The sequence below is a fragment of the Camelina sativa genome, chromosome 8 (assembly GCF_000633955.1).
Source record: "Camelina sativa cultivar DH55 chromosome 8, Cs, whole genome shotgun sequence".
NCBI lineage: Eukaryota > Viridiplantae > Streptophyta > Magnoliopsida > Brassicales > Brassicaceae > Camelina > Camelina sativa.
This window is the reverse complement of record NC_025692.1, coordinates 23020208-23089270: the sequence shown is the minus strand read 5'-3', so window position 1 is coordinate 23089270 and position 69063 is coordinate 23020208. Positions and strand designations below refer to the sequence as shown.

The 69063-nt window shown below is 35.6% G+C and overlaps 12 protein-coding genes and 1 pseudogene across 12 annotated transcripts in view; 9 read left to right on the top strand and 4 right to left on the bottom strand.

Annotated features, from left to right (window-relative positions):
- Positions 5038–6271, top strand: LOC104708039. Its single transcript, XM_010424525.2, has 2 exons — positions 5038–5296; positions 5521–6271. Exons 1-2 carry the CDS (start codon positions 5129–5131, stop codon positions 6091–6093), a joined length of 741 nt encoding a protein of 246 aa, XP_010422827.1. The 5' UTR covers positions 5038–5128; the 3' UTR covers positions 6094–6271.
- On the top strand, positions 25466–30965 carry LOC109126044. Its single transcript, XM_019229108.1, has 2 exons — positions 25466–26188; positions 30660–30965. Exons 1-2 carry the CDS (start codon positions 25775–25777, stop codon positions 30753–30755), a joined length of 510 nt encoding a protein of 169 aa, XP_019084653.1. The 5' UTR covers positions 25466–25774; the 3' UTR covers positions 30756–30965.
- On the top strand, positions 33216–35014 carry LOC104709847 (annotated as a pseudogene).
- LOC104708038 (putative RNA methyltransferase At5g10620) lies at positions 35230–37061 on the bottom strand. The gene is made up of 7 exons (XM_019228885.1): positions 36452–37061; positions 36322–36353; positions 36073–36215; positions 35909–35975; positions 35746–35823; positions 35496–35641; positions 35230–35421 (listed from the first exon to the last, which is right to left on the bottom strand). The coding sequence occupies exons 1-7, from the start codon at positions 36516–36518 to the stop codon at positions 35382–35384; spliced, it is 573 nt and encodes a 190-aa protein (XP_019084430.1). The 5' UTR covers positions 36519–37061; the 3' UTR covers positions 35230–35381.
- Positions 42406–43355, top strand: LOC104708037 (flowering-promoting factor 1-like protein 2). The gene has a single exon (XM_010424521.1). The coding sequence runs from the start codon at positions 42529–42531 to the stop codon at positions 42868–42870; it is 342 nt and encodes a 113-aa protein (XP_010422823.1). The 5' UTR covers positions 42406–42528; the 3' UTR covers positions 42871–43355.
- On the top strand, positions 43871–47815 carry LOC104709846 (HBS1-like protein). The gene is made up of 11 exons (XM_019228823.1): positions 43871–44041; positions 44404–44521; positions 44617–44790; positions 45030–45239; positions 45380–45457; positions 45855–46252; positions 46335–46445; positions 46533–47020; positions 47109–47277; positions 47610–47615; positions 47687–47815. The coding sequence occupies exons 2-11, from the start codon at positions 44419–44421 to the stop codon at positions 47813–47815; spliced, it is 1866 nt and encodes a 621-aa protein (XP_019084368.1). The 5' UTR covers positions 43871–44041; positions 44404–44418.
- LOC104708036 (probable E3 ubiquitin-protein ligase RHG1A) lies at positions 48348–51754 on the bottom strand. The gene is made up of 6 exons (XM_010424520.1): positions 51651–51754; positions 49425–50749; positions 49282–49332; positions 49084–49185; positions 48834–48992; positions 48348–48707 (listed from the first exon to the last, which is right to left on the bottom strand). The coding sequence occupies exons 2-6, from the start codon at positions 50727–50729 to the stop codon at positions 48567–48569; spliced, it is 1758 nt and encodes a 585-aa protein (XP_010422822.1). The 5' UTR covers positions 50730–50749; positions 51651–51754; the 3' UTR covers positions 48348–48566.
- LOC104708035 (chromo domain-containing protein cec-1-like) lies at positions 54041–55804 on the top strand. Its single transcript, XM_010424519.2, has 2 exons — positions 54041–54241; positions 54388–55804. Exon 2 carries the CDS (start codon positions 54423–54425, stop codon positions 55644–55646), a length of 1224 nt encoding a protein of 407 aa, XP_010422821.1. The 5' UTR covers positions 54041–54241; positions 54388–54422; the 3' UTR covers positions 55647–55804.
- LOC104708033 (pentatricopeptide repeat-containing protein At5g10690) lies at positions 56163–59216 on the bottom strand. Its single transcript, XM_010424518.2, has 10 exons — positions 58746–59216; positions 58499–58631; positions 58256–58353; positions 57986–58147; positions 57801–57869; positions 57535–57670; positions 57136–57446; positions 56955–57023; positions 56606–56782; positions 56163–56506 (listed from the first exon to the last, which is right to left on the bottom strand). The coding sequence occupies exons 1-10, from the start codon at positions 59136–59138 to the stop codon at positions 56282–56284; spliced, it is 1773 nt and encodes a 590-aa protein (XP_010422820.1). The 5' UTR covers positions 59139–59216; the 3' UTR covers positions 56163–56281.
- Positions 59432–59959, top strand: LOC109125995. The gene has a single exon (XM_019228884.1). It carries the CDS (start codon positions 59578–59580, stop codon positions 59779–59781), a length of 204 nt encoding a protein of 67 aa, XP_019084429.1. The 5' UTR covers positions 59432–59577; the 3' UTR covers positions 59782–59959.
- LOC104708031 (putative peptidyl-tRNA hydrolase PTRHD1) lies at positions 59975–60764 on the bottom strand. The gene is made up of 2 exons (XM_010424516.2): positions 60269–60764; positions 59975–60179 (listed from the first exon to the last, which is right to left on the bottom strand). The coding sequence occupies exons 1-2, from the start codon at positions 60677–60679 to the stop codon at positions 59997–59999; spliced, it is 594 nt and encodes a 197-aa protein (XP_010422818.1). The 5' UTR covers positions 60680–60764; the 3' UTR covers positions 59975–59996.
- On the top strand, positions 60945–64771 carry LOC104708032 (centromere protein O-like). Its single transcript, XM_010424517.2, has 13 exons — positions 60945–61074; positions 61583–61629; positions 61724–61772; positions 61864–61912; positions 62001–62071; positions 62203–62261; positions 62489–62587; positions 63044–63101; positions 63324–63460; positions 63588–63644; positions 64068–64165; positions 64256–64437; positions 64522–64771. The coding sequence occupies exons 2-13, from the start codon at positions 61618–61620 to the stop codon at positions 64575–64577; spliced, it is 927 nt and encodes a 308-aa protein (XP_010422819.1). The 5' UTR covers positions 60945–61074; positions 61583–61617; the 3' UTR covers positions 64578–64771.
- Positions 67722–69063, top strand: part of LOC104708030 (histidine kinase 5-like) — a 4980-nt gene continuing 3638 nt past the window's right edge. The window contains exons 1-2 of the mRNA XM_010424515.2: positions 67722–68068; positions 68679–69063. The exon at positions 68679–69063 is cut by the window's right edge and continues 428 nt beyond it. Of these exons, the coding sequence (XP_010422817.1) occupies positions 68784–69063 (280 nt within the window). The 5' untranslated portion in view covers positions 67722–68068; positions 68679–68783. The remainder of the gene's footprint in view (positions 68069–68678) is intronic.

Genomic DNA, 69063 nt, shown 5'->3' with positions numbered 1-69063 from the left:
ACGATGCCATAGAGATGAATGCAGCGCCCTAAATAAAAAAAGACCACAATCGGAGATCTTTGTCTTAGTTTCTGTCCGAAATCGAGTCTGTTGATATTGGTCGCTGAGATAGATCTTACATATATATATATATAGCTGTGTTTCATCTTGTGTTTTGTTTTTATTTGGTTTGATTGAATTGGTAAAAAGGATGAGATATATGGAGCAGTGATTCAGGCAGCCTACTTGTTAAAAAAAAACAATGACATGAGAGGTGTTTAACTGCTCCTAGATCAAATTATGCTTCTGCTCTTCAGACTTGCTGAGATTTTTATCGTCTTTGAAGCTGGTCTAGTAGTCTTAAGCACATTTTAGTCCCTTCAATCTTCCTCTATATCGGTTTTTAAAATCATAGTTCGGTATTTGTTTCGATTTTTGTTCTAATTAGACCAACTTGGTCTTCTTGTTCTAATTAGAACAACTTGGTCCGGTATTGCTTAGCCATTCTGATTCTGTTTCTGCCGGTTTGATCCGATACAGCGATTCTATCTGTTGATGATGGTTTGTTTGTAGGTTTTAGGTTGATATGGTTTGTGTGTCTGTGCCTTGTTTGTCCAATTACTTCTTTCATAATTATTCTGAAAATTTGATATGTGGCAATGGATCTTAAACAAAATATAGTTCTTGAGCCGATAGTGAGAACAAGGGCAATGGATGGTGATTGAAATGTGGAAATATACATGACAAAACGTTTTTTAAACATGTAATGATAAGAGCTGATTGACGAACTGGCACAGTTGAAATTTCGGGATTGTAAAAGTTGAATGCTACAATCTATATTTGATGAAACTTCAAAGATTATAACAAAACAGAAGATTGAAGAGCATAAGAGAAATTATTTCGTTTTGATCTTTCGATTGGACAATAGTAAATAAGTTTTATCTATACTAATGCGTATACGTATATGTGATGTATGTACCCCATAACTATAGTAAATCAGTTTAACACAACTCCATTACAATCAAGCCTAATTGACTCATCAACACATTCTAAATTCAAATCATAATATCCAACCTATTAGTTTTTAAATCATTTCGACATTCTTGTTTTCTTGAATCAAAATTTGATTTTCCATGTTCATGTTATGATGTCAATCGGCTTCAAAGAGTTCTTAACTTTTTTTTTTATGGACATGGACCAAATGGTATTTACATATTTAAATCTCAAAAATGCAATTTACACAAAAACCACATTTCTATTATTTACTATTTTGGTCATCAATATTACTCCATATCCAATTTTTTTTCTATATATATCTAAAATAACCCCATATCAATGTTTCATACTATGATTATGCGTCATAGAAATGAATGTTAAATAAAGTTTTTATTCATCAAAACTTAAAATATCACAAAACTCATAACAAAAAGTTTAAGACGGTAGACTAAAGAAAACAAGATATAGTTTTATAAAGATACAGCCACTCAAAACCTTATTTCATTTGGTCTAAAACAAGTTGTCGTTTATAATTTTGTCCACTAATCACAAAATTTTGGACTAAAGATAACTTTTAAACACGACGCTTACAAATATATACTAAAAATCAGACACATTTATTTATATTATTAATTAATTAACGTACCAAAATATCAGATACAAACACTACTCTTTCATTCGTTCATTATTTTAAAAGAACACACAGAAAACACTTTAATACTTCTTTATATTATTATTTATAAATATTAAAAAGGAATTTTCAATAATACTTAAGCAGATGAATACAAAATTAGATCTTAACAAAGCGTAATTATTTTCTATTAAAATGAACGGTGAACCCAAAAGGTAATGCACACTTATACTTAAAAATTAATGGAATTGGGTAGGTTAGAGCATTAAGAGACCTTCGTGCGAGTAGGTTTAGGCTTTGCATTTATACACTTAAAATATGGTCGAACGTGGACCTCACATTTCTATTTGCTGACGAGAACTTCCTTGTTTGTTTTAATACTTCTAAGATAAGATGAGCTCTTAATAAGTTAATTAACCATAAATAAAGCAATCGTCTAAAAAATCAAGACATGTGAGTGCTTCTTTTTTTCTTTCGATCGATCTCTAGAGATTTCTTTTCCGTAGTGTTGTTGTTAGTTCGTTCGTATTGGATCGCACGCACCCACCACCCTCTTCTTCTTTTTTTTTTCCTTTGTCCCAAACAAGACAACTTTTTAAACGATTGGTTTAGGCCATGTATATTGTTTAGTGTTTAATTTGGATTAGGTGTTTTTTTTTATATAGTGCAGATCCTACTATATTGAACTTGCGTGTTAAATTTAAGTATTGACACGATTAGCTATTCATTAAAGAAATATTAATTAGACTATGAACTTGGGTTTAGTCCAAAAAAAAAAAAGACTATGAACTTGGGTCTAAATTTTATTTGTTTGCTAACTTTTTTTTCCTTCTTTTGAAAGTGATTCTAATATATATGATGACTTTCTTTTTTACCCCAAATATATGATGAACTTCTAACTGTACATGTTTATATTAACTTATTCACCAAAAGATAAGATAATATTACAACAATGATCGATTTTTTTGTAACTCTAAATATATAGTTATCATTAACCACAAATCAAGCATGTCCCTTCAGAATTTCTTTTTTGGTAATATTAAGATATTATATTCAGAATTTGTTGCAGTATTCACATCATTTCAGAGTCTTACTTAGTTAAGAATAACAAATCTAAACGTGGAAATGAATTGTATGCACATATGTTGTTTTAAGCTATGCACATATTTGGGTTTGCCAAAAAAAAAAAGAAAAGCTATGCACATATTTGGTATATTATTGAAATTAATGAAGAGTTGTATATATAGCTTTAAAAGTAGACGTCAGTTACAGCGTGTGGAAAATATACTATATAAGCATCCGATAGATATGTCGATTCACGCATGAATCACAAATCTATCGCCCTTTAGAAATACAGTTAGGTCATTTGATCACATGGAAATTACAAAATGCTTAGATTCTATTATAATATTATAATTTGTTTCCCCAAGCGCATTATATTATTATCTAATTGATGCCTAATTTATCTGATTAGTAAATTATACTTTAATTTTATCAAGAAGAATCCTCAAGATTTATTGGATTATTCCCGGATTTTTTGGGTCATACATGTTTTACTTTCTTTATTCGAATAATACAAGTTAATCTTAATTAGGATTTAATTAGGACTCTGTACATTAAACTTTGCCGCAGACTCATCGTGTCACTAGACCGAAACAAACTATATTTGTTCGGGGTTTAAGTAAGTATGTATTATAAAGGATGATTTTCTAAGATTTTTACAAAGATTAAGAAAATAATTAATGTTTAGTCATAAATATACTTTTATTTATAATAACATACTCCTCTGTATTAGAATGTATTAGAAAGGATGATTTTCTAAGATTTTTACAAAGATTAAGAAAATAATAAATGTTTAGTCATAAATGTATTTTTATTTATAATAACATATTTTTTTAATTATTAACCAATAATAGTTTATCAAAATTTTAAATTATCAATTAATGAATCTTAAGATCTACAATTTCATACCATTAATTAATAAAAATATACAGAAAATCAATCTCTGTGATACAAGATTTATTTCTAAAACATCATCTATTCTAATACAGAGGGAGTATTTTTTTTTAATTATTAACCAATAGTAGTTCGTCAAAATTTAAATTATCAATTAATGAATCTTGAGATCTACAATTTTATACCACTAATTAATAAAAACATATAGAAAATTAACTTTTATGATACAAAATTTATTTCTAAAACATCATCTATTCTAATACAGGAATAATTAATTACTGCTGCTTGGTTTTTAAAACCTGTAAAGGCAAAAGGCTAAACCTGAAACTCAAGTGGTTTGTCCATATCTATCAACTATTATTCGTGCGTACATGTAATGATTTGTTACTGTAAACATATTTATAAGTATTAATATGTGTTTGGTATATGAGCATGCACATATTTTATACAGAATTTGCATGTTACTTTCATCTCAATTTGTAGAGTCAATATACGTACATATATATTTATATTATCTACACATTATCGTAATAAAAATAGTGTGAAAAAAAAGGTTTAAAGTAGTCGTAGATGATCAACAAAGAAACAGAAGGATAAAGGGTTTTAAATTCACTACGGATGTATTTTCTTGAAGAAATGAACCAACCATTAGCCAATTGGGTCTGACTCATGTTCAAGAAACTTTACAAGTTACTTTATATTCTTTCAATTATTCATTTTTTGTCGTTAATTTTATAAAAAGACATAAGTGCACCTGTTCCACAATCGCTCGAGATCCTTCCTACGAAGAGATTACCAAATATTTGAGTACCGCGTTGGGAAAGAATTAAAAAATGAGATAAATCGTTTACTTTAATATTTGTAGTGACCAATACGGAAATTGATTTTTAATACAGCGATGTACATTTTCGATTTGGGATAGTTCTAGTTTATGCTAAAATTAAATGACATGCACTAGAAATGTAGAAGACCGTAATGACGTGGAGATAAGTTAGGTCATAGTGTAACATACTAACATGTGTACTGTGTACATGGCGTCGTCTACAACAAATCTATTCTGTTATCATCTTTGTGACATGTTCAAAACCATCTAATCTAAAGTCTTGTCTCCATTATATATACGGACATTTATATATCACATGTGCGAATATACAGGCAATGAGAGACAAAATTCAAAAAAGAGGTCTAAAAGGGGGACAAGTGTGGTAATTAACCTTTATTTAAGGAAGGCCAAATGTTTAGTAACAAAATAAATATGCGGGCTAAACGTATATTCCAAATCATCTCACAAAGTGGGGTACAGAAGTGAACACTAATAAGTCATAAAGAGACAATAAGCATCAACACTGAAGTTATATGAAAATGAAAAACCAAAAAGAAATGGTGGCCCTTGTAATTCTAAGGGGCAAATTGCGGAACAAAGATTTTGACTAGAGAGGAGTTTCACTATAAATATATGGAGACAAGGGGCCAGAAAAAATAAACCAAAACATTCTAAGAGTTTTGAAGACAACAAGAGCAAGAAAGAAAGAGAGAAGAATATATTCATAGAAATAGTGAGATCAAATGGAGTGGCAGAAATGGTACTTAGATGCTGTTCTTGTGCCATGTGCTCTACTTATGATGTTTTGTTACCACATCTACTTGTGGTATAAGGTTCGAACCGATCCATTCTGCACAATTGTAGGGACTAATTCGCGTGCACGTCGATCTTGGGTAGCCGCCATCATGAAGGTATATATTACTCGAAAACGATATATCCCAATTAATCTTTCAAATCATTTTTTAAGTTATTGTAATTAGTAGTAATCATCATATTGGTTGAGGTCGAAAGTAAAATTATGAACAATACCATAGTTTTCAATAACCGCAAAATTTTAATGGAAACTGCATATACAAAAAATTAGATTAGGGGTCGGTATATGAATTTAACAGTATATGAATGTGTCTTTGGTCAGGACAACGAGAAAAAGAACATCTTAGCGGTACAAACGCTACGAAACACGATAATGGGAGCGACGCTAATGGCAACCACTTGCATCCTCCTCTGCGCAGGCCTCGCTGCCGTTTTAAGCAGTACTTATAGCATCAAGAAGCCATTAAACGACGCCGTATATGGCGCTCATGGTGACTTCACAGTCGCACTCAAATACGTAACCATCCTCACAATCTTCCTCTTCGCCTTCTTCTCTCATTCACTTTCCATTCGCTTCATCAATCAAGTCAACATCCTCATAAACTCTCCTCAAGAACCCTTCTCCGATGATTTCAGCGGAATCGGAAGCTTTGTGACTCCCGAGTATGTCTCTGAGCTACTCGAGAAAGCTTTCTTGCTCAACACGGTAGGTAATAGGCTGTTCTACATGGGCTTGCCTTTGATGCTATGGATCTTTGGACCTGTGCTTGTGTTCTTGAGCTCTGCGTTGATCATTCCTGTTCTTTATAACCTCGACTTCGTATTTTTGTTGAGCAATAAGGAGAAGGGTAAAGTGGATTGCGATGGAGGTTCTGATGATCAGTTCTCTCCCTGATTATATATGTTGAGGTTAAATATATTATATATATATGATGATTAACGATAAAATTGTTTGTGATTGATCTAAGTTGTTCAAGTTAATTGTTGCTGAATTGTTTTTGATAACCGGATATGTATGTTACCGGGTTTTCTAAGACGAAATTTAGTTTAATGATACACCCAATTTAATGATATTTATTCTGAAGTTTGGGTAACGTAACATGCAGACGCATTAATTTTGGATCTTTATGAACGTTGTTCACTTAGCTCACACGCATTAAACGGCTGATGAATATTGTTGTTCGGTTAGAAATGGTTTCATATTATTTCATGGCTCATAATATATATATATGTATGCCTCTTTCTCAAAGCTAAGTCTCGATCTCAATCAGTCAATCTTCTTTTTCATTTGAACTTTTGGTTTTTCATCAACTTAGACTTTTTCTTTTGTTAACGTGGAATATGTGTGTAAACCGCAAAATCTTTCTAATACCACTTTTTAAAAAAGGCATTCACGATTTTTTTTTGTTGGTAAGGAAAAAGGCATTCATGATTTGAGAAAGAGGGTTGATTTTTTTCTGACAGCCGTTGTAATTGTTTTCCAGAAAAATTAATGCGTTTACATTTGTTTTAAAATTAAATTTTATTTACTAATTATGAGGATAAATTGTGGTTTGAAAAAAAAAACCAAGAGATGAAATATTCTTTTACGCGAACTATGAACATATTATTGGTTATGTGTTACCAAAGTTGATATCGATATTAGAAAAGTTTACGTGTTATATATTTTCACACGGAATTTTGTGAAATATTCCGTACTAGTAAAAAAATGAAAGAATGACAGAGGAAACAAGTCTACGTGTATCATGCACACTACAAGAAAACATTAGATTTTCTACCGAAGATTACGACATAAAATGGAAGGAAAGACGTGTTTCTCACTATGCGCATAGGGACATTTGTTTTAATGCATTTATAGTTTTTGTCATTTCACCTTAAATTTTTTAGATTTGTTATTTTTTCATATTTAAAAACACAAATTAACACATTATATTTGAGTTTTTTTAGTTCTATTTTTTCTTAGTATTTGATATGAAGTATATATTTTAGCAAAAAAAAAATTATAAAAACACACATTTTGAAAAATAAAAAAATGGTAAATCTATCAAATTTAAGTGAAAATGGCACATTCATAATATTTGAGTGAAGAAATGATAAAATCCATAAGAATCCCTTCAATTCATGTTGATAATTTTAAAAGTCTACAGGAAGAATTTCAACAATTCATTGAAAAGTTAACTGGTGTTTGGCATTTGATGGAATTATTTGAATATGTTGGTTTAATTTTAAAACATACTAGCTAGCTGTATCGGAATTAGGATTATGTGAATTTTCAATAAAAATTGTCACATGGAATCACGAGTAAAATTCAAGATTAACTGACTTGTTATGTAACTAGAGAATCGAAGCAGTAAAACTCTTGTTTTTATTCATAATGTCTCAACGAGGTTAAATATATATAGAGTACAAAGACAAAGACTTAAACCGACTAGCAATAGGTAATGGCCGATGGGCCTATGTCCGATGGGCCATACACGTATGGGCCGTACATGGCCCGGTTATGGAGTGCACCATCCAGTGTTTTACAACACTTCCCCTTGGATGACATAACCGTGCATGTGCAAGGAGAGGATCCCTGTAATGCGCTTGGGGATGCTGCATCATTAAAACCTTACCAGGAAAACCCAATGGGACAAAACCTTGGTGAATGGAAAAGAGTACAACACGCATTACTCCCCCTGTTCCAAGCATCACTCTAAGTCCTTAAGCCTCCGCATTCCAATCTGGTGCGTGAGCTTCCAGAATGTTGTTGTCGACAATGATTTGGTGAAGAGATCGGCTAAGTTGTTGCATGACTGAACTTGCACCACTCGAACTTCTCCGGCCTTTTGTAGTTCGTGTGTGAAGAAGAACTTGGGTAGTATGTGCTTCGTCCGATCTCCCTTAATGTAACCTTTCCTTGAGCTGTGCGATACAGGCCGTATTGTCTTCATAGATTACAGTTGCTTCCTTATTGTCGTCCATGCCACTATCGGTCCGGATGTGTTGCGTCATGGACCGTAACCATACACACTCACGGCTGGCTTCATGTATTGCTAGGATCTCCGCGTGGTTTGAGGATGTGGCCACGATGGTCTGCTTCATGGACTGCCATGAGATTGTTGTACCACCGTGCGTGAATACGTACCCAGTTTGAGACCTGGAGTTATGCGGATCCGATAAGTAACCTGCATCAGAAAAACCAACTAAACCATCTCTGTTACAGTTAGTATAAAATAAACCAAAATCTACCGTCCCTTGTAGGTAGCGCATGACATGTTTAATACCGTTCCAGTGCCTTATAGTCGGACAAGAACTAAATCTTGCTAGGAAGTTCACGATAAAACATATGTCCGGTCTAGTGTGGCTAGCCAGGAACATTAACGCTCCAATTGCACTGAGGTATGGCACTTCAGGTCCGAGAACTTCTTCATCGGCCTTCTTTGGACCAAATGGATCTTTATCCAAGTCTAAGCTTCTAACAACCATTGGGCTGGTCAATGGGTGAGCTTGGTCCATTTTAAACCTCTTGAGTACCTTTTCTGTATATGCCTTTTGATGCACAAGGATTCCATTACTTATGTACTCAAGCTGTAGCCCCAAACAGAATTTTGTCTTGCCTAGGTCTTTCATTTCAAACTCTTTCTTGAGATATTCTACTGTTTGGGCAATTTCACCAGAAGTTCCAAGGATGTTTAAATCATCCACATAAACTGCTATAATTACAAACTCTTTGTTTGCAAACTTCTTTATAAATAGACATGGACTGATTGGGTCATTCTTATAGCCTTCTTTAGCTAAATATTCACTTAACCGGTTATACCACATTCGACCACTCTGTTTCAGTCCATAAAGGGATTTGTCCAGCCTTATGCAGTACTGTTCTCGAGAACCATTCTTATCTTTGAGCTCAAAACCTTCTGGTAATCTCATATAGATTTCATTATCCAGTGGACCATATAAGTATGCGGTTACAACATCCATTAACCGCAAATCCAGTTTTTCTCTAATAGCCAAACTTATTAAGTACCGAAATGTTGTTGCATCCATCACAGGGGAGTATGTCTCCTCATAATCTATGTCTGGTCTTTGAGAGAATCCTTGTGCTACAAAATGTGCTTTGTATCTCACGATTTCATTCTTCTCATTTCTCTTTCTTACAAAGACCCACTTATGTCCAACTGGTTTAATTTCAGGTGTTGTCCTTAAGATCGGACCAAACACACTTCTCTTCTTTAAAGAGTTTAACTCCACGTCAATGGCTTCTTTCCACTTTAGCCAATCTTTACTTTGAGTGCACTCTAATATAGACGTGGGTTCATGATCCTCATTTATCTCAAATGCTACCTTGTATGCAAATATATCATCGATGTCGACATCTTTACGGTTCCATTTAATTCCAGACATTATATAATTTATTGAGATCTCATCATTATCTATACCTTCAGGTCCTTGAGGTTCAGCGTCCCGAACCTCACTTGGTACCTTAGGACTTGCCGCGGCCATGTCTGTATTTTCTGTAATTCCCTTAACCTCGGTCTGTTTTGCACCTTTGGTTTTCCGAGGGTTCTTATCTTTGGAACCTAATGGTCTACCTCGTTTCAAACGTGGCTTAGACTCTGTAGCAACTTGATTATTGTGTTCCTTCTGAACATCAATACGTACTGGTGCATTACAAGCTGGTATGTACGATTTTGTTACTCTCTTTGGGTCAGCAAAGGAATCTGGCAATTGTATAGCTAGCTTTTGCAAATGTATAATTTTCTGGACCTCTGCATCACAGGCTAGAGTCCGAGGATCTTGCCAATTCAAGGATGTTTGATTCCATGTTAATTCTTTAACCAGCTTGCTAGTCTCTCCACCCAACATAGGGAATTCGGATTCTGTAAATTGACAGTCCGCGTATCTGGCCTTAAATAAATCTCCTGTGGTTGGCTCAAGATACTTTATAATGGTGGGAGACTCATATCCAACATATATTCCCATCCTCCTTTGAGGTCCCATCTTAGTTCTCTGTGGTGGAGCAATCGGTACATAAACGGCACAACCGAATGTTTTGAGATGGGATATGTTTGGCTCATGACCCGTTAATAGTTGGGATGGTGAATATTTGTGTTCACTAGATGGCCTGATGCGTATAAGTTCTGCTGCATGTAAAACTGCGTGTCCCCAAGCCGACACAGGAAGCTTCGATCTCATTAGCAATGGTCGAGCAATTAATTGTATTCGTTTAATGAAGGATTCAGCTAATCCGTTTTGTGTATGGACATGTGCCACAGGATGTTCCACACTCACCCCCATGGACATACAGTAATCATTAAACGCTTGGGATGTAAATTCACCAGCATTGTCTAGACGTATAGTCTTAAGTGGAAAGTCTGGAAAATGTGCTCTTAATCTTATGATTTGAGCTAACAGCTTAGCAAATGCTAAGTTTCTTGTGGATAACAAGCAAACGTGTGACCATCTGGTTGATGCATCTATCATCACCATGAAATATCTAAATGTCCCACATGGTGGGTGTATTGGTCCACATATATCACCTTGTATCCTTTCCAGAAAATTTAAAGTCTCTTTATGAACTTTGGCTGGTGATGGCCGTATTATAAGTTTCCCTTGTGCACATGCTACACACGTGAGATTTTTAGGGATAACTTTCCTTTCTTTAAGGTTGTGCCCATTTGAACTATCAATTAGTTTACGCATCATGTTCTTTCCCGGATGACCAAGCCGGTCATGCCATTNGGCCTGATGCGTATAAGTTCTGATGCATGTAAGACTGCGTGTCCCCAAGACGACACAGGGAGCTTCGATCTCATTAACAATGGTCGAGCTATCAATTGTATTCGTTTAATGAATGATTCAGCTAATCCATTTTGTGTATGGACATGTGCCACAGGATGTTCCACACTTACCCCCATGGACATACAGTAATCATTAAACGCTTGGGATGTAAATTCACCAGCATTGTCTAGACGTATAGTCTTAAGTGGAAAATCTGGAAAATGTGCTCTTAATCTTATAATTTGAGCTAACATCCTAGCAAATGCTAGATTCCTTGTGGATAACAAGCAAACGTGTGACCATCTGGTTGATGCATCGATCATAACCATAAAATATCTAAACGTCCCACACGGTGGGTGTATTGGTCCACATATATCACCTTGTATCCTTTCCAGAAAATTTAAAGTCTCTTTATGAACTTTGGCTGGTGATGGCCGTATTATAAGTTTCCCTTGTGCACATGCTACACACGTGAGATTTTTAGGGATAACTTTCCTTTCTTTAAGGTTGTGCCCATTTGAACTATCAATTAGTTTACGCATCATGTTCTTTCCCGGATGACCAAGCCGGTCATGCCATTGAGTGAACTGTTCATTGAACATTTTGTGCTTTGCCAAGTTAGCTTCTATCATGTTAATCTTAGCATGGTATAGACCAGTGGCTAGTGCAGATATAGTCCNATGAATGATTCAGCTAATCCATTTTGTGTATGGACATGTGCCACAGGATTTTCCACACTTACCCCCATGGACGTACAATAATCCTTAAACGCTTGGGATGTAAATTCACCAGCATTGTCTAGACGTATAGTCTTAAGTGGAAAATCTGAAAAATGTGCTCTTAATCTTATAATTTGAGCTAACATCCTAGCAAATGCTAGATTCCTTGTGGATAACAAGCAAACGTGTGACCATCTGGTTGATGCATCGATCATAACCATAAAATATCTAAACGTCCCACACGGTGGGTGTATTGGTCCACATATATCACCTTGTATCCTTTCCAGAAAATTTAAAGTCTCTTTATGAACTTTGGCTGGTGATGGCCGTATTATAAGTTTCCCTTGTGCACATGCTACACACGTGAGATTTTTAGGGATAACTTTCCTTTCTTTAAGGTTGTGCCCATTTGAACTATCAATTAGTTTACGCATCATGTTCTTTCCCGGATGACCAAGCCGGTCATGCCATTGAGTGAACTGTTCATTGAACATTTTGTGCTTTGCCAAGTTAGCTTCTATCATGTTAATCTTAGCATGGTATAAACCAGTGGCTAGTGCAGATATAGTCTCAAGGACCTTCTTATGGCCATTCACATTTTCTGTAATGTATAAAAATTCTTTGCTTCCTTCACCTTTGTTTCAATATGATAATCATTCAAACGAATGTCTTTAAAGCTCAATAAGCTTCTCTTAGAGCTGGGTGAGTACAATGCATCACATAATTCTATATGTGTGCCGTTAGGCAATAATATGTGTGCCTGGCCGTAGCCTTCAATTAAATTTGCTATACCAGCAATTGTACTAACATTGACATTTTTCAATATGAGGTTTATAAAATATCTTTTGTCTTTCAAAATTGTGTGGCTGGATCCACTGTCCACCACTAGCACACTCATTGCCTCAGCCATTTCTAAAATGACAATAATTTTTATTTTAAACTTTAATAAAATAAGAAAAGAAATATTTAAATAAAATCATTGAAATTAAACCAAAATAATTATCCTATACATAGAATAAAATTGAAGCATGAAAGCATAGAAATTAAACCAAATCCATAACTAAAATTAGTTATCTTCCTTGAAACAATCGGAAGTCTCAAAATCTAGTGAATCATCATTCTCATGGTCGAAGTCTTCTTCACCATCGAGATGCACATAGTTGGCCTCTGGATTCTTCTTCAAAATCTCTTGATATGCATCAATGAGATGTCTAGGCGTTCTGCAGTTCTTAGCCCAGTGGTTGGACATACCACATCGGTGACAAACCGATTTAGCCTTGATTTGCGGTTTAAAGGACCCACGGCCCCTACCACCGCGGCCACGACCACCACGGCCGTAACCATCAAAACGGCTTGCCTGGCCCCAACGACCACCACGGCCACAACCATAGTGTCTTTCTCTGTGAACATAGTTGGTCTCCTTGGGCTCTTTAGGCTGTTTGGGTTCATTCTGCTTTGCCACATCAACCTTGTGTGCTTCCGGTAATGGGGTTGTACCAGGAGGTCTCATAGCACTATTCATAAACAACAGCTCATTGTTCTGCTCAGCTAGTAGCAAACATGAGATTAAGTCACGGTACTGTTGTTGAAGTACTATGTTGTGAGTACTAAAAGTAGACAAAGTCTTCTCTAGCAACTCTTTCTCCGTGACTTCAGTACCACACAACCTAAGGAGTGAGACAATCCGAAAAAGCTCAGAGTTATACTCATCCACGAATTTGTAATCCTGGATCCTTAGGTTTTTCCAATCGAATTGAGCCTTTGGTAGGAGCACCGTTTGTTGGTGTCCGTATCTGCGTGTAAGCTCTGTCCAAAGGTCAAGAGGATTCTCTATTGTGAGGTACTGGTCTTTGAGACTCTCAGCAAGGTGATGGCGCATGTGTTGAATGGCCTTGTACTTTTTCTTTTCGGTCGGATCGTAATCCTCCTCAATGCATTCAAACAAGTCCTTTGACTTCAAATTTATCTTGGTGTCCAATGCCCACTTCAAGTAGTTGTTTCCAGAGACATCCAAAACAGCATAGTCTAGGTTATTCAACCTTGCCATATGCATAAACAGAAATAGACAACCGATTATTAGCATGCGGTATTTAAGACCGAACCATGCATTCAAACAATAGGCCATGCGGTATTTAAGACCGAACCATGCCATCAATTTAAACTTAGGTCATGCGGTATTTAAGACCGAACCATGTCTTGTCTCTCTTAAATTTTCGTGGTTTAAATCCATGCAAACAAGACAACAAAATCAAATAGATTAATGCATGCAATAATTTCCTTTTTACTAGAATTTCCTTTTCTTAGATAATTTTAGAAATTTTCCTTTTTTTCTTAACTTAGATAACAACAAAACATTCCTTAAACTTTATGATAATGATTATAATTAATTTAGAAGTTATCTAATTTATTTTTCTGTGCAAACATAGAATAATTTCGATTTTAATGTTTTAGTTTTAGGGTTTGAATTTCTCAAACACCTAAATCGATTTTAATTTAGAATTTTAGGGTTCTTATGCAACCTAAATTTACAGGAAAAATCTATGCCAAATTCGATTAATAATACTCTATGCAAATCGATTTAAATTCAAAGATGCATGCAGTTTTCGGATTTTTAATCTTCCTAGAAAAATCAGATTTAACAATCGAATTTAACAACTTAAGTTTTAGGTTCTTATGCATCAAACAATCAAGCAATAATTTTAAACAATTTCAAACAATCTGATTTCAAGCTTGATATAATTTTGGTGCAATTTAACAAGTAATCTAACAACCCTAAACAATCCGATTTTAAGTTTTAGGAATTTAGGGAATTTAAACTTTGTTAGATTGTGTACTTGTAAGTTTTAGGGTTCAATAGTTTTTAATGTCCAAGTTCGATTTTTATGGTCCCATAGGTTTCGATTTTACCTTAACACCAATAGGGTCTGACCGGTTTTGATTNTATGGTGCAATTCTCAATCAATCTAACAATCCTAACAACCGATTTTAAGTTTTAGGTTTTAAGGAAATTAAAGCTTTGTTAGATTGTGTACTTAGATGTTTTAGGGTTCATTAGTTTTAAGGTTCAAATTCGATTATAGGGTTTTAAGAGGGTTTCGAATTTTGTTTACCTTAACACCAATAGGTTCTGACCGGTTTTGATTTGGGAGCTAAAGACCTCAGATATCTCTCACGAACCTCGAACTTGGATGGACCACGAACCACGAACAGATCCGCAACAGCTTCCCACGAACAGATCTCGAACCGCTCCTTGTACCGCTCACGAACCGTACTTACCCCGAAACCGTGAACCACGAACCTCGAACAAGTTGTGGATAGAACTTGATCACGAGCTAAGGTTTGCTCGTGAACACCAAGGGATCTTCGAAACAAGGTACTTAGTCTCGAACATAAAGAGGAACGAACGGCGGTTTAGGGTTTATAGGGTTTTACTCAGCGGGATATAGAAACTATCGTGCTAATAACGTGTTATGGAGCTAGAGAATCGAAGGAGTAAAACTCTTGTTCTTATTCATAATGTCTCAACGAGGTTACATATATATAGAGTACAAAGACAAAGACCTAAACCGAGTAGGAATAGGTAATGGTCGATGGGCCTATGTCCGGTGGGCCGTACACGTATGGGCCATACATGGCCCGGTTATGGAGTCCACCATCCAGTGTTTTACAACATGACTTATGTAATGGATGGCTGTGATTTGTAGCTGTCGCTGTTAAATTTGCTGGCTGTGAATCATGGGTATCGAATGTGACTGTGATAATTAATCTTACTCTTTTTTTTTGTTTGATAATCTTACTTGTTGAAATATACGATATATTGATCGCACTAATATGTGAAATCGCGTACGCTTGTCATGATCTTTGAGGTTTTTTTGTCTGTTTTTGATTTGTCGAAAGAATATTCATCTACCCTTTTAATTTGTAATCGCGTAAGTTTGTCACTTAAGCTCCACCTTTTTTATTTTACCAGGAATGTTCATGACATTTAATTATTTATATCACTCAAACTAACTTATTCTGAAAGTAAACAAGTAGCTCATAAATATTACAGAACAAATTACTGTTTGTAACAAGTGATTTACGAACTATTGAGTTGACTTTTTTCAAAAACGTTCTCAGGCACGACTTTCAAGGTTTCCCACCTACTTTCCAGTTTGCTATTTTCCACCACACCTACCTTTTTTTCTCTGTAGCTTCGCCGCACAGCTGCGGTGGCTGTTTACACAACGCTCAGTCTGATCAATCTCTAGCCATCCTCAGGCCGATTTGTTTCTTCCACCAAGGATTCCAGCGAGACTAGCAATGGTTCCCCTCCTAGGATCCCCCCAGTCTTCTTTATTGTTGACCTCAACATTCTCTGAAGCTGTGGTTCCTGCTCAGGGTGCACTCCCCATCTGTCACTAACTCGCTAGCCTTCCTTTTACTGCAGCGTACAATCTTCTTGAAATCTCCTTTTCACACTACCTCTCCCCTGAGGATATACCAAATCCTATTTGGATCCCTACTCAACCATTTCCCCGGAATCGCATCCCTTACGCCTCAAGAAACTCAGCTCGATCTACTATGTCGCACCGCTACTCTCGTTTGGAGAAGGGGAAAGGGGTGGCTAACCTTCTGAGACCCACCCGCCGTTCCCCAGTTAAGATACCAGATGAGGATAACTCAGCCCTCCTTGAAGCGAACCACCGCACCCTAATAGGCAGAGCAACCAACCCCCACGTCCAAAAAGCCAAAGCGATTATAGAATTCATGCCCCAGTTCTGGAACTTAGAAGGGAAGGTTACGGGTCGTGACCTAGGAAGAGAAACCTTTACCTTCAACTTTGACAAGGCGGAGGATATGGAGAGGGTGTTGCGCAAGGGCCCCTATCACTTTAAACAGTGGATGCTCATTCATCAAAAATGGGAATCTATTGTCTCTCGTGACTTTCCCTCTACCTTCACTTTTTGGGTGGAAATCATTGGAATTCCAGTTCATCGCTGAACAGAGAAAACAGTCAACACCATTGGCAGTGCTCTAGGTCAGCTCTCCGACAAGGTAGTGGAACAAGCAAGGATTAGGGTGGCCATTAACAACCTTTTACCCTTAGAAATGAACATGGATATCTGCCTCCCGACGGGGGAAACCACTACGGTGGACTTTGTCTATGAAAAGCTAGAGAAGCACTGCTTTGCCTGTTTCTCCCTCTCTCATGAGAAGAAGCACTGCCCTTTGATAGTGCCCTCTAAACCAAGCAATGACATACCACTGGGAGTTAACCAGATTCATACTCTCAACCGTTTGGATGACGACAAACGCCGTCAGGATAATAAGAAGCGTACCAGAACCTCTTATGAAGAAAGCTCCCGACTCAGCACCCCTGAGAAGAGAGGGAGAGTTACAGCGCATGAACTTAGGGATTGGATCCGCCTAAACCATACCCCTTCCCCTCGCTCCAAAACCCTAAGTCAAGGGCATCGCGATCAGTATCGCTCTCGACACTCATCCCAGTCGCGCAACAAGGAACCCACCTACCAAGCTTCTTCCTCAAGACATAGGGATCCTGCAGACCCTCATTATCATAGGGAGAGAGATATGACGCAGTCTCACCCACTCTCACCCCAGAGGGAGAACAGAGGCACGGATCATTCCTCCCATCACTGCAGGTTATCACCAGATAACCCTCCTCGAGATGACCTCCCCAGAGAGACACATTCACAATCAATATTCTCGAGGCTACAACGGCCAGCAGTTACACCCACCCCCTCTCCTAAACCCGCACGAGAACCAATAGAGGAGGTACCATCGTACCAGCAGGCAAGAACTACTCCTACCTCTGGGGAAAGACGCTCTGCTCATGATAGACTACAGCTTCCCTCTAGTCTGATACTTACTGGACCACTCAGACATGAGGTTAGTACGCAAGCGCTCCAAGAGGTGGAGGTGCAATTTATAGAAGCCAATCACCTACCTGAGACCCCCAGTGAAGAACCACGGATACCTCCCTCCACGGTCTTCCAAAGACTAGCCAGATAGGAACACCTTATCCCTACCTCCACTGTCTTCCAATGTCTCCAAACCATATTTACGGGACCCTCCTTTGATCCCCTGGTCCAGTCGGAAGAAGCAAACCCTGCTGTTGGCCCTTCATGAGGAACTTGAAAAAGAAACCATTTAAACCTCGACGGGGGAAAACTGGTCCAACAGAGGGAGTTATTCCAAAACCAACCCCTCGAAGGCGTACGATCAAAGCTACTGTGCAATCTCGAGGCACGAGGAGTCCTCTGCAAGGAGCAAACTCATGCAAAACCAATGCAGTCAGACGCCAAACGGGTGTTAGAAAAAGATTATGCACTCATGACACTTAGTCACTTCAGGGGCTTGCAGACGTCCCCATTCATTCTGCAACCTCTGCTGACATACCATCGACTACTCAAAACCAAACTTCTAGAGGACAATTGAAGGGTTTTCGGCCCCCACGGCTCCCTCTTCCTTAGTCGTAGCGAGTTGGAACTGCCAAGGGATGGGAAGCACCTTGACAGTTCGTCGTCTTAAGGAAATAAAGAAATCTATTTCCCCAGACATCTTGTTTCTCATGGAGACGAAGAACACAGATGACAAAGTTTTCCAAAAAGCTCTAGACTTGGGCTTCTCTAACTGGTTTTTGGTTCCTCCAGTGGGACTCAGTGGAGGCCTGACTCTTTTCTGGAAGGATGGAGTGGAAATCTTAATTAACAAAGCCTCTCCCAACTTTATTGATACAAGCACGAAGTTCAAAAACTGTGTAACAGGAATTACCTTTGTTTACGGAGCACCAAGCATGGAGAACTGGGCAGCTTTTTGGGCGATATGACTGTCATAGGAGATTGCAGAGATACTCCCTGGTTTCTCACAGAGGACTTTAACGACATCCTGGATAATAATGAAAAGGTAGGAGGACCACCTCGATGGGAAGGTTCTTTCCTTGCCTTCAGAAGCTTCGTATCTCAGCTTGGGTTGTGGGATGTGAAGCACTCCGGAAACCCGTTCTCGTGGCGGGGCACTAGATATAACCACTATGTTAAATCTAGGTTGGATAGAGCCATGGTTAACTGTGCTTGGTCCAAAAAGTTCCCGACAGGCAGATGCCGCTACCTCAGGTTTGAGGGTTCAGATCACCGCCCTTTGGTGACCTTCTTCAATGACTCCTCTAGATGCACGGAAGGAATGTTCCATTTCAACAGAGATCTAACTGAGAAGGACGAAGTAAGTCAACTGATTAAGTCAGCTTGGCAACAGAGCTATTACTCATCCACCATTCCCAAGTTAGATCTGTGTCGCCGTAAAATCATTGAGTGGATAAGGCAAAATCACCGGAATAGCACCGAAGGAATCAAAAAGAACCAGGAAGATCTAGAAGCAGCCCTCTCATCCCTGATCCCAGACAAACCAAGGATTGACTCACTTACTCTGCTGCTAGAAAAGGTTTATAGAGAGGAGGAAAGCTACTGGAAACAGCAAAGCCGCATAAACTGGCTCCAATGCGGAGACCATAACACCTCCTTCTTCCATGCGGTTACCAGAGGTCGGAGAACGGTGAATGCCTTCTCAGTCATTGAGGATGACCAGGGTAGAGAGTTTTTTGAGGAATACCAAATTGCGAGAACAATTTCCCACGTCTTCCAAGAAATTTTCACCACCAATGGTTCTTCGGATTTCCAATTGGTGAGTGAGGTTTTACAACCCAAAATCTCTGCTGCAATGAACGCGGACCTCATAGCTACTCCTTCCCCCGAAGAGATCAAAAAGGCTGTTTTTGCTATCAATGCTTCTAAAGCCCCTGGGCCTGATGGATTTTCGTCTAAGTTCTATCAAGCTTATTAGGCCACTATTAGAGCTGATGTCTCCCGAGAGATCCAATCTTTCTTTGAAGAAGGCACTCTCAACTCCTGACACAACGAGACACACATTAGGTTAATTCCAAAGGTTTCACCTCCAAGGAAAGTGGGCGACTATCGTCCTATTGCCCTTTATAATGTCCATTATAAAATCATTGCTAAAATCTTAACCCTGAGGCTGCAGCCTATCCTTGATCAGTTAATCTCTCCATTCCAATCGACGTTTGTGCCGAACCGAGTGATCTCGGATAATGTTCTTATTACTCACGAAGTTCTCCATTTCCTGCGGACATCAAAAGCTAAAAAGTTTTGTTCCATGGCGGTGAAAACCGACATGAGCAAGGCTTATGACCGCATCGAATGGGGTTTCCTTGAAGCTGTTCTTAGACGGTTAGGTTTTCATGAAAAATGGATTCATTGGGTCATGGAATGTGTCAGAACAGTGTCGTATAAATTCCTTATCAATGGGTCTCCTCAAGGGCAGGTGATTCCATCGAGAGGACTACGGCAAGGAGATCCCCTCTCACCATACCTCTTCATTCTCTGTACAGAAGTCCTCTCTGGTTTATGCTCCAAGGAGCAGAATAGTGGGAAGCTTCCTGGTATTCGTGTGGCTTATGCAAGTCCCCTGATTAACCATCTTTTGTTTGCCGACGATACAATGTTCTTTTGTAAGTCTTCTGCAAACTGCTGTTCAACTCTTACCTGGATCCTGTCTCAATATGAAGGCATCTCAGGACAACGTATTAACTTAGCTAAGTCGGCTATAACTTTCTCTTCTAAAACATCGAGTGAGACTAAGGCTAGAGTTAAACAAATGCTCCAGATAAACCAAGAAGACGGCATTGGGAAATACCTGAGTCTCCCAGAACACTTTGGCAGGAAGAAACGAGATATTTTCTCCTCTATCGTGGATAGAATCCGTCAACGTTCTCACAGTTGGACGTCTCGCTTCTTGTCTGGAGCTGGGAAGCAAGTGTTCCTAAAATCTATCCTGTCAGCTATGCCCCTTTACGCCATGTCTTGCTTCAAGCTCCCCTGTTCCTTGTGTAAACAAATCCAGATTGTACTGCTACGCTTCTGGTGGGGTGAAAAGCCGGGGAAGAGGAAGATGAGTTGGGTGGCATGGAACAAACTCACCAGACCAACGTTTGAAGGAGGACTTGGGTTTAAAGATTTAGAAGTCTTTAATGATGTTATGCTTGCCAAAATTGCATGGAGACTCCTTCAAAACCCCACCTCACTACTAGCTAAGATTCTCCTCGGAAAGTACTACCACTCCTCCTCCTTCCTTGAATGCTCTGCTCCCTCCTTTGCTTCCCATGGGTGGCGGAGCATTATCATAGGTCGCGACTTGATTAAGAAGGGCTTGGGATGGTCTATTGGGAAGGGAGATTTAGTGCGAGTTTGGGGAGACCCATGGCTCTCCCAACAACAACCGCTCCTCCCATATGGCCCCCCAAGACTCGCTACATCATCTATGATGGTTAAGGACCTGATATGCCCAATCTCTAAGGATTGGAACACTTCAGTTATCCGAAACACATTACCTCAGTATGAGGAAGTTATTCGCTCACTAATCCCCAGGCGAGCTAACATGCAAGATACGCTCACTTGGTTACCCGAAAAGACAGGAGTGTACTCAACAAAAACAGGCTACCAGTTAGCTCTGCAGGCAACCACTCAAGAATCAACCTCCCACATGAACTTCAAGTGGAACAAGAATATCTGGCACATCAAGGTGGCTCCGAAGATCAAGAACTTCCTCTGGAAGGCTTCTAGTGGAGCTCTGTCGTTAGGCAGCAACCTTGCAAAACGAGGCTTACTATCTTCGAGGCTGTGTAAGAGGTGTGGGGCTAGGGAGGATGAAATGCACCTGCTTCTTTCCTGTCCTTTTACTCAGAAGGTCTGGGAGGCTGCCCCACTTCACCGGCCTTTTTACCAAGAACAAATCCAGTCGGTTTATGATTTGATCCCCAGAGCTCTGTCTGCGATCAGTCTACCGCCCACGGGTCTTTCTCTTTCGCCCCTTGCTCCCTGGATTATGTGGAACTTGTGGAAAGAAAGAAATTACCTCATCTTTGAGGATCGATCCAAGTCAGAGTATGAAATTATCACCAAGTCTATTAAGGAGGCGTCATAATGGGAAAATGCTCAACATATGATACCAAAACACCAAGCCAAACCTATTCCTCTGAGGTCTGTAACACGTAATGTGAATGCCCACAAATGTTTTGTTGATGCAGTCTGGAGTCCGACAACAAAGATTTGTGGTCAGGGTTGGATTCTCTATGCCCGGATGGTATTTCCCCCCTACGATCCACCAGCTCGCGGAGTCATGTCCCCTCTGCTCTAATGACTGAGACATTAGCAGTCCGCATTGCGTTGGTAGGAATCACCACCAGCTCAGCTAGCACCCCCATCCGACATCTGGAAGTTCACTCAGACTCTCAAGTTCTGGTGGCGAACCTCAATTCAAACGCTTGCTCTAAGGAGCTCAAAACCATTATCTTTGACATAAACTGTATAAGCTCAGTTCTGTCTTCTATCTCTTTCCACTGTGTTCCCCGTTTGGACAATGGGATTGCTGATTCTCTTGCTAAGTTTGCCCTGTATGCAGCAACCTTTTTCTCCCCCAGTGGAGTGTAAAACACGTTTCATTCTTAATATTAATTTCTAGTTTGACCAAAAAAAAAAAAAGAACAAATTACTGTTTGTTTCAAGGAAAATAGAACAGAAAAAGATGTTGGTAAATGAATATATACTATAAACATGCAAATTAACAACAATATATATATAGGAGTATATATATATATACTATTAAAAGGGAAGAATTATTCACTAAGTAGGCATAAAGTTGGAGATTATTACATGAAATGCTATTACAAATAGAACAAACAAAAAACAGAGAAAAAGATAGAATTGTATTAAATTAAAATTGAAAAGATGCGGACTCTGTGTAACCCGACCCGAAGTTTATGGATTTGATAAAAAATTCGAACAAAACATAAATGAGCGACTGAGTATGTTTTTAAAATCAAAAAAGGAAAACTCGCAGAGAAAAAGGGAAGGATTTAATAATATATTACATGTTTCTCTGAATAATGATCCAAACGTTTTGGGCTATCTTATAGTACAAATCGGCCCACTTTTATATAACGTGTCCAATACTTTGGTTCATAGTTTGCTATGGAATGACGTTTTATTGGAAAGTAAATTATGGGAACGAACGGTACATGTAAAAAGTATCCAAACAGATATTGATTTCTAGAAATTTTGTCAATCAATGACTCACACGTAAATTAAAGAAATTAAGAGAGGACTAATTACTCTCAAATACGGCATATCAAAGATTGGGTAAACTAAACATATCAATTCACGTAATTCAAGCGCATTTATTTATATGTCAACTTTCCAAATTGAAAATATATTATAACAATTATGGAAAACCAGATTTTACAAAATCTTGGATGCATTTCACATGTTTAATATTCCTCAATTAGTAGTGAAATTACGCAAATTTGGGAGTTATTCCACGTTTAAGGAATATTAAACATGGCAAAAATTTTGCCACTTACCTAATTTTCCTATCATGGTGTACGACTATAAAAACCATACAACGTGATGTTATTGTTACTCAAATCAAACACATAAAACAGTATACTACAAGCAATATTTCCAAAAAAAAAAAATGGCTGCTAACAATGTTTTCACAAATCTTGCTACCATTAAGCCCTTCAAGACGACTTGGAAGATCCAAGACGACTTGGAAAATCCAAGTCATGATTGTGCATTCTTGGAGGCAATATACGTCTTTCTCCGGAGAAACCTTGGAGGTCATACTCGCTGACAATGATAGTTGCGGGAGAGTGGAGAATCATCGAGAATTTCCGGAAATGAGATATGACGTATACTACCTCCAAGAATTTCATAGTTTCTTTCCTATGGTAACTAACAACTGTGCTTTGCGAGATGTAACTGATTTACCTTCGAGTGATGGGTTTAAAGTTCTAAGAAATCGTCCTACTCCCAAAACAAATACAAGTACAGTTCCTGCTAATGACAATATACCGTCTTCAATCACCACACAAGGTACAAGTTATTAAATTAATTTTAATAAAATTTTAAGGATACATACGAACGTTATTTTTAACAGAGTATGCTTACCAACGGGTATATGCTTATGGGTTGCAGACAACGGGTATGAAGATCAAGAAACCCCACCATGCAAACGTAAACTGTACATTTCATGGCCTAAAGCGCAATTTACTCCCCCATCTGTCAATAGCAAAAAAGTTTGCATTTATTCTCCCGTACGATTAAGTATTGTTTATTGACTCAAGTACTCATATATCAGTTTTTATTAAAAAATTTCAAAAATTCTACTGAATATGTTTTCATGGATTCAGTTACGACAGGGAGTAGTATTATTAGACCACTGACATCATTGAGGTTTATAAAAGCTTTAGCAAGGCGGAAAAAAACGTCTAAGGTAGACAGTGAAGATAGAATACTAGCCGCAATCGCTGAATATAATGAAGAAGTAGAGAAAAACAATGGGATTACTTCCAAAACAAAACTTACCGCAGGTATAATACGGAGAATCAATATTTGTATTTACTGTATTATAATCTAAAACAATACTAACTATGTATATATTCGCACATACAGACGATATTGTGTCTAGAGAAAAACAAGTATACAATTATTCCAGTGAAGATGAGTCTGATCATGAAAATTTTTTTACTGCGGAGGAAGTTTCTACCATTCCTGACGACATGGGAAAAAGATTAGAAATAAATTTATGAAAACATGCCCGCACGTACGTGCGAGTCCGACTCTAGTATATATATAACATCAAGTAATCAATGCATGTATTAGTTATCTGGATGCAGAGGTTATCAATTTGGTTGAAAGTGTCCAAAATGTAGTAGAACCACAACGCTAGAGATTTGAAACAAAAAGAAATGTCATATTAAAGAATGAATCATGAAAAGATGGCCGTGACATTTTTCTTGATATATTTAGTAAACCGAATGATATTTTGATACTAGTCGGTTGAAGTTTTTAATTTAATTAGATGAAGCGAAACAATATAGGAGTATATTTGTAGAACGCGCGCTAGTTTAAATTCACACAATTAACCAATATGGATATATAATTTTTGTTGAACAATACTTGGGTTCACCCCTTATACAATAAGGAAATAAAAGCTGTATACATTATTATAAAATTAAAAACTTAAACCGTTTTTTTTATAAACCCAAACCGATATATAATTTCATTCTAATCGTAAAACCTAAACTCTAACCACCTCATTTGTAAATCCAAACCGAAATATAATTTCATTCTAATTGTAAAATCTAAACCATAAGCACTTCATTTGTAAACTCAAACCGACATATAATTTCGCTTTAATTCTAAAATTCAAACCCTTACCATCTTATTTGTAAATCCAAACCGAAATATAATTTCGTTCTAATTGTAAAATCTAAACCCTAACCACCTCATTTGTAAACCCAAACCGACATATAGTTTCGTTTTAATTGTAAAATCTAAACTCTAACCAGTTCATTTGTAAACCCAAACCGACGTATAATTTCGCTTTAATTGTAAAATCTAAACTCTAATCACCTTATTTGTAAACCCAAATCGACAAATAATTTTGTTCTAATTTTAGAAATCTAAACTAAGCCAATATTTAACTTTTCTTAATTAAAAGTATACAGAATTTGTTTCCTTAATTTGTTTTGCTTTTTAATTAAAATTTGATTTATTTTTTAAATAAAATATTAGATGGAAGATTCTGATTGGTTGAAAGGAGAAGGGATGAATACAAAAGTTCAAACTCTAGGGGTGAACTTAAGTATTTTTTATTTTTGTTAGTCTTTCCCTTCTTTTTCCTACCCAAAAGAGAAACAATTTTGGGAATAAATTGGATTCATCCATCTCATTTCTTCTTCCACCTGCTTTCTTCATTACCTGCTTTTTTCTTTACCTCTTTCCTTTACTTTCCTCCAAACAGTATCATGTCGCAGATTATCACAGATCGGAATCCGATTCTGCAGAGCTTCGAAGAGAAACTCGAAAATATCAAAGCCTACCTCAGTGATTGTCCAGGTTTAACTATAGCGGTAACAATGTGTTCCTTTTATGTGGCTACGATCTTCGCCACTCAGCTGATCTTTCCGGTTTGGTTCGTACCTCTCTGGACCCCGGCATTCATGAAGAATGTCTTATGGACTGGTGTTATTTGCATGTGTACTACCCATACACGATTGGTCTTGGTGTTGGCATCATCTACAGATGGAGGAAGCACGTGCCGGGGTTGCACAAGTTTCCTTACGCGTTTACATTGATAAAGTCCGTGATTCAAGTCGCCGTGTTACTCCTGTTCACCTTCCTTGATAAGTATCTCAAGGATCATAATGGGGCTGTCGTTGCCATCGTCCTTGTGGCGATCCATATCCATCTAATTTCCTTTTTTTTCGCCTTTTCTCTGGGGGAGGACTGTGATATCTTCAGCGCCTCTTTTGCAGCATCCTTCACGCTCCTTTACGCGTTGGCGAAAAAAGATTACAGACTCATCTTATGCCTTACCGCCGCCGCCATTGTTCTCCTCTGGATTAAAAATCTGCTGTTGTTACCGCCGGTAAGTAATCTTTAATCCTTAATTAGTACGTATAATTGTTCCCAATTAAAACTCTTAAATAATCGATTTTACGAATTGTATATAGTTATTCTTCTAGTTATTTATTAATATTATATCTTAACAAAAAATTTAGATTTATTGGAAAGTTAAAAAAATGTTACTATATCTTATTATACAAACATTAGTTCTGAAAGTTAATAACTCATCAGATTTTACACATGTCAGTTTTAACGATCGGAGATCAAAGTTAAAAATTCACCAGATCGTGACACGTGTCAATTTTATTGATTAAATATCAAACCAGATCGTGACACATGTTAGTTTTAACAATCAGAGATCAAAGTTAAAAACTCACCGGATCGTGACACGTATCAATTTTAACGATTAAATATCAAAGTTAGTAACTCATCAGATCGTGACATGTGTCAATTTTCAACGATCAGAAATCGCAGTTTTCAAGCTTGGTAAAATGAATAATAAGATAATTGTAATCTTATTATATTAAATTTTTTTTGTTCATCCTAATAAGAAAATAATTGTAAATACACCTCTTTTATATCTTATTATATAAATTATGGTTTCAAAAGTTACTAATTCATAAGATCGTGACATGTGTCAAAATCTTATTATGTTGTAGATTATTAAAATAATAATTAAAAATTGTATTAAATTATACAATTTTGTAATTTTAAAGAAAAAGGAATCGTCTACGTTATATTAAATTCCTTGGTCTAATCTTAAAAAAGGAATTTATCAAAAAAATTTACAATAATTAAACGTATACAAAAAAATCCTACGTTATATTGAATTCTTTGGACTAATCTTAAAAGAAAAAGAATTTAAATATAAAGATATGTATTCTCTCAGATCTTTCTCATCTATATAGAGAGGAAGACGTCATTCCAATGTATCAAACTCTATTAGAATTTTAAAACAAAACTGTGAAAATAACGAAAAGTCAGCTAAGAAAAGGAATAGAACTATTATGAATAATGATCAAATTGTTATGATTGAGAAGGTGCTTACCTATGAACCTCATATGCGACTGAAACTAGCTATACTTCAGGCATGAGTCGACAAACTAAATCAATGCGTAAGTATAAAACTCATATTCAGCTTCACATACATATTTTTTTATAATTGACTAATATTATTTAACAAAATATATCAATTCCAGCTTACAACTATGCAGATAAGAAAATGGTAACTTTAAATTTTTAACATTTTATCTTTTTTTTCGAGACATTTTCATCTGACAAAAACATATATTTCAGGATTTATTACAATCGATAAAAAGAAATTAAAACTAGCAAACATTTGAACCCATCAAATTTTACCGCAAATATCTTGCAAGCAAATCTAACAAATATCTTACGCTTATTATATTATATGTGTTTTTTTCAATTAGATTTTGACATATATAAACAAAAAACAATTGTGAAGTGACTTTAGTGCAGTGACCAATGGTAAATCCTTAATGCACAAGACACCATCACACCAGGGATCGAGTTCTGCTCCTTACGAATGTAGGGATTTGACTAATGGGCCGACCTGTTGTGGCACAATGGTTGACAAAAAAAAAAATAACTCATTAAGCATGTATATTATTATTAATCAAGAAATAGTGAATAACAAATCTAAAAAAAATCACATAAGTTATGTCAAAAAAATCATTATTTTTGAAATATAATAGGAACAACTAATTAAGAAAATAACATTATATCTACATAAGATTTACATGTTTATATCAACAGCTTTAATCTTTGATTTGTTTTTCTGATATAATTTTGCCGATCTATTTTTCGTCTTTTATTCGTGCGGGTTCTCCAATAGAAGCTATAAGATGCAATGAAATGGAATCAATAATTTAGCTTTAGATTATTGTAATAAAATTGTTATAATATATTTAAAAAATAAAAATATAAATAAGTGTATAAAGGTAAATACAAATATGGTTTTGGTGGAGTATAATTTAGCTTTATATTATTGTAATAATTGTTATAATATATAAAAAATATAAATAAATGTATGAAGGTAAATACAAATATGGTTTTTTCTCTAACTAAAATTATTTATATATTTCTTCAAAAAATAAAATTTCTTTTTATATTTTTTTAAAATTGTTTAGGATTTGAGATTTATTGTCTTCAACAATTTCAATACCCGTACATCGTGCGAGCCCTTATCTAGTTTTTTATAAAGGAAATTTTCTAATTCACAATATTGTTAACAAAAATCTTATTATATAAAGCTTGGTTTTCAAAGTTAGTAACTCACCAGATCGTGACACATGTCATTTTTAACGATCAGTGATCAAAGTTAAAATTTCACCAGATCATAACACGTGTCAGTTTAACGTTTAAATCTCAAAGTTGGTAACTCATCAGATCGTGACACATGTCAATTTTAACGATCAGAAATTAAAGTTTTCAAGTTTGGTAAAACGAAACATAAGATAATTGTAATCTTATTATATTAAAAAAAACTTTGTTAATCCTAAAAGAAAAATGATTGTAAATACACTCCTCTATATAAGCAAATAGATGATGATTAAACATTTAAAGATAACTATAAAAAATTAAAAAAATAAACAGTAAAAAATAATAATTATAAGGAGATTATATATTTCATAAAATTCAAAATTATAACATTATTTACTTATTTTTAATTTTAAGTCATTAATTCAACAAAAAAAATAGAAAAAGGATAAAGGAAAATGTACAATTAATTATTAATTCTAAAAAATGTAAATACTCGCTTCTATATAAATATAGATCGTCTCACATTTTTCATCTAACAAAATAATTTATTCAAAAACACTGCTTTAAACTTTGTTTTATTGGTAAAAAAGTTTTAATTGGAAGGTAAATTTTCCTTATTTTTTTAAACCAAACTTTCTCCTTTTTCAGTTTGGAATATGTAAGATTAATATGTTGACGCAAAAAAAATATGTAAGATTAATATGTGCGTCTTCTTATTCTAATATTGTATTTTAAATTTTATTGTAGTATTTTTAGATTGTTTTATTAGTTTATATTTCCATCTTTGATTTGAGATTCATATATTACGGTGCTTATAATTTTCTATTATTTCTTTAATTATGTCAAATTAATTTTCTTCTAATTTCTCAACTTTAATTGGTTGGTCATAGACCTTTTTCTATTTCAAACATAATTGTTACCATTCGTTCAATCCTAAAGTGCAATAAAGAGTAGAACCTTATCAAACTAATGGTTGGATAAAATAGGCTAATCAAACACAAGTTTACAACAAACATAGATAGATAGATTAGAAAAACATAAACCGTTTTTGATAGATCCATATGAGCTTGGAGACAGAGGCTACATCATGATGTGTCAAATAAACTTCCACGAATACATTATGAATACATTGAGAAATTTAACATTAGTTACTATCAAAAGATTTTGTGACATTGGAAAAGCACTTCTACTTTCATTAGTTGTCGGAGTATGCCACTTTAAGATAGCTAAAAGACGTGAACATGTTCTCTCACATATGAGGAGGGCAGAGTCAAAGTTCTCTCCATGGTGGAGCAGGTTGGACGCATACAAGGTTATCTCCCCAATGGAGGAAGGCGAAGCAAGGTTCTATTCATGGTGGAGGAGGTTGGACACAAGGTTCTCTCCATAACGGAGGAGGACGGAGCCGAGGTTCTCTCCATGGTTGGTCATACACTATTGTGATGATACATTATTAATTATTATACTATGTAATATATTTTTTATTCGAAAAGTTTCTTGAACCAACAATTTTAGTGATTAAAGAAACTATGCAAAAGTAAAAATAAATAGACATATAATAGTTTGCTTAATCTGTTTATATAGATATTTTCCTAAATGGTGGTAAAAAATATATTTGTAATATATAATATACTTAGGTGTAAAAAATACACTTTTAATGGTAACATACATAAAAAAAATTAAATGGATATAAATCAGTTTATTATAGTAAAAACATTTTTTGATAAATAACGTACAACAAATTTAATATATTTTATTAAATTTAATTTTATTTACAAAATTTTAAAAACCGCATATACGTACGTACGTGCATGGTATTTGCTTGTATTTTATCAACAAGTTAAAATATATGTGTGCATGATTACTAATTATGTTACGTTGATGTAGAACTAGAAAGTACATGTGTTGGTTGCTTTGTGGGCCTTACCCCAGTTTATGTATATGTATATATATTTTTTTGGTGGGAACGTATATGTATTTTTTACACACACGAATATTTGGTGCAAAAAGGTAGAGTATTTCCTTCTAACGTACGTCTGTAGAGAATATAATATATATCGTACGTAGAATGTCATAATGTTTGTTTACCAAAAAAATGTATACGTAATATTATACATCATTTAATTTCTAGCGCCGTGTACAAAAATTTTACATAGATAACTTGCTATTTCTCAAGTCGTAACAATATATATGAATGTGTCCTTGGTCAGGAAATCAAGAAGATGGAGGAGTTGATGGATGACGAAGTACGAAATATGATTGAGGATTTACAGACGCAAACTACTAAAGGCGGAGTCAAATCTTAAGGGTAAAGAGCAGCTGTTGGAGTACTTGAGTGAATGAAGTTTGTCAGTGTGTTGCTGACTGGAGAGTACTGGTCTTAAGGCGACAGATAAGATTAACAAGATTTATAAGTAATTAATTATTGATACGAAGTTAAACTGTTAGAAATATTTATCGAATAAATGTAATACGTGAATCCCTATGCTATATAATGACAGTTGAATGAAACTCTTTATTTTATTTGTGACACTTCAGTTTTTAATTAATCTATCAGCGACTGTAGTGATAGATTAAAGGTTTATTAGAAAAGATTTCTAGCAATTCAAACAAAATCTTCTGTTATTCAATAACTGCTAATCTATTGTTATTCATTTATTAGAAATAAAAGTCAAAATCTAGTGTTAAATATAAATGATTTTGATATAAATTTCTATTTTTTTAATTAGAAATTCTTACTAATTTTCTTTTCTTAGTAGAAGAGACAATTTTAGCTACACCCAGTTGATCAAAAAAAAAAAAAGCTACACCCTACTATAGTTATTTGGAAATCGTTTTCTCTTTTAGCTAATCTTTCATATGTTGAAATCCTTTTTATTATCTGTTCAACAAAGTTAATTGAAAATCTATATTATTATGAAATATTAAGTAATTCATAATCTTTTTAACTTAATAATCAAATTGAGATCAAAACGACAGTGTTTTAGAATAAAACAAGTTTTTTTTAACAGTAGTAGTTAACGGAGTACGTTAAATAAAGGTTGAAGGTTCTACTCAAAACCCTAAAATTCATAAAATTATGAAAGACAAAGCAAATGCAAATCATAATCTTTTTAACCTTGTGTGTTTCCCCATCTTGTTTAACTGATCCCTTTTAAGTTTTAACACAAGAAATTGCAGACAAAAAAGATTGAGATTAAAAGGACAGTGTTTTGATGTTGATGAGAGAGACTGGAGAGTCTTGAGAGTTTGATGAGATCACAAAGGTTTGGTCAACGCAATGTTTTCTTTGTTAGAGTATAGTTATACGCACGCATGCAAATGGTATTATTTTTTATTTTTATTATTTTTCATAGGAAAGAGTACATGTTTTGGTTTTAGTTTAAACAAAACATAAGTAAAACAAAAGCAAAAGAGAAGCAAAATAAAATAATAAAAAAACAAAATAAAATAATAAAAATTATATATATATATATTAAAATTTGAAACATTAGAGAATGTTCCTACTCCATATAAACATTACAATCTCTAAGACCACAGAAAATAACCTATATGATGCCAATGTCGTATATGAAAATTACTACCGGAACAAATCATGAAGTGGTCAAATTGGGAGGTAGACATAACTTATCAGAAGAAATATAAAAATCAGGCTTCCAGCTAAAGGATATTTATTTGTTTGAACTATAAAAGTCACACAAACCTTTGACAAGATCCTCGTAAAACGGAAATCTTCCTACTAATTAACGGTGGTTAAGTTGAGGTTATTGTTGACTTATAGTACAGTTTCATTACTTTTCACCTATCTTGACGATACCATCTCAAGAATCGAAATGGCTTTTACATCGTCGCAGTCGTCGTGTCACTGCACCTCCACGTGACGTGATCTCTCTATTCTTCGCGTTCGGAAATGTAGAAGATTGTGACATCATTAACACTGTTTTCGGCGCGTCTTTCAAACTTCTTTACGATTTGTCTATGTGGATAAAAAAATCTGATGCTATTAGTCCCACTCCCACCCTCAGGTAAAATTTTTCTTTAATGCTTTTAATTAATTTCCCAATCAAAAATCTTCTTTTTAGTATTTAAATGAAAAGTTTTGTTCTTTTCAAAATGATAATTGTTCGCATTATTTGTTAGAGTATAGTTATACGTACGCATGCAAATAGTATTATTATTATTATTATTTTTTATTTTTTTCATAGGAAAGAGTACATGTGTACGTATAGCGGTATAGGTCGCTTGGTGGATTTGTGACACAACTCTAGTTTATTTGATACATTATACATATAAGTATTATACTACTTGAGAAATAGTAGAAACTTATTTCATGGAGTTGGCAGACAACAATATACATAACCACAGTTGTCAGAGCAAGTAGAGACGCTAAAAATAAAGACAGTTGAAACTTATTTCTGAAGTTCTACACTCTAGTTTTTAATCAAAAACACAAGACGTTTCCAACCGGAGATCGTTTAATTTACGTGAGTTATGCTACGTACAAATCTACATGAGTTATGCTAAACCTTGACAACTTGTGTATATTTGTTGAAATTTTTTCAGTATAATGGAATTACAAGTTTGTTAATTATAATAGTTAGAGAGACAATTTTAGCTGATTTTCTTAACCTTTCGTAATTATTTTAAAATTATTTTTCTTTTCTATTATTTATTTCAAAATTCATAAAATTATGAAAAAGAAAATGAATAAAAGAAAAGAAAAATTCTTTGTCTTTCATAATTTAACCTTGTGTAAGCAATGTTTCCCCATTTTGTTTAACTGATCCTTTTTAATATAAGAAATTGCTGACAAAAAAAAGATTGAGACCAAAACGACAGTGTTTTGATGTTGATGAGAGTCTTGAGAGTTGAGACCACAAAGGTTTGGTCAACGCAATGTTTCCTTTTTTGTTTCCAGATAGATCGACCAAAAACGAATATGGAAAACCTCTGGTTCATCTTCTTGATCCTCACAGCTACTTTGGTCTTCTTCATCACCAAGTTACTGTGGAGTCAAAACCCTAAATTACCTCCAAGCCCTACACCTCGTCCAATCATCGGCCATCTTCACCTCATCAAGAAGTATCCTTTACCACAAGCTCTGCGTCACCTCTCTTCAAACTACGGCCCGGTTCTGTTCCTCAGATTCGGATGTCGTGCCGTTTTGTCCCTCTCTTCTCCACAATCGAATGCTTCACCAATCACGACATAACTCTCGCTAACCGTCCCCGGACCATAACCTCCGATCACTTCAGCTATGGCTACAAAAACTTCGGATTTGCTCCTTATGGCGATCTCTGGAGAACTCTCCGACGTCTCTCCACTCTCGAGGTCTTCTCCTCCGCCAGCTTACAGAAGAACTCTTTCATCCGATACCAAGAAGTGTCGAATCTATGTTCCCGCCTCTTTAGATTATCTGGTGAGTCTAGGAGAGTGGATCTCAAGTATCAGTTCAATCTTCTCACTGCTAATGTTATGCTTAGATTAGTATCTGGGAAACGTGGGGTGGAAGCTAGTGATCCGGAATCTGAGAAGAGGTTCTTAGATGATTTCAAATCGAGGTTTTTCTCGACCCTATTGTCGATGAGTGTCTGTGATTATTTCCCAGTGTTGAGGTGGTTTGGGTACAAAGGTATTGAGAAGAGAGTGATTGAGATGCAGAGGATGAGGGATGAGTACCTCCAGCGACTCGTTGATGATATTCGAATGAAGAAATTTGATTCCACTGGTTCGGTTGTGGAGAAATTATTGAAGCTCCAAGAATCAGAACCTGAATTCTATACTGATGATGTTATCAAAGGCAATGTAGTGCTAATGTTCAATGCAGGATCAGATACTTCACCGGTGACAATGGAATGGGCAATGTCGCTTTTACTGAACCATCCAGATCAGCTTGAGAAAGTTAGAGAAGAAATCAAATCTAATGTTAAACACAAAGGGCTTATACAAGACTCAGATCTCTCGAGCTTACCTTATCTCCGATGTGTCATGTATGAGACGCTTAGGCTATACCCTGCAGCTCCACTCTTGCCTCCTCACTGCTCATCCAAGAAATTCAACTTAGGCAACTACGAGTTCCCTGAAAACACTGTGTTATTGGTGAACGCTTGGGCTGTTCATAGGGACAGTGAACTTTGGGAAGAAGCGGATGTTTTCAAGCCGGAGAGATTTGAAGGGTTTGTTGGCGACAGAGATGGTTTTCGGTTTTTGCCATTTGGAGTTGGAAGGCGGGCGTGTCCTGCAGCTGGACTTGCAATGAGGTTAGTGTCTCTTGTTGTTGGAGCATTGGTTCAGTGCTTTGAGTGGGAGAAGGTAGAAAATGAAGATATAGACATGAGGCCTGCCTTCAGTGTGGCAATGACTAGGGCTGAGCCGCTTGTTGCATTGCCTAAGCCTTGGCCTGAAATGGTTCCTATCTTGTCTCAGCTCTAGTGTCCTGTGTTAGTGTTGCCAAGAGAGTTAATTTTGAGGATGCCTTTAACATATAAACATTGACAAGGAGAGTGAATGATCATAAATCACACAAATGGTTACCTAAATAATGGAAACAAGATCTTACTTTCTTTGTGTTTGGGCTGTGTGGTTCTTTCTTGGCGCTAAACCTGCAAGAAGCAGAGTATTATAGACCATGAAGGGGATCGTCTCACCTTCCACTAGTATTCTTATGTTGAACAATCACTGTTGCTTCTACATTCATTTTTAATTTATATGACCAAAAAAATAGTGATGCAACAGACAAGAACAAAAGTCCCACTCAATGAGCCGAATCTGAACTAAATCAGAAGCAAGCAAATTTGGATTGCAAAAGTTCGACATTTCAATAAACATTCTCTGATACAACAACTACCAGTGAAGAAGCTATTCGGTAATGTAGTTTCTTTATACATGAGAAAGCAACAGAAGAACCAAAAAAAAAAAAGATTCATGCATCATCAATGATGGTAATTTTGCCCCTTGAGAATAGTCCATGCCCTGATAAAAAGAAACCCGTTACAGCATAAGAAAGTGTAATTGGAATGCAGCGACGGAAGCATCAATGTCCTCACCTGTAAAGCTGTTCCATCAGTACCACAAGAGCTATCTGATGATTCAGGACCATGGAAGACAGTCTAATGGTCACATTAGCTCGCTTCCTCACTTCTCTGCCATGTCCATAAGCTCCACCTATACAAAACGATATCCTCGAAGCTCCCTAAAAACAGAGATAGCCACAGTAAAAGATGACAAATCAATTTGATTAGTTTCCAAGACGATTCTAGCTGATGTAAGAACAGAGTAGAGAAAGTATACACTTACACTATTTCCTGCATCCCCAAGTAACTCAGCCATCTGCTCTGAATCAATGTCACGGCCTCTCTCATCAAGCACCACAACCTAAAATCTCACAGTGAGACCCAATCTAGAATGATCAACCACAATGACTAAAATAGCGGATTCTAAAGAGAATAATAATAAATACCCAATCATCAGACCCAATAAGCTTCATCATAGCCAACTCCTCATCCTCAACATGAGCTCTAACATCCCTGTGAATGTGAATAAAAAGACTACTAATTTCAGAGAAAGCTACCAAGAAACGAAATTTACTGAGGTTTGGGTCTGTCAAAATTAGAGGAAACGTACTGAGCATTTCTAGGATTGGAGCGAACCAATGAATCTTCAAAGGAGCAATAAGGTTTAATCTTGGTTTTGTATTCATCGACCAAGAGTCGAACACCTTCTGATCTCTTTTTCCCCACTGTTATCACACGTATAGGCAGAGCCCTCTGTGAACCAAAAAGTACCAATCCAATCAAATCCTAAACAAGTTCAAATGCAATCGATTCGGTAGAAGCTCGAGAGCAGAGAGATTGTTTTTTTTTTTAAAGTTACCACTGCTTGACCCGCGTATCTACACGTTCTTCCTGATAAAAAGTCACCAACCAGATGACCATACACAAATCTTCAACATTGAGTTCAAATTCAACAAAACACGAAACCAATTTTTGAATTAAAAAGAAACCTTTTTCATGGGAAGCAGATGCATATGTCTGATTCAGGTGAGCATTGGTCATGACAGAGATGGCCATGTTTTTGAGTTCTTCAAACTCAAAGCTCACGATGATTTGAACACTTGACTAAATCCACATGAGATTCGAAGCCTCCGGTTGATATCGAGGGTTTAAGGCCCAACGCTTAGAATATGAAATATGGGCCTAACTATACAACATACTGGCCCATATATAAGAAAAATTAATTAATATACTTTTCACTCTGGAGTTTATGATGATAACCTCAAAACAAGAGTTTATGATGATAACCATTGACACAAAGATGTTTGGTTTTCTGAACTACCACCAAATTTCTAATAATTCTAAAATATGAATTTTTGATAGGTTCGTTTGCAAGGAATTGTGATATTTATGAATACAAAACTAAACCCTATCAACAACTCCGGAACGTAGCTGTTATTGGTCACGGGGAGACGAACGTTTATGGAACCGGCTTCTCCGTCAGGTGTTTCTTTCTCATGAGCGAGCGTGGAACGAGGGATCACTATTTCATTCTAAAGTAATGTGTTGGATTGAGAATTAGAGAGCGAATCGTTTCTTCGCACTTTGAAAAATGGTTGGGCATAGAAGAAGATCATTAGGTCCTGTCTGATGAATTTTATGTTGCCGATTTTTTTATAGTTCTTTATATATATATATATATATATATATATTTTATGTCCGTCTCAATCTGTCCAGTCGGAATCTTATTTTTGTGTAATTTCTTTTCTAAATTTTTGAATTTGAAGATTCTGATCACACTTTCTCTGTCTTTGTTGTTTGTTCTATTCTTTTTGTTTGACGATTCTGAGTCGTATTGTTCTGTTCTGTCTCTAAAATTGATGTTTTTTGTTTTTTTTGTTTATTATGATCATTTTGAAGTTTATGTAAAATTTCCGAGACAGGTGATCAGTGTATTGTTTGCTTGCTTCTTATGCTCGACCGACGATTTCGGTAGAGTTTCATATCACAATAAAAGAGTTTTGGAAAGATTAGGCTTCTCCCTGGGATTAAGACATTAAGTCACTGGCTGGTTGGGATATGTTCTCTCTTTGTTTGTGCTAAGTGGACGAATGTGCCGGTCCAATATTATTGGGTGCCCTACCATCCTACTTAGAGGCTTTAGAGTAATAAAAATATGAAAAAAATTTGAATACATACTTTAAATTTAATAGGAAATTTGGAATCTATACTAAATTTTTTAATTCTTTTAAACGTATTGCACTAAATGACTATTTTATCTTCAATTACAAATTATTAAAAAAAAATACAATTTAATTAAGTTAATTAATAAAAAAAATTAATTTTAAAAACATTGTGTAAACTAAATATTTAGAATTTTGCTAAATTGTTTTTGAAAATGATGAATTGATTTATTATATATAATATTAATCAATAACTAAAAATATTTAATTCAGATAAAATAAATAAAATCTTTCTTTAATTAATAATTAATTAAACGATAAAAATAAACACAAAATAATTAAATTAATTTATGTTAGAAAATTATTTTTAAAAATCACTGTTTATAAATTAGATATTGAAAAAATTTAGATAATGATGAAGTAGTTTATTATGGATAATATTAATCAATAACGAAAATTAAAATTCAGATAAACGAAATAAAAATGATTGTGGATCACTCAATTGTGATTAAAAATCTGGTATTATTTAGTAATTTAATTTTAAAAATTTATTATATAACAACTAAAATAAAATTAATTAGAATTATTCTTTTACGATTTATGTTTAGTAAATACTTTTAGATAATATTAGTTTTAAATAAATATATAAATCACTAATAATAAATAAAAAAGTTTTGAAAAATAATTATATATTTCAATTTATTTTGATAATTATCAAGTTTAATAAAATAATAAAAAATTATGAGCTTTTAGAAAATAAATCAAGGGTTCAAAATCGACTATGTAACAAATCAATTAATAAAATAATAAATGGACTTTGTTAATATAAGTCAACAAAGAAAAAACATAAATCAACAGAAATAAAATATAAGTCTACAGTTCAAAAAGTCAATTGTATTAATAAGTCAACTTAAACTGAAATAAGTCTATTAAGACCAAACAAATCGACGGGAAAAAAATATAAGTCAACAAACAAAACAAACAAGTCAACATCATCAAAAGTCGACTATGTAAAAAAACAATCAAACAAAAAAATCGACAGTTTTAAAATAAATCGATGGAAAAATAAATAAATCGACAAAAATTAAACTTAAGTCAACCATTCAAAATATCGACTTTATTAATAAATCAATGTAGAATGTAATAAGTCAAAAATAAATAAACAAATCAACAAAAAACAAATATAAATCGGTGAACAAAAAAAAATGTCAACCATTAAAGAAATCGACTATGTTAAACATCTACTAGCCATAACATAAGTCAACTGTTTAAATATAAGTCGATTACAAAGATAATTAAGTCAATAGAAGTAAAAAAAACAACATGATTGTTCAAAAAGTCACATTGTAAATAAATCAACATTGATTAAAATAATTCTAAAATATTGATATATATATTATAAATTGCATAATCTTGAATTATTTATTTTAAAATAAATTTAAATCTAAATAATATCAACAAAAAATTTTAAATTCTTCTTTTTTATTCAAAATTATAAGATCAAAAATTGATTCATGTAATCATTATTTAAAATATAATAAATGCGTTTTCGTTATAATTGTAATTTATTAAATAATTTATTTCAAATTTAACCATTTTTAAAAGTAATTTATTTTTAAAGTTTAATTATTTTTAAATATAAATTAAGTTTTATTCTTTTTATTTAATTGCTAAAATTGTTTAATAATAAAGGTATTTCTGTCCATTTTCATTTCAAAATATGTAGTTTTCAAATAACTATAATATTAAGTGTAGTTTTCAAATTTTTAATAAGATTTGGTGTATTTATAAAAATCTTCCTAAAAATATTTATTTTTTTATCTTACAAAAAAAATTATAGGCTTTTTCTTAGTTGTTTACATTAAAAAGTAAAAAAAAATGACTCAAATTCATACTAAAGTCTAATTTTTAGAACAAAATTTATATCTTTCTTACAAAATTAGGCCTTTTTCTACACCTTTACATCAACAAAACTTCAAAAAAAAAAAAAAAAAATTGGGACCTGAATCCACCGCTTGGGTGGCTTTCCCTCTCGGCCGGCTCTGATGGATGACATTATGTGATGTGATACAAATTAATTACAAGTTTACAATACCTACTCATGTTTTGCTGACAGTAGATCCATATAGTTGTCGACGCAACAAATGATAAAAACCATCATCCAATGGATTTAGAACCTGATTCTCCTCCAACACTAGTCCAAAAGTCTTTGGCACCATAAGCTTTTCTCCCAATTGTATCCATGAGTTTTTTAAGGCCAAACTATCATATATGAGTGATTGTGTGATGATGGTCTTCAAGGCCAAACTAACGGTATTGCTTAACCTCACTGCGAATGTCCTCAGACGCAAAGCTTTGTCTTTTTTCAACAATCCTTTTAAGAATTCCTGAACAATGTTCATGCATGGTACAGATTTGACTTTTTTTCATTTTGTTCATTTATGTATTTTTCAAATATATTAATTACTAAATTAATATATTAGTTTGTTAATTATCAAGTAACTACGAACTTTGTTAATTGATAATCAACATGAAAAGACAATGTTGGACTTTGTTAATTATCAGATAATCATTTCTTATTCCGAACAATGCATCCCCTGCCACAAGATTAATTAATATAAATTTATAATTCTCATGGAACAAAAATATGCGTGTTCTTTGTGTATATATTCCCCAATCTCTATACCTTTAATTAGTTCTAATTCCACATTAAACAACTCTTGGCATCTCCACACTCATTTGCCCGCCCATGCATCTTGATTTTTATATGTTTAGCTTTTAGCGTTTATATTAGTATTTGAATCAGATATCCACTTCTTTTCGCACTTGTCCGAAAATATTTTATAAGATGAACAATATTTATCGGAGACAAATTATAGTATGTTAATTAAAAGAACGTTACGTTAACTCTATTTCTGACTAATTGGCAATAGCTTTTTTTCACTTTGGCTAACCTGAAAGCAAATAGATCATCTCACAAACTAAAGCATTGGATAGGCTTAAAAATAAGAAATCCTTTGCTTTTTTATGCGCGCATCTCTTGCTTAAAAATAAACAAGCTTTTTTTTTTTTAAATCATTCGAATATCGTTGAACCCAAAGAACTTTTGAAACCTTCTAAAATTTTATATAAATTGAAAAGGTATATATAAAGCAATCGGACATAAACAGATATATACTAACCGTTAACTGGAAAGAAGCGAGCATTTTGCTGTAAAGAGTTTCTATAAATTCTAAGAACTATCTTTTATATATACTGAGTCTGTACATGTACGTTTGTTGAATATGGGTCAAACTAATACGATTCTGCAACACGTATGTAAAATGCCAGTGATCAAATACGTACACAAGTTTGTTCGAACTCGTGGTTGGCTTGCTGTATTAATTCCATTCCTGTCGAAATAAAACACTCCTTCCTTGACCGAGACGTTTACGAGAGTACATATTCCGTTTTACTACTTATGTAATCAGAATACGAATTTTCTATCGCGAAAACGATGTCTATAATTATAAAATTAAAATGCATGATTCGGCCACTGACGTATTAAGCTCCCGTGTAAGCATGCACTAATAAAATCGGACTTTGGCTTGGCTAGAATAATATTTTTGGTGAAGAACTATTAAACTACGTCGAATAGCCTCGGATAACTAATTATTATTATTAATATCGAAAAGTACTAATTAGGAATTATCAATAGATGGAGAATAATACGTTATTCTCTCATACATATATGCTATTCGGAAATGAATTAGCCCCCACCATTAGGGTCCTTTTTTTTAATGTGTTTAATTTTTGCATGCTGGTGTGTTGCTAAAAATGCTGAGAAAGTGGATTTAAAAATTAAAAGTGTTAGGATTACCCTAAACACAAGGCCTTCGTATGGAATAGTCGAATACACATTCATCAATATTCCGCTAGGCTATCAGTTACTCGTAAGCTACAAAATAATATTTAGTATGTTCATCATTCATTCTGAAAAGGAATACACAAAAATATTTACTTAGGTGTAAGAGTAAAAGGCATAAACTATGAAAATAAAAGAAAAAAACCCATTAGAGTGTAGTTATATAGTCATATAGATGCAATCAACCTTTAGCCAAGTAAAGTGAAATTTAACGAAGTAATAGAAAGCCGCATCGAATAATAACAATATTGTTTAAAGATATATAGATCGAGAAGAAGAGGAATGGTATAAGCATGACCCACAATATCTAGATTCTCCATACGATTGTGAGTTGTGACACACTTTTTAATACATTTATTCAAGTGTGTCGGCTTTGTATGTTCTCCCAATCCTCCATTAATTGTTTTTTAAAATTTAGGTCACTGTCGAGAATATAAACCAAATAAACAAGTGATACTTTAACAATCGTTTCTATAATGTTTTTAGCAATGATGTGTCCCGTTTAAATGGGTTTTCATGCGTTTCGATCTTTTCATCTGATTCTTTTCTTAACTTCCAAAAGTTGTCACGTAATTAAGTTGATTATCTCTTATAAAATTGATCTGGCTAACATATTCATGTCAAGGAAATGATGAATCCATACTTTGTTTTAAAGAAACATCAATTTTAAATCAAAGAACTTTATGAAAACAAATAAAGAAAAACTCAATTTAAAATTTTGAGGTATTGTGCCACTGTTCCACTTTACGTTTGGAAAGGCGGCTGTGAAAAAATCTCTGACTCATATCCAAAAAAAAAATGACTTATTTTATAATGTTAAAAGAGATAATCAACTCCTCATGGCTATAAATACAGAGTCCACACACAAACTCTCTCATAAATTCATAATTAAACACCAAAGCAATCGCTCGAGCGCCCAAAATTAGAAACATATATATATATATATATATATATCTTCCTCTATATAAATACGCATAACAAAAGCTAATTTTGTGAAGCCATGTCAGGCGTTTGGGTGTTCAATAATGGAGTGATACGTCTAGTGGAGAACCCAAACCAGTCCGGTGGGGTTGCCACTCATCAGACGCACGGCCGGAGAAATGTCTTGGTTTACTTGCCGACCGGTGAAGTCGTCTCGTCTTACTCGTCGCTCGAACAAATCCTAAGGAGTCTCGGGTGGGAAAGATACTTCAACGGAGACTCCGATCTCATCCAGTACCACAAACGCTCAACCATCGACCTCATCTCCTTACCAAGAGACTTCTCCAAGTTCAACTCCGTTTACATGTACGACATCGTCATCAAGAACCCTAATTCCTTCCACGTCCGTGATTTCAATTGAATTCCATTACGGAATTAACTCTCGACCAAGAGGTCTAGAGTTTGTGTTTGTGTGTTGTCGCAACGGGAAAATTCCAGACATAAACTTGGTCGGAATCTTCAGTGTGAATGATTCACGTACAAGTCAAAGAGAAGATCGATGTGTGCTTTCGAAAAACAAAGCGATGACTATTGGATTATCATCACTTAGTTAGATTGTTTTTATTTGTTAATATGTGTTTAACTATTGGTTTGGTTTTTAACTGGTTCTCCAAGTTGGTTGCATGTGCATGTGTATGCTTCTTTATTTTTCATTTTTTTTTTTTGTGTGTGCGAGGCTTGTATGTATGGACAAGAGTAGTGTTGCAAAAGGTGGCACATTACTTAAACGTTGTTAATTATTGTTTTTTGTAGGCTCGTAGCTTTGTAATTGTGGTGATGAACGGTGATCGATGTAATTAAGTTGTGTTTCTTTTGGCTTTAAGCTATATTCGATTTAATTACACAGTTTGAGGAAGAGTTCCTTTTCATTAATTATTTATGTAAGTGAAGTGAAATTTGTTTTGAGACCATAACTACAAGTTCAAACATTAGAGTTGAGTCTTTGTCTAGTTCATATACCGAAAATATAGATCTCGAGATTAACTTTTAACTTGAAATCCAGCTTTTGAAACCAAGTTACAAATTAATGGGTTGGTTTAGCAAAAGAAGGATAAAATTGATACACTTGGGTTAGTGGGTACCGGTTGATTTAGAGTATACAGTACTTAGGTATTCATTACCATTTATTTTGTATAATGTAAACGATTCAAAAACATGTTATAATTGTCCTTTTTGGTAAGTAGAGGAAACACGTTAATCGTTTGATCTTGAAACTATTGTAATTGTTCTATCAGATTGTTTTTTTATTTATTTTTGGGATCGTGAAAATATTAGGGGTTCTTGATGCAGCCCATATAGGCCCGTTAAAAGCCCAATTTAATACTTTTTTGTTGTATATTTCCATATTCTCACTCTATCGAACCGAAACCGGAATCCGAACCCAAACCCAGATCTTGTCGGCATCAACCAGGCTAAGAACGGACTTGGCTACGGATTGAGAATATATCAAACCAAAAGTTTTACATTACAGAGCGGAGGAGTTGAATTCGAAGGATCCCCTTGAATCAATTCTGCTCTACTACCTAGTTTTTGTAAGTTTTGTGGATCAATATTTTATTTTTGTGGTAACGTTCAAAGTTAGTGAATTTTGGAATTATTGGATGGATTCTTGCTGTGACTCTCAAAATCATCGTTCAGAGAGATGTTTTTGAATTCTCTCTTTGTTTCTCATTGCTTCTGATTCTTGTGGGATTTTGTGGGTTTAAGTCAGAAACAAAAGTGCATGAGCTTCTTTTTGTTTCTTCTGAGTCAATGTCTGTTTTATTATCTTTTAACTTATCCTGGTTCCATTAATGTTGACTATGTTCAGTTCTTTAGGTGATGTGTGTTGCTGTTTGTACACAGCTGAGACTTTTTTTAAGTTTCTGAATTGTTTGTTCCAACTTATGTGCAGAAGAAGAAACAAACGATGCCTCGTAAAGGATTATCCAATTTCGATGATTATGATGATGGTTTTGATGATGATGACGATGCTTATGATTATGACTACGATATTGATATAGATGGACCTGGTATTAACTTATTCCCCATTACCCTTCTTGTGGTCGTTCATGGTCTCTCTTTAACTTGGTTATGATTTGTAATTCCTGTTTTTCCTAAACTGCAGAAGAAGAAGAAGAAGAAGAAGAAGTTGTTGTACCAAAGGAAGAAATTGCTAAGGCAGGGCTTTGGCGATGTGCAATCTGTACATATGATAATGATGAGAGTATGTTTGTGTGTGATATTTGCGGTGTTCTTCGCCATCCTGTGGCCGGAAATCAAAGTATCAATAAGAATATAGGTACTATATCTTCTCTCCTCTCCTCCTATCTGTGTTAGTGAGACTTTGGATTTATACAATCTCTCTTTGTCTCTGCATAGGATACACGAAACTGTCTGATATGTCTCGTATGTTTTATTTTTTGAGGTCACTTGGTAAACTATTGGTTTATGATTGGAAAAAGGAGTGACTGTGGTTTTTAGACTTGTGATTTTGCTATTCTAGGTGTTTAATTATAGAATAGATGTGTTTTTATGCAGTTGAAGGCAGATGCAAAGAACCTGTGGTATCCAAATTGGCAAAGTCCCTTTTCGGATCAGTCCCATCTAATACATCGAAAAGGGCTGTTCTTTGTCTGCTTGATAACAAGAATCTTGTGAAGGAACAGGGACCTCTGCCTGGAATTTCCCGTGGGAATATTCATGATCTCCACAAGGCTTTTAGTTCTAAAACATCCTGCGTTAGTATAGGTTGTTAACTTGCTGTAGTATGATAGTGTTTTATGATTTCAGTGAACGAGCTGTTTATGTTAAGAGTCTATAGTTGGTTCTTTGCATTTGTGGCGTTGCAATTGCGTTTTTCTGACATTTCCTTTTCAACTTATGTATAGCACCTTTCAAGTTTGATGCTCCATCGCCAGATGATTTAGTCACCAATGGACTGACATCCACGAAAAGTGGTCCGAAAGGTATCCACACTTGGTTTTCACTTTGAGGTTTGATGCTGTAGTAATATTGTACGGGTTAGATGCTTGAAGCCTGTCTCATAATAATGTCTCTTCTACTTTAGTCCATCATGTTTCCTCGCATTGATATGCATCCAGTGACCTAAGACTTGGAAAGTCTATTCACGTAGAAAATAGGAAACACACAAGCTCTAGTCCAAGTCTAAATAGGATTTATAGTTTATAGCCTTATTGGAATAGAATCTATCTTTCTGTTTCGTTCGTTTCCTTTTTTGGTTTTGGGTTATTTTCCTTATTAATATGGGAAGCTCGTTTGGGAGCTTCATCCAAGTTATTCTCTTTTGGGGTTTTTACTCTGTTTAGTTTTCTAATATTTAATATTGGGTTCTTAACTCTGAAGGCTCAGGTGATGCTAGCATGAGGCAGAAGGAGAAGCAAGATAGCGCAGAAAATAATCCTTTAAAGAAAGGAGGCGATAGTTCAGAAACAAGCTCCCGAGGTAGACATGATAAACTTGATAATAGTTTTTCGAAGGGAGGTGCGCGCGGCATAAAATCAGGCAAAAGTTTGCCAAAAGAAAAAACAGATATGTCTAATGAGACAAGTTCTTCCTCCAAATATATGGAGTCGTCGGAGAGGCTTACTGGTACTATGAACAAGATGTCTTTGACTGGGGAAACAGAAAAATCCAGCGATATTATGACTATAAGACCAAAATCAAAATCTAAGCATAAGCCAGAGGAGTGGATGCTTCTTGACAAAGAACCAGATGCTCTTAGCCAACTTAATCTTGCCATTGTGAGTTTCTCGGATTACTGGCTACCATCTATTGATCTTTTTTTTGTCTAGGCTGATAACTGATGGTTGAATCTGATTGTAGGTGGGGCACGTTGATTCTGGTAAGTCAACACTCTCGGGTAGATTATTGCATCTGTTGGGAAGAATATCTCAGAAGCAAATGCACAAGTATGAGAAAGAAGCAAAGTTGCAGGTAACCTGTTCTTTTGTTTGGATGTTAGAGACTTGAATATTCAGAATCTGCTCTGTTTGCTTGACATTGTCTTTCTGATCCGATCAGGGCAAAGGGTCTTTTGCATATGCCTGGGCATTGGATGAGAGTGCTGAAGAGAGGGAGCGAGGAATAACTATGACTGTGGCTGTTGCTTATTTTAATTCCAAAAGACATCATGTTGTTTTGCTCGACTCTCCTGGACACAAAGATTTTGTTCCAAACATGATAGCAGGAGCAACACAAGCAGATGCCGCGATTCTTGTCATAGATGCATCTGTCGGTGCTTTTGAAGCTGGTTTTGATAATCTGAAAGGCCAGACAAGGGAGCATGCACGTGTTCTGAGAGGTTTTGGCGTGGAGCAAGTCATAGTTGCAGTCAACAAAATGGATATTGTTGGGTATTCAAAGGAAAGATTTGATTTGATTAAGCAGCATGTTGGATCCTTTTTGCAAACCTGTCGTTTTAAGGATTCGTCTCTGACATGGATTCCTTTAAGTGCCATGGAAAATCAAAATTTGGTGGCAGCTCCCTCTGACAACCGCTTATCCTCATGGTAAGCTCCCGTTTTTTCTTTCCTGATGATACCATCCTTCCATGCCTAAAACAGGCCATGAAATAGTTAAATGTTTGCTGGAATACAGGTATAATGGTCCATGTTTATTGGATGCCGTTGACTCTGTCAAGTCTCCTGATAGAGACGTCTCAAAGCCTCTGCTCATGCCTATATGTGACGCTGTAAGGTCAACTTCACAAGGGCAGGTATCTGCATGTGGCAAACTTGAAGCGGGAGCTGTTCGGTCAGGATCCAAGGTACACAAGTTTCATGATGTGTTTGATTGCATGATTAGTAATTTTCCATCTGTCTACCTGAATTAACCTTGGGAGACACTTTGCTATGGCTAAACCTAACTTTCATTCCCATATCTGATACGCTTAACCTAAACCCATGATTGAATTTCTAACATTAAATGCCTCCAATTACTATTTTGTGTACAATACTGTCTGGCTTTGGAAAGGTTTCACAATATTCTTTAGCTTTCGGACGAAATACTTTCTTGTGGATGTGCCTCTAGTCTCTTGAGTAATGAAACAAATGAAACTGCTTTAACTGTTTACTTACACCACTGGAAAATTTCTGCCAGATAATGGTTANAAAAAAAAAAAAAAAAAAAAAAAATTAAACTGACATATCGATCTGTCAATTTTTGTGTAACTGCAGGTTAGTCTCCAAAATCCAGTTTGTGTGGAGACATTTTCCGAAAGTAGAGCTCTTGGAAGAGTGTTCCTTAGATCATCGGGAAGAACTGTCGCTATGGGAAAAGTTACTCGAATTATCCAAGACTCATAAAATCCTCTTTTGTGTTGTAAGATTATATATGTTCATTAGAAATTGAATCGTCCCAAGTTTTGACTGCAATACACTATTAGGAAATATCCTGAAATAGATATGCAAATTTTGAATCAAATTGTAGTATGTAATTCAATTATCCAATTTTTGTCTTTGAGGTGTTAAACACAATAAAACCTTTTCCTTGAAAATGAGTATTTTTATTTGCTATAGGACAATTCTTGTGTCCTTTGCTATATATTCTATAGATGTCACTATGACATTATCTCCCTTAAGGTATACATAACTCGGTGCGAAAGAGAGGACATAGTAGTTGGAAGGTAAATCAAAGTTAGACGACAAGTTATATCAAACATTCCTCAAATACACAATGTTTTGTTTTCTGCAATTTAATGTAAATAACTTGAGGCACTTTTGAAGCGAAACTGCTGTATATAGGATTTTTGCCTGCGATTTGTCCGAAATAACTATATAGAGTGACAATTTTAGTATTCCCGTCAGATATAACTCAATGACAATGTAGCCTTAAGAGTTGAGAAGGAAACTGTAATGTGATCTTATTTACCCATTTGTACCCCAATTGAGTCAAAAGAAAGATATTGTCATATGTACAAGAGAAAAGAGAGAGAGAGAGAGAGAGGAGCAAGATGATGTAGAGACAAACACTTGGTGAATAGAAAACAATGTATCTGCATCATCTTGGAATCATCCCACAAAGCTAAAGGTTGCTATTGACAATTAGGTATTATCACTACACCGACTTCTCCTCTTCCGCAGAGGTTTTGCAGATTGGGCACCAATTCTTCATCCGCAGCCATTGTTGCACACAGCTCACATGGTACATGTGTTGACATGGCATAGTCCCTACTTCATCTCCATCAACATATTCTTCCTGCATATATTTAAGAACATTAACCTCTTCTTAGTTTTCAAGAAAACCCTTAATACTACATTATCCTATTTCAGCTCAGTAACTAGACAAACCAGTTTTGGATAAAAGTATAGAGAAGATACAGACCTGGCAAATACTGCACTTGATATCATCATCCTTAACCAGAGAAATGGCACCGGTTTCATCTGTCCCCTGATAAATGCTTTGCTTGAGGCTTCTCGAGAGTGCTTCTTCGCTTAGAGCTGTGCTCACTGTACCCATTTTATCCCCCAAAGCTAATAGTTCCTGCAAGATTGTGTTCGTAGGATTTTAGCTTTAATAGACTTTTGACTGTTTACGCATATCTTGATTAATATGTAAAATATTGAAGACTGACCTCATATGACATGTTATCGATGTCAAGCCTCATATCTCTATGCTGATCATAGAATCTGAACATGCTACTAGAAAATAAATTGGTCTCTAAAGAAGCCAATTGCTGTGAGAAAAGAAGCAGAACAGAAAGTAAAAACATCAGAAAAACTCTAAGCTCGGACAAAACATGTTCACATCAAAAGACCAAGCTGTTAATTACCTCGTATGTAAGTTCTTCATCATGTTCAATCCTTTCCAGGGCCAACAATACCTGAAACAATTTCAAAATAGTATGGTGTTATCCCAACCCACCAACATGTCAAAGCTTCTACTGACATCAGACAACAAGGTGACGGAAACTACCTCTGCAATTCCATTCATGTTGTAGTGACTTAAACCATCCTGGTTCACCAAAGAGTGTGAACGATCAGCTTCTGAGGGGCTACCAGGCATCATTCTACGTAAGCTGCCAGTACTACTGTTTGGCCTACTGTATCTATTTGAGGGACTAAGTGAAAAAGAAGGATTGGGATCGGTTGGTGTAGCAGGAAAAGGCGTTTGTCGAGAAGTAGCAGAGGATGCAACAGCTTCAAGTCGCTCTGATCTTCTACCACTACTTGAAACAACACTGTTGTCCCTAATACTTGGTACAATCCGATTCCTTCTGTTATCAGAAACTACGATGCCACTGCCATGAGAAGAATTTTGATTCCTTACCTTTGGCACCAACACGTTAGTCTTATTACCTTTGCTAGAGGAGCTCTCTCCACCAGATTTTTTCTTTTTAGCCACACTGATTTTTGTTGCCGAGCTTGAGTTACTTGGAAGAACATTTGACACAGAGTCGCAACTCAACACGTTTTCAGAAACTCTGATGCCATTGCCATGAGAAGAATTTTGATTCCTTACCTTTGGCACCAACACGTTAGTCTTATTGTCTTTGCTAGAGGAGCTGCTCTCTCCACCAGATTTTTTCTTTTGACTCACACTGATTTTTGTTCCCGAGCTTGAGTTGCTTGGAAGAACATCTGACACAGAGTTGCAACTCAAGCTCCTCAATCTATTCTTGCTCAGACCGCCTCTTACAGTGTGCTCGCTGTTACTCGAAGGTGAAGAAACACAAAGACCCGTCAGAGTATCTCTGGTTCCCAATTCAGATTTTTGATGACTACTTCTACCCCTACTTGAGCTTCCTGCCTTTGTCATTCCAACTTCTCCAGAGACAGCGCTTTGAGAATGAACATTGGTTGTGCATCTTTTAGTCTTTGGGCGCGGAAGGGTGGCCTCTGCTGCAGCTGGATCATCATGAACAGTGCTCGTCTCTGAAGATTCTGTGTCTAAATTAGATGACGGCAGTCTTTTGGCAGTAACTTTGGTTGGCTTCCTCAAGTATCCAAATCCAACCGGAGTTCGAGATGAACTCCCAATGATTTCCTTTCCATTTGACGAAGACGGAACCGGAAGCTGACCAACTTTTGTATTGTTGTCCAAGGAACCAATCCGGGTTCTCTTGGTGGAAGAAGTTACCTTTGCATTACAACCAATCCTGCTGCAGAAAGGAGCAGTCTTACCATCTTTCTTGTTCATATTCTCACGCAGAACAAGACCACTAGCTTTCCGAGGCACAACAAACCGGTCAACCGAACGTTTACCCGCACAACCATCCATGAATCAAAGAAACACTTCCCCTGAAGACANAAAAAAAAAAAAAAAAAAAAAAAAAAAAAAAAAAAAAAAAAAAAAACAAGAATGAATCCCAAATACCTGGTTAAAAAGTGAAGGTGGGCTAAGCTAATATCAAATAGTATATCCACTAACACCAAACAAACAACCAAAAAACAATGAGCTTCAATAAATTCATGAAAGCTTTAAGGATGGTCTTCCACCAAATAAAAAAAAGCAAGTCGTTGAAAGTTAAAAAAGCATCACGGTGAGAGAAAAACAAATACAACCACATAAAAAAGAAGAAGCTTACGGTATGAACATGAGAGTGGATGCAAAAAAAAACACCTGGTGTTTAATTATAACTTTGATAAATCATAAACATCAAGCTACAAAGCTGTTAGATAGAGAGAGCTAGAGATGGGCATAAACAAAGCTAACGAAAAACCAAAAAGAGAGAGAGAAAAAGGAGAAGACTTTAATGGTCCCAAAGGACCCAAACCAAAGAGAAAAGAAAGGGTCTGCTGCTTCGAATTACACGGGACTTTCCATAAACAACAATGAACCTTTTCTCCGCGATTCCAGCTTCACCCATCAAACAAGACCTGACCTCATTTTTTTTTTTTTTTTGTTCTTTCAAAAATCTAAACAGAGAGAGGAGACAAGTAAAGAAACTTAATTTGCCCTTTCAAAAACTTCCGATCAGAAAAAAAACTATACAAGGTAAACAGGAATCGAAACCTAACAGTGAAATTGAAGATTAAACTTACAAAATTGAAAAATACAATCCAGATACAGAACAACAATAGAGAATCTGATACAAAAATCTAAAACTTTTTTTTGTTTTAGCCGAGATCATCTTAGAGCGACCATTACAGGTGGTGTATGTGAGAGTTCAAAAAAAAAAAAAAAACTTTCCGGCGTTACCTTTATCCCTTTTCCGAGAGATTGATTACTCTCCGCCGTCTGTGAATTAACAAAAAAACGTGGAGCGAAGTAGAGAGAGAGAGGAGATGAAGAAGATATATAGATATATATTTATGTATTATATAATAAATTTTTGTGGGGTTTATTAAAGTTTTTAATTAATTAAAACTTAGGGAAGAAAAAGAGGTGGATAAAGCAGTTAGAGAAATCAGGACCGTTGATTTCGGGTTTGGTTCAGCGGAAGCTAAAAATGGACGGCTGAGATGTATACTGACGTCGTCATCAGTAGATGGAAGAGTATTAGGATGAATTAAAACGACACCGTTGTCGTTAGCGGTGTTACGTATTCTATACGTAATGAGATAATTGTATCCGAATTTTGTCTTTTTTTTTTTTTTTTGGGGTGAGATAAATTGAGTTTATACAAGATTGGATTAGATTAAACTTTTTAGATAATAAAGGAGATTAAACTTTTATAGATAAATAAGGAGATTAAACTTTTTAGATAAAAATGGAGATTAAACTTTTTAGATAAAAAGGATTTAGATAATTAAATTATTGATGTTGATAATGTCGAGAAAGGTGTAACAAAACGTATCGTCCTTTTTGGCGTAAATCAAGATACTCCATCCCTACGTATATACTTCCTAGTTTAAGATAATTTATACTTATCATCCTGTATTATTTAAGATAATAACAAATTTTGAGATTTTTTTTTGGGTGTGAAAAAAGAGTTTTATGAAAATTTGTACAAAGTGTATATGTTTCTACCGATCGAATCGTGTAATAGCCAAACATTTGGCAGATGCTACGAACAAAGTCTAATGATAAATTTGATAATCCTAAGAATGCTTACTTTGATAGCTACATGTTATATGTTGTTAAATAGACCGGTTACTAGCTGCAGTCCCAAAAAAAAAAAAATGATACTTAGATTAATTTCTGTAATTTTGTTTTCAAGTTGCTACTTATTCACCCAAGTTATTTCATTTAAGAGAGAATAAAATTAATTACAGAAAACATTAGCAACAATTTTCTTTAAAATTCAAATAGCTAACAATGAATATAATTTCTTGTAATTTGACAATGATAAAACAATAGATAAATAAATTTCGGAAATATGAGGAACGTGGAATACTTTAGGTAGGGAATTCCCAAACAGGCAAAGACTTAGAACTACACGTCGGAAACTCTTATGCGGTTTTTTTGTTAGCAAGCTAGGAAAAAGAACTCTTATTATAGGTTTAATAGTGAGGGTCTTCATATACAAAGCTTGCACTATAAAGGTTCTTTTATGTCTTTAAAAAGCGTGGATACAACATCGACCACCATTTTCTCCACTTTTTAGCATGCACTTCTTTATTTTTGCAGTATTTTCATTTTCATGTATAATTCATGTGTCATTTTATTTCAAATAAGCAATCATGTTTGAATATTCAGCACATATATTATTTTCGTCAACTTACATCAATATATGTACCTTTTTTTTATCGGTGGTGAAAAATGATGACTTGGTCGAGTTCCTGATTTTCGGATACGACCCAATCTTCGATTAGTTCATCAAAAAGTATGGTGCATGTCAGGATTGCTAGGCCCAAAATTTTATCGAATTTTCTTTGTTTTAAAAGTATTTTAATCCGAGAGTCTTCCCATAGGAGATGATTACTAATTATTTAAGTTAAACGTATAATGTAGCCATGTAGGTGTATCGAATTCTCCACACCCAAGACTTTTGTTGCTAGAGTCATCAGTACTATATATGGTATGCAAGTTTGGGGGTGGAACCCAGTACTTGGTTTAGACATATAGAAAGGCCCTGATGCATCTCTCAATTTGGATTTCCCATCTTTGACTTCTTTGTTTTCTAAAATTATAAGAGCCAATTGTTTTTTACATACTTTTTTTTGACATTTTCATTTAATGTTTAGATTATATCACATTGAAGAAAAATGATAAAATACCTATTATATCATTTTATTATTAATAATCAACAAACTAACAAATAAATAAAATGGTTAATTCTGTTTTTGGGCAACAAATCACAGAGTAATCTTTTAATTTAATGTGTGGGTTGTTGTCAAAATATGACTGTCATCTATTGTTATACTAAATTAGGAATAATATATTTTTCCATTGAATATGTAAAGCATTATATAGAATAACAATACAATTAGCTCTCTCTTTTTTTTTTTGACCTTATACAATTAGCTATTATGTTTATAAGAAAACAAAAAAATATAATAATTAAGTTTAGATTACCATCTAATTAATTGTAAGAACATGTACTTTAACAACACAAGAAAGAAAAGCTAGCTTAAACAAAAGGCCACGGTTTTTCCAAAACGGTCGAAATCGTTATAACTTATAAATTTGGGTATTATTTTGTTTAGGAACAAATAAACAGATGGAGGATTCATGATCTCCACCACCACCTAAGAAATGCGAGATTTAAGCTCCGTTTACAAAAACAGAGTTCCAAAAATAAATTAGTAAACCCTAATTTTCAACCACAAAACTTTGGAGATTACGTTCCTTGATATACACGCCTTTTCTCCTATATTCAAAAGCAATCCATCTTCTTTGATCTCAAGGTATTCATTCATCTTCTTCTTCTCATAGTAATTCATGTTTTGAATTAATAATATTCTTATAAATCGTTTAAGGCTGGCTACTTATTTGATAGTCTTCTGAAATGATCTGTAATATTTTTTCTTCTTCTGATCGTACGTTGTTATAGGTAGCGTCTCAGGTCGTTATTTGATTTCTTTAATAATGGCAACGACGTCTAGTACAACGAAAACGAAACCGGACAACAAAAACCTCACCAGATCAAGATCACTAGGCAGAAAGACAAAGCCGGTCTCATCATCAGAACCTGAAGCGAACGCAGATGGATCTGATCGGAAAACAATTGAGAAGCCTTTGCCCAATTACCTGAAACCAACAATCAGCTCGAGACCTGACCCGGTCAAGTTCTTGAGGAAGAACAACAACGCTGTCGAAGACAATCAGAAGCTTTTTCGTAGACGATCCTTTGATCGTCCTCCTTCGTCTTTGACTTCTCCGTCAACTTCAGCACCCCACAAATCTCTCAATACCTCTCCTGCAGCACACCCACGGGACAGACCCGCGGTTCCAAGAGAGAAGCCTGTCACTGGTCTGCGTTCTACATCTTTCCATGGAAGCAGCAGAGGCGGTCTCAGAGGAAGCAGTACGGTCAAATCGCCTCCTGTGGCTTCAAGAGGATCTTCTGGGGTAAAGAAGAGCGGCCTAAGCGGTAGCTGTTCTTCTCAGAGCAAAAAGGAAGGTTCTGAGAATGTTCCAAAGAAATCTTTGAGTAAAGAGGTTACCCCGGAATCGTCGCCTCGTGCGCCTGCTCATGAGGACGAACAGGAGATTGTCAAGGTGGAGACCAATGTAGACACTTCTGACCGCAAAGATGAAACAAAAGAGGAAGACAAAGATCAGCTTGCTCAACCAGATGAATCCGGTGAAGAGAAGGAGACCAGTCCAGTGGCTGCCTCCACAGAAGAAGAAAAAGGAGAACTGATCAATGAGGATAAAACCGAAGAACAAACAGAGGAGCCGAAAGAGCCAGAGAGCACCCAAGAAGAAAAAGGTGAAGACGAGGATGGAATTAAAGAGAAAGTTGATGATGAGGAGAACATCGAGACAGTTGCTACTAGTAAAGATATGAAAGAAGCTGCAAACATCGAAGAAAGTAAGGAAGAGGAACAGGAAGAGGCAGAAGTTAAAGAAGAAGAGAGCGAAAGCAGCAAATCGAAAGAAGAAACAACAGAAACAGAGGCTCAAGTAGAAGAAGTACCAGAGGAAGGAACAAAGAAGGAAGTGGTGCAAGGAAAGAAGGAATCTCCAACTGCCTACAACGATGTAATAGCAAGTAAGATGCAGGAGAACTCGAAGAAGAACAAGGTCTTGGCTCTTGCTGGAGCCTTTCAAACCGTTATTGACTATGAAACTGCTGTATCTAAGTGATATACATCTGCATTATATCACATGCAAACATATAGCAACTGCATCTTATTAGCTTTCTTATGTCAGTGCTTTTTTATTGTTTCTTGTTAATTTTTTTTTTCTTGTTTTCATCTAGTATCGATGTTGGACTATGAATTATATGGTTTTTGCCGGTGAACATGAACTACTCATCTGCTTTTTTTTCCTTTAACCAAAGTGACTTATATATAGTGTTCAACAAAGCGCTAGGCGGTATCTGGACGGTGACCCAACGCCTAGCGCCTAGTCGAGGTTTAAGCGTTTTTAAGCGGTTTAAACGTTAACAATATAAAACATTATATATAAAATTATGTAAAAATATATGTAACAAGAAATAAATAATAATAAATTATAAACGAAACTTAGAACAAATACATTTATTTAATTTAGATTAATAATATATGAACATTTATAAATATGTATATGAATATAATACTTAAAATTTTAAATATATGCAGTTAAAAATAAAATATATATATATATTAAAATAATATTATGTGATTTGAGGCGGTCTAGACCGCTTTCTTGAACACTGCTTATATATGCAAAATCGTGACAATCTAACAATTTGAAAGAACTAACTCTTATAAGAAGCAATATTATATTACTTACATCCACTAAAGCAGCTTTTGTTCTTGTTCAAATAGCTGATACAATTGTGCTCTTGTAAAAGCTCCTACTGTCTTTGAGCTATAACCGCTCCCACTAAGATTTCCGCATTGAACAACTATAACCATCTTAAGTTTCTTTTCCAAAACCAGATCTACCACACGACCAATCGATGTTGTTGTACTCACACATGTGGGCGGACTTCTCATCATTGAGACCAATGGCGCATCAAGCTACGAGAAAATAATTACATGCACAAATTCTATCAATTCAACTTTTCTTTTATCTATGTCAAGAGGTTCTAAAGCGGAACAAGATTTAGTTTAACTCACCTTGTTGCAATCCTCCCGGTGCAAAAGGCCTATGCAACTTCCCCAGTCATCTACAATTGGTACAACTTCCTCCTTGAAAAACCGCATGACAACATTCTTCAACTGCAGAGTGCCTAGCAGAGGTCGAGTGGCTTCAAATTGAATCATAATGCTTTCTATTGGTTCACTTGGTATCACCTGAGTCAATATATTGTTATTAATTACCAAACTCATATCTCAATTTCAGATTTAAAGTTAAGGAAAACACAACAAACCCCCATTATTAAGAATTAGAGAGTGTGGGAAATGGTTAATTTATACCTTGCTAAGTAGATCATTTGTAAGAATAGAGAGTGTGGTGTATCTATACCTTTCTAAGTAGATGTGGACGCAGTATAGACTTGGAAAACCCCAACAATGTTTCTAGGCGGACAGCAGCCTGCGGTTGAACAAAAATCACCAAACTAAGGTATCATCGAACATAACTGCTTAGTAATACATGTCTACCAAAACAAATATCTAATGTCTGCAAATAACTTTTCACATCATACCATGCCTCCACTGGTCGTCCAAGGTATTGCCTTCCACCTTCTAACGATACTTGAGAGAATCCCTAGGGCCTCCTCGAGCTGGCCAGCATTGAGAGCTGCTTCCATCAGGAGATTATCAGCTTCTTGTTGAACTCCCTTTGAGATTGTTCCTGAGGAATCCGGCCATAACCGAAGATACAGATTTCTCACCATTCCATAATCCCCTTGGACAGCAAACGCTCGCATCATAGAAAGGTACAAGTGAGGCTTTGGCCGCAAGACTTCATTAGCTCCACTTCTCTTTAATATCTCACCAAACACACAAAGGGCCCCTGTGAACATATCCAATAAAGACCCTAAGGAAACACTCAAAGGATGCTGAAAGCAACAATAATGAAACAGCAATTCATTGTAACATACCGCTTGTTGAACCACACTTTAGCATAGCATCAACTACTGCTGTAAAAGCAGTTCGGTCAATGAACACGTTATCACTCAATTTCATCTCCAAATATATGTCCTGTAGTGATAACAGATCCTTCGCGTCCCCAAATCCCTAATAAGTAGAAAGTCATCACAACAAGAAGCAGAAATTGATAAAGAAAACAAACAACGAAGAGTAATAGGCCATCTTCCCGCCGCATAAAGATTAGATATGTAAAGAGATCTACAGATTGGTGGCTCACCTTCACCAAAGTGGTGTATGTTACAACATCTGGCTGAAGAAAATCGTCGTAATATTCCTCTGCTTTCTCCTGAATTGAATTCAAAACCAAGACATCATAACTAACATGAGCCAAGCTCTACCCCAGTACTACTCTGAGTAACACTTGGGAGTATAAAACTGGCCTTTTAAATACACATGTGTGACCTTCATATTCTTGAAAAACTTCATAGCCACATCCAAATCACCACACTTGATGCAGGCATGGATCAAAGTATTGTAGGTCAACCTATCAGGCTCCAATCTAAGGCGTAACATTTCATCTAGCAAACTTATTGCAGCTTGTGGAGATTCTGAGTTGACATAGCCCTGAAATATATATAACAACAAGAAAACCCTTAACGCAAAAGAAAGAAGACATACACACAACGACGATGCTCCCTCTGAGCCTAAATGCAACTAAGCGTAAAGAAATACCTTCATCAACAAGTTATAGATGAGAACTGACGGGGTTCCATGATCTAGAAGCAAAATATCATATCTTGCAAGCAGACCATTAGCACGACGTAAATCTCCTGCACTAGAGCAATATCAAAGTGTTTTTGCATCAGCTTCAGCCAGGCCATGATATTTCCAATTCACTAACACCAAGATTACGTAGACAAGACTAGCTGCAGCCTATACTGAGAACGAGAAACTTTTACAGCTTGAGTGTCTTACCAGCATTGATCAGAGCGTCAAGCAAACCATAGATAAGAGATGATGACAACTTGGGATTCCCAGCAGCAGTTCCTTGCTCTATAGACTCCAGCATTTGGAACGCTTCGTCAATCCTCCGAGCCTTCCCCAATCCCTTAACCAAAAAACAAACGATTCCAAAATCAAATTACAGGTGTTGTGTCCTTCTCACACGATAAGTAACACGAAAATCAAAATTCAGAATTAGATGAAATAACCAAACAATCACCTTCAAGATAGTGGCGTAACTAATACTGTCGACTCCGATTCCACCAGGTTCCGCCATCTCATGAAACATCTGAAGAGCCAAATCGATATTTCCACAGTGAACGCAAGCTTCCAGAACTGAGTTCATAACGATTGTGTTAAGCCTCCCATAACGTTTCTTAGCAGCTTCAACCTCCTCCACGATCTGACCAAGCTGACGACGGCGCGTGAGGAGCACGATGCGAGAGGTGAGAGGCTTGAGATTGATACGCCTGGAGTAAGGAGTAGCTCTTCGAGGATAACACCGTCGCGTCGGAACAAAGGTGGACGATTTAAGTAAAGGGAGAGGAGTGCAAAGATTAGAGATAGCTAAAACCCGATACATCTTCAAAGGAGACGGGAAGAAGCTACCCATCCGCCATTGATGGATAACGTCAGAGAATCTGAATCGCGCGACAACGATCGATCAGTCAAGTAAGTTTTACTGACTTTGGCGGGTCGAACCAATATCATCACTGTGCAAATCTTATCGTCGCAAATTTGGGCCTTTAGGCTTTGAAAATTAAAGCCCAATATATTTATATTCAACGGTGACGTGAGTTTTTTTTTTGACTTTTTCAGTTCTCCTAATCCAAAATTGCTTCTAGATTAAGCTATAACTTTCTGGAACTCCTAAATTTCGAAACTGCAACCTTTTTTATAACGCGGAATCAAAAATATCCTAAATTCCATGGAGGCGTATATGTTTATAAATATCATCCAAACTGAGACCTTTAATTTCAATGAGGAAACAAACAGAAAACGCTAAAAACGATTGCATAGTTTGACTTTGTCTAGAAAGAGCAAGAAGAAGGATGTGTTTGGTGTTCGTGTGCGATCAAGACGAGAGGGTGATCGGAAGGTACGCAGCTCCTGGAGCGTGTCCGTATTGCGGCGGAGCGGTTCAAGTGGTTGACGTTAATAGCCAATGGAGATTCTGTTTCGTTCCTCTCTCTAATAAAAACAAACGTCGCCATCTCTGTTCCACTTGCGGTAAACGCCTCGTCGTCCATGGCTGAATGAAACCACCCAAAAAAAACCCTCCCACTTTCTCTAGGAGATCGTTTCTATTTATGTAAATATCCAAATTTCTGACTTGCTTTGTGTATCGTGTTTGTATACGTTTGTAACAAAACAAAAGAACATGTCTACTGTTCTACGATTTCTCAGTTTATGTATGAATCATGATTATGAATATTCAGCTTNAAAAAAAAAAAAAAAAGAACAAGAGTGATCACTTGCAAAGTTTGAGCTTCTTAAAGAAAGAAGAGACTTGAGATTTGGGATAAGGCTTCGTGGCGATACAAGTCGGAATATTCTCCGGCTGCTCCATCCATAGCTTGTGAGAGATTCCTCCTAATTTCAACTTCTCTGACAAATTCATCATCTGCGTTTCACCTTTAACCTCCAAAGTCACCTAACCACCAAAAAAAATTTAAAAACGCGTTAAATTGATCCAATTCCGTCCCGGAATTCTAAAATTGGCGTTTCGCAGAGTTAACCAACCTTATGCATAGAATCAATGTGCTGCGGATCGCAATACTGAAGAGTAACCGGATCGTCTTTGAACGACCAGATCGCCGCCACTGACGCGTGGCATCCCTGTGTTACCACGCTCCCGAGTGGCCACGAATCGATTAGATCTCTTCGGAGTACCACGTACTGCACCACGACGTCTTCGGGATTCTTCGCCGAGTTCTCGTCGTTGCTGGATGCAGCATCGACGATGTCTCCAGTCTGTTGTTGGCTCATAGAAGAAGAAGCCGTTGTGAATCTTCTTCGGCGATGAGCAAACCGGATCGTTGATTGAGCAGACCGGATCGTGGAATGACAAAACCTAATTCGCGGCGCCGTATCAAAGAGTCGGCGGGTAACGAACGGGAATCGAAACGCAGCGGAGATGACGGCGCTCGCCATATGAAAGGAAGTTTTCGCACATGGACTTTGCTATTGGATAAGATTTTTCTTAATGGGCTTTTATAAGACCCAACTATTTCTGACTTAAATTAACTGTTTAGGTCACGACGACATGAATCAAATTCAAAATTAATTTGCTAGTTTTAGGATATGTGGTTTTAATATTAGACCGGAGAATTTTATCACTTAAACGGCATAACCAAACCCGGTTATATCGTTCGCTAGAAAACGAAACGAAATAAATTGCTTCTGATTTTCTCCTTTCATTTCGCGGTTGAGATTTTTCGATCTTTCCGAGCGAAATCAAACATTCCGACGTCCGTACACACTATCCGCCGCTGCTTAAAAAGTCTCCCGCCGCCAATCTCACCTGTTATTTCTACTCGCTGCCGTCTGTGAGTATTTTATTCGGTCTTATTTCTTTTCTTTCTTCTTGGTTTTAGAGTTAATATTCTTCGTTCGCTGTAAATACATGAAACAAGCTCTTCTGATTAGAAGCATGATAGAGTATCTAATTCAGCCTCGTTTCTGTTAAATTTCGTTTCCGTGTGTATATATCTGAGCTGAAATCGTGATTTCGCCGCCGGTTCGATTTCTTGAGTAATAATATCTCTTGTTGATTTGGTCGCTTTAGGGTTTTGCTTCTCACTCGTGTTTATGTTGTTGCTATATCTTTTAATAATAGAATTTAACCAAAAAAAAAAAATCAGATTTGGGGACTCTTGTCACCTTCGTTTTGGACTTTTATATGGTGTTGTATGCAGTATGGTTTTGTTAGAGCTCTGATGAGCTTCTCTTTCTAAATGATTCTCCGGTTGCGAATTTTTGGAGTGTGTTAAATTTCGTATGCAAATAGAATATTTGGTGTACAGATTGATAATCAACTTCTCTGCTTTTTGGCAGGAGCTTGGTCAACTGGGAAGTCTCCGAAAGCAAAGATGGGAGAAATGGTAAACAACACACCCTTTAGGGTTTTGTTTTGCCTTTTCTAATTGTTTACCTTGAAAAGGCAGATTCCGTAACATTTGCTTTTGTTGCAATTAGATTGTTTCGCTGGACCAAGATATCCGACTGGATACAACACGAGCAAGATGTGAGTTACAGCTTTTATTGTGGTTTAGATCCTTTTTTCTTTGTCTAAAACTTTTGGTGATGATTAGTTAATTTCTATGCTCTTTTTGTAGTCTCAAGTCTTCTCGAGAGGCATCGAGAATTGACAAATCGTCTTGCTAGGTAGGAAATACACTTCTGAAATGTATACTTCACTTCTAGATCCTTTTTATTTTTTTTAACTATGAATTTGGTAATCATTCATTTGTAGGGATTCTGATAAGACAATATTTGATCGTTTGAACAAAGAATTTGAAGCTGCACGGGCATCCCAAAGTCATGGTGGGTATGGATAGCTGATTTGCAGAATTGGATCAGTCATCTGCATGGCTGTATTTTTTTGTTTCATAAGTATACGCTCATCCATGTATCTATGTTAATCAAATGCGGTTATTCTCTCCTCTCCTCTGCAGAAGTGTGCTTAGATGGGGAAGATTGGAATGATGGTTTGTTGGCCACGTTAAGGGAACGGGTATGTCATCCATCATCATTGTGTACTTTAAAAAGAGGTGTTCCAGGCGTTGGTATCTAGTTGAGGGCTTTGTAGACACTTTAATAAGGGCAGATCTAGATCAATTATGTCGTTCTGATGAAAAGTGTTTTATTTTTTTTTGTGTTATGAGATCTGTTGGGCCAGCTTTTTCTTTTCATCTGTTGATTTTTTTTACTCTTTCCTGAACTTGACCATGAACTGTGTAGGTGCATATGGAAGCTGACAGAAAGGCAGATAACGGTAATGCAGGTTTTGCACAAGTTTGTCATCCTGAAGAGCGAGTTACTTACAGAGTTGGAAATAAGGTACTTCACAGGTCTTACATTCTTACAAATTTCTTCTGTAGAAAGTTGAATTTGATTGTACCCTAGGTCTGTTTGTCTAGATAGCACAGATTTTACCATAATTTTTTTCAGGATACCCCTAAAGAAGATACACTAAAAGCCACATCAGAAAACCATATGGCAGTAGAAAGCTCTGGATAGTCCAAAGGAAACCTATAGTTTTGTGCATTCATCTTGGCCTGATGCAATGTTTGCCTATATGATAGATCCAATCAGACCAATCTTGGTTGTATACTTGTATAAATTTGTTGGAGAATGTTGATTGCTATGTCTTTCCCAAAAATTTTGGTTGCTATAATCTTTCCTGATTTAAAGTTTTCGCTGACACCAGTCTAATCTTAAGTTTGGAGTGACCTCTCTCAGACCAATCTTGGTTGTATCCTCTTTTGCTTATAAATTTGATTTTTTATTAAACAGTTAATATGTTGCCTCGAGGGAGCAAGAATTGGAATACAGTATGTAATATCGCTTGCAGGTATTTTAAACTATAATTGGCATTTTTCAATAAGTTCCAAGTGTTTTTAGTTTACAAAAATTATTGGCAGTCATCATAACGAGTTTTTCTACAAAAGTTTCTTACCTTCTACTGTAAAAGAGTTAGCTGTTTCGTCTCCATATTTCTATGTAAATGAAGACATTGGGACTTTTCCTAACCATATTTCTATGTATATGATAATTTAATCCTTTTTTTATACAGGAGAAACTTACGAGATTTACCACTGTGTGCTTGAGACCAAGTCGTTTTTGGAGAAGATGATTGTACTTGAGCACACAATTCCTTTCTTTTTGCCACTACATGACTTGGAAAATGATCTTCTTTGTTCGAATGCTAAGGTAAGCATGGTTATTGGATCTATTATCGAGATTCAACTTGCTTAGACGTTGTTGCACCCGATCTTCAGTTTTCCCCCTTACTTCTTTGTTTCTTATAGTTTTCTCGTTAAAAATTTGTGGATGTCAGAAATTCATCGATAATGTTGGGGATCTTCTGCAAGCATATGTGGAAAGGAAGGAACAGGTTTGTCAACAATCTTGATTGTGCTTGTCAGATTGGCCTTTTAAGTTGTTCTTTTGGGTCATGCCTCTTAAATTTTTAACCTGTTGGCTTCTTCTTTGATTTTTTTTTTGTTTTCTCAGTAAAAACGCATCAATATGATCTCTAGATAGAAATGAAATTGGTACCAAAATCATGTGACCTGTTAACATAGAGTAAGAGAATTTTAACAATAATGTATCATTAACCTTGTTAGATTAGGATATTAAATAATTTTTAGATGGATTTATTTTAGAATGAAAATGAAAGACTGGACCAGATAATCTGGTGTGAGTATGCTGGGTGTGTTATTATAACCGCTGTTGGTGAATTATGCACTAAAAGCGTTAGGAAACTCCTAAAAATTTATACAGCTTAACCAGGATGCTTCTCCTTATTTTATTGTAGGTACGGCTTATGAACGAGCTCTATGGAAATCAGATCAATGAGCTTTATAACAGTCTTCCTTACCACATGATTGAATTTTCCGTAGATGATTGTGAATGGTGAGCAATTTCATGGATCCATATGATTCTGTTGTTATAGCTTTTTTTTTCTTTTTTTTTTTTATAAAAAAAAAACGTTTTGCATTGAAGCAAGGTGATGGTGAGCCTGAGATATGGAGATCTTCTGAGTGAACTGCCGACAAAAGTGAGAGTTCTAGCTTGGCCAATGCATCGTCAGTCGAAGAAACAGTGTACAAGCCCTGGAAATCAAACAGTTCCTGTGCGATTATTTTTTGCCGAGAATGCTTTACGAATCCAATCACTACCTGAAGGTATTTCTAGTTTACACCGATTTGTTTCGAGTGATGTTTTTTGTTTTTTGTTTTACGGTGTGTCTATCTTTTTGTTCATTGCAGCATACGCAGAGATTGTGATAAACCTGCCAGGCGAAATTGAGCAAATATTTCAGTAGAGGAGTCCGTGTTAAAAGCTGAAGCTGTGTCTCATAGACTTTTCTGTTTCATTTGCTGCTTCGTTGTATGATGTATGATTGTGATCCTGCATCCAAAATGTTAAAATAGTGCTTCATCGATTAGAGTTAGACTATTGCCGACTGGAAATGTTCATGCTTGAAACAGAAACAGATATATGAAGTTTTGTTCTCTATGGCGTGTACCATGGTTCATTCATATTCTTCATGAATTTACGCAAACGAAGTCAAAAGTGATAAACTAAACTTATCCACAATACGTTCAGTTCAATATGAGTGAGAGTTAGAGATATACATTTTCTAATGTTGGTCCACCATTAGCTATTTTAAAAGATCCTAGTTGAAGTAATTTTGTAAATAATAAAAAAGGAAAAGTATGTGTTACAGCATATGAAATTACGGTGATAAGAAATCCCGGAGTTGTGTTACCCACTTTGAATTATCTTTTCACAAAACCATCCATGCAAAAAGTTTATAGTAAGTCACCACTGATTTTTCATCTTGTTCCCCCCTGAATATTTCATGTCACAATTTAAGAGATTATGTTCCTAGAACATATAATATTGAAATTTTTCGTAGAAAGTTCTTGATACATGAAAAGTATTTTCATTGTTTCAATTATTTTAGCTGTATAAAAGTTCAAATGAGGTTGTAATTGGCAAACTATTTTTTGTATTTTTCAACGAGATTATTCTCAATATATATATCAAACTAATGACCCAAACAAACATCAACTCAAATTTTGCTCTAGATTATGGCCGAATTATCGGATTTAGGATCATTGTTGTACGTAAGAACCAAAAAAAACCAGTACATTGCAGATTTACTTTAGATCTATCTGCCTGAGTGATTTATTATTATTGGAAACATATGATTAAGACACTGAAAAGTTCGTTGTCAGAAAAATAAACGTAAAGAACTCTGACATGGGCCCCCCTACACAAGATAAATTATTGAATTTTACTTTAATCCTTTTTTAATAACTTTTAAAAACTAATCCAAGTGTTAATATGGAACAATTGACATACCCGAAAATTATGGTCTAGCCACTACTAATACATACACCATCATGTCGTCTTAAAAAAATATCCATCGTAAAATTTTTGTATGCTACTCCAATAGTTTCACGGATGACAGACATTTTGCTCTCGAAATTTTTTATTTATATATAGTTTTAAGCTTAAACTATTATTATATATGGCACCAAGTAAGTCGTTCATAATAGTAGTCTAGTACTAAATACTATGTCAAATCCAGCTTTACACACACACATTTATAATGTATTATGATATAAAAAGTAAGGGATAATTAGGAAGAGAAAGCTGAAAAGTATGGTCCTGCTTTAATCGAGACTTAAATATAAATAAGTAGAGAGAGAGATAAATAACAAATCCGCTATTTAAGGATTAGTGTCCCCATCCAATTAATATCTCCACATTCTCTCGTAAAATAACATATCCCCATCTCTCACCACCGTCCAATATTTTTTATTTTTTGGCGCGAGGGAGAGAGCAAACAGAAACACAAACAGAAGAAACATGTTTGAAAATGGTTACACCACGTGTTGGTCAAACGGTAGTTCCACGTGTCATATGAGGATGACGTGGCACATGTGGCTCGCACATGTCATATAATGGTAAACTAACGGGGGAACGGGACAAAAAGACCTCCGAGCGCCGTTCAGATCCGGGGGTAAATAAGCATCGATCAAAATGGCTTAGCTGTTTTCTTAATTATTTTAATTTTTTTTTAATAAAAGAACCTTTTCTTTAATACCTTTTGATTATTGTTGTGTACTACTTCTAGTTGCTAATTTATTATTATTTTTTATTTTTTTATAATATAGAAAATTTATTATTATAGAAATGAGATTTTTGAGTTCGACAACTAATTTTGTGCCCAATACAGTTGTTGGTCCGCTCCATTGATCGGGTCTTATTTATTCTTCTTTATAATTTCTTTTGTGTGTGGAAGATTCAAATAATTGAGCATATACATACCTTCCAACTGAAACTGAACCGTAGAATATAGTTTAAGATTTGGGAAGGTGATTAGTAGAAGAAATATTATACTATTTCCGATAATACATTTTTTAGGTAACATGTGCTTTTGATATTCATGAGAAACATGAATGTCCCCGACCCAATTCGAATATTTGTGTACTTTCGTCGACATTGACATTCTATAGACTATCTATAAAGAAAGAAATACACTTGATTATTATAAATCTTTATTATTATTATTTTTTTGTTTTCTTTTTAAAGAAAGAGTAGTAAATTAAAGGCAATTAAAAAGAAACAAATCATTCATTCGTTAATTATTGACAAGTAGAAAATAATTCGTTATTTGTATTAACTTGCTCATCTAATAAAATTGTCATATTTTCTAAAAGTGTCTACATTAATACAAAACACATAATTACAGTATATGATCCGATATTTTCTAAAAGCGTCTACATTTTTTTTTTTTTTTTATTGTTGTTGTGTATATAATTCAACATTAAATGCTTGAGGTATAAGAAGGAATTGCTCTGTTTTGAAAATCTAATAGTAACTAACTTATTAGTTGGACTTCAAAGAAATAGTTTGAGAGGGGACTGCTGACAAATTGAAGTCAGTGGACTTCAAAAATCGAAAGGGTTTAGTCAAAGAATTGTCCAAATTACTAAATTAATGAATTCGTGAGAGCAATGAACAAAATCCAACCTAAGACGGTTTTAACAATTGACGCCACTTCTTGTAACGGAAGTGATGATACAAAAGTTTAATATAAAAGAGAAGAAGGTGTCATGATCCTTAATATACTCGGAGAGTGACGTAAACGCGCCGCCGTCGTCAACACATTGAGGTAGAAAAAGACGTAAAGAAAAGGCAGAACAAAACTGGAAAGGAGAGAGTTAGAGCTGTGACCTGTGAATGAATATTTATGAGAGACAACAACAATAACAAAAAAAGATGGAAACGTGTCAACGTCTGTGTCATTCGGACTAAACTCGGATTCGGTCTGAGAAAGAAAACAAACGTGCACACACACAGAGAGAAAGAGAGAGAGAGAGAGAGAGAGAGAGAGAGAGAGAGAGAGAGACGCCATTAGAATACTCAGAAGTGAAAGGTTGAGAGAAAGAGAGAGAGAGAGATGAATATAATATACATTGACCTCTCTGTCTCATGAGGAAGCACATGCTCCTCTCTCTCTCTTTCACAAGTTTTTGTTTTTTTATTTTGTTTCATTGCTCTCTCCTCTTCTTCTCCCCCTAGTAGTAGTAGTAGTAAAACTAAAAATACCTATCTTTCACAATTCACATGCTCTCTCTCTCTTCTATTGGTTAATCTCTTCCCAATGCTCATTTGTAAGTTTATTTACTCTACTCCCGACGACCACGACTCTTCTTCTTCAGATCTACCTCACTCCCCCTTCATTCCCCCTTTCTTTTTTTATCTTCTTGATTTTTCCGGTGACCGGAGTCGTCAAAGGTAAACCTTCTGATCTCTATCTCTATCTCAGCCCCTCCTTTCATTTGTTTCTTTTTTCTCCGGCAGTCTATAGCTCATTTCTGATTTCTCTGCTTTTGTCTTTCGTTTTTAAAACATTTCTTTCTGTTTCAGCCATTGACTCTTTGAGAGGTTTCATGATCCCCTCATTGCCATGTTTTTGTTTATATATGTGATGATCTAATTAAATCTTTTGTTTGTCTTTTTTTTTTCTTCAAACTGTTTTCCGATCATTTCTCTTTAAAAGTTTCATCCAGTTAAACTAATTGTATTCATTTAATTGTAACTTTTTTTTTATAATCCAAGTTATGTAGTTTGTTCATATTTCAATCTAATTAAAGAAACTGATCCAAAAAAAAAAAAACTTTGGGGGCTATGCAAATTTCAGCTTTTCAAAGCTCTTTCATCTTTGTTTTAATCCTTTATTTGAAGTTTCCCGCTAATGTTCAATCCTAATTGGTCCACACACTAGTTCTGGTGGTCCCTTTTTGCAAAATTCGAATATTTTTCACATTTACGGATCAAAGATTCTTCTGGATGGTGATGGATTGACTCTTAATCTGTATTTTTTTTATTGTGAAAATTATTACAGGTTCTTCTTGGTGTCTGATCAAAGATTCTGGTTAAAGGCAAAATTCAGTTTTTGTCTGGTCCATTAGTGTTGTTTCTTTTGTTGTATGAAGAGAAGCTTTAATAAATGGTCTGTGAGATGGAGACTGATCAGATTGAGGAAATGGATGTCGAAGTCTTGTCTTCCATGTGGCCCGAAGATGTTGGAACTGAAGCTGACAAACAGTTCAATGTTGAGAAACCTGCCGGAGATTTAGACACGTTGAAAGAAGTAACCATCGAAGAGACACCAACCATTGCGGATTTGACACGGTTACCAGACCTACTGAACTCGACTCATCAAGGCACATCTCAGCTGACCAACCTTGTGAAACAATGGGAGTATATGCAAGACAACGCTGTCCGGC

Coding starts and splice junctions, on each gene's coding strand:
- LOC104708039 (XM_010424525.2), top strand. CDS start 5,129: ATGGAGTGGCAGAAATGGTACTTAGATGCTGTTCTTGTGCCATGTGCT. Junction 5,297..5,520: donor GGGTAGCCGCCATCATGAAG/GTATATATTACT, acceptor GTCTTTGGTCAG/GACAACGAGAAAAAGAACAT.
- LOC109126044 (XM_019229108.1), top strand. CDS start 25,775: ATGGACTGGTGTTATTTGCATGTGTACTACCCATACACGATTGGTCTT. Junction 26,189..30,659: donor ATCTGCTGTTGTTACCGCCG/GTAAGTAATCTT, acceptor GTCCTTGGTCAG/GAAATCAAGAAGATGGAGGA.
- LOC104708038 (XM_019228885.1), bottom strand. CDS start 36,518: ATGGCCATCTCTGTCATGACCAATGCTCACCTGAATCAGACATATGCA. Junction 36,354..36,451: donor ATCTGCTTCCCATGAAAAAG/GTTTCTTTTTAA, acceptor ACTTTTTATCAG/GAAGAACGTGTAGATACGCG. Junction 35,976..36,072: donor TCCAATCCTAGAAATGCTCA/GTACGTTTCCTC, acceptor TCACATTCACAG/GGATGTTAGAGCTCATGTTG.
- LOC104708037 (XM_010424521.1), top strand. CDS start 42,529: ATGTCAGGCGTTTGGGTGTTCAATAATGGAGTGATACGTCTAGTGGAG.
- LOC104709846 (XM_019228823.1), top strand. CDS start 44,419: ATGCCTCGTAAAGGATTATCCAATTTCGATGATTATGATGATGGTTTT. Junction 44,522..44,616: donor TATTGATATAGATGGACCTG/GTATTAACTTAT, acceptor CCTAAACTGCAG/AAGAAGAAGAAGAAGAAGAA. Junction 47,021..47,108: donor GACAACCGCTTATCCTCATG/GTAAGCTCCCGT, acceptor GCTGGAATACAG/GTATAATGGTCCATGTTTAT.
- LOC104708036 (XM_010424520.1), bottom strand. CDS start 50,729: ATGGATGGTTGTGCGGGTAAACGTTCGGTTGACCGGTTTGTTGTGCCT. Junction 49,186..49,281: donor ATGAAGAACTTACATACGAG/GTAATTAACAGC, acceptor CTTTTCTCACAG/CAATTGGCTTCTTTAGAGAC. Junction 48,708..48,833: donor TCAAGTGCAGTATTTGCCAG/GTCTGTATCTTC, acceptor AAATATATGCAG/GAAGAATATGTTGATGGAGA.
- LOC104708035 (XM_010424519.2), top strand. CDS start 54,423: ATGGCAACGACGTCTAGTACAACGAAAACGAAACCGGACAACAAAAAC.
- LOC104708033 (XM_010424518.2), bottom strand. CDS start 59,138: ATGGGTAGCTTCTTCCCGTCTCCTTTGAAGATGTATCGGGTTTTAGCT. Junction 58,632..58,745: donor GTTACGCCACTATCTTGAAG/GTGATTGTTTGG, acceptor TTTTTGGTTAAG/GGATTGGGGAAGGCTCGGAG. Junction 57,671..57,800: donor CATACACCACTTTGGTGAAG/GTGAGCCACCAA, acceptor TCTACTTATTAG/GGATTTGGGGACGCGAAGGA.
- LOC109125995 (XM_019228884.1), top strand. CDS start 59,578: ATGTGTTTGGTGTTCGTGTGCGATCAAGACGAGAGGGTGATCGGAAGG.
- LOC104708031 (XM_010424516.2), bottom strand. CDS start 60,679: ATGGCGAGCGCCGTCATCTCCGCTGCGTTTCGATTCCCGTTCGTTACC. Junction 60,180..60,268: donor ACATTGATTCTATGCATAAG/GTTGGTTAACTC, acceptor TTTGGTGGTTAG/GTGACTTTGGAGGTTAAAGG.
- LOC104708032 (XM_010424517.2), top strand. Junction 61,773..61,863: donor GGATACAACACGAGCAAGAT/GTGAGTTACAGC, acceptor CTCTTTTTGTAG/TCTCAAGTCTTCTCGAGAGG. Junction 62,588..63,043: donor CTTACAGAGTTGGAAATAAG/GTACTTCACAGG, acceptor TTTATTAAACAG/TTAATATGTTGCCTCGAGGG.